Source organism: Eutrema salsugineum, unplaced genomic scaffold (genome assembly GCF_000478725.1).
Source record: "Eutrema salsugineum unplaced genomic scaffold, Eutsalg1_0 scaffold_11, whole genome shotgun sequence".
In the NCBI taxonomy this organism is placed as follows: Eukaryota; Viridiplantae; Streptophyta; class Magnoliopsida; order Brassicales; family Brassicaceae; genus Eutrema; species Eutrema salsugineum.
In genome coordinates, this window is record NW_006256901.1 from 2,431,965 (window position 1) to 2,502,889 (window position 70,925).

The following is a 70,925-nucleotide window of genomic DNA, read 5'->3' on the forward strand; positions in this document are numbered from 1 at the left end:
TATGATGGCACACACGTGATGAGCAAAAGATTAGGTTTAAGTAACCGACTCTTATTAAAAGAGTTTGGCCTTTGGCCCATTAAACGTTAATGAGTTAGGTCAACATGATTTCACATTATAAGGGATATAATGAGATGTTTAAATATAGCAGCCTCTCACGTACAAAAAAAACCCAACATAATACAGAGACATATAGTTTGTCAAGCATTGAGATCTGATCTCTACAGTACTAGCATCCCGTTTTGATCTAGTTTGTATGCGTGTAAATATCGGTAGAGGCACGACGTTTGGAGTGCTACACAATCTTGTTTTTTCTGTTTATCTTTCCGCTGCAGGTATATTCTAAATTTGATGACCTAGATTCAATTTAATATTTGCTTGAGATCTTGGAAACAGAATTCATGATTAATTTTATAAATCGTTATAAATCGGTATGAATTCCAACATCATAAGGTTTATACAAGATGGATTAGGTCTTTTTTTTTTAAAAAAAAAAAAACAAGATGGATTAGGTCTAGCTAAACTTGGGGAACAAGCTAACAAAACCTAACAATATTGTTAGCCCAGTCGTCTTCGGCTCATAGCGAGTTAGCGACATCCGGTAACAGCTATTTCATCTTGGTTTGGTTAAAGGTTTAATCTCGGTTTATCTCTGGTTCAAGAAGTTGGAATTGATTAAGTGATTTGAAGTTGGATTTGATTCAAGTGATTAGAACTAAGCAGCCAAGGCCAAGAGCAAGCAGGAAGGAGTAAGTTGGATTAGATTTATATATGGGCTCCGAATAAACTGAAAACAGGCCCAAAAGAAACTGCTACCAAGTCTGTTAGAAGAATCGAAGCAACAGAGTACTTTTGTTTTGATTTATATAAAACGAAACAGAGGACTTCTTCTTCTTCTTCTTCTTCTTCTTCTTCTTCTTCTTCTTCTTCTTCTTCTTTCTTGTACTCTTGTGATCTTCTTTTATATGGAAATTTTGTAATGATTACGCCGATCAATAACTCTTTACAATACAATTACTATATCCACTTCTCCGCCTCTATTTACGATTTGGACTTTAAAAAGTTCAAGGGAAACAAATGATTACATAAAGGTTTTTTTTGCTACGATGATAACATAAAGTTATTCACCATTCCTCTGATTATATCTTTATCACTTGCTATATATATTTTCAAGCTTCTCTTTATATACTTGATGAGTTATCACAAGCTACAGTAACACTCTTCTCTTTATATGCTTTGATGAGTTCCTGTATCACACTTCTTCACTCAAGATGTTGTTGATTTCTTTGTTCAATGGTGGATCAGGAACATCTTTTATCATTAGACTCTGCAAGAAACCAATCATCTGCGCATGCAAAAATAGTTTGGTCCGTCATTATAACTCATTATATACAAGCAAATCAAAGTACTCGTCATCGATAAAATGGCCATACCGAGGACAAGGCGATGCAGAGAAGGCTGAATCCTGGGAAGTAGAAAGGTGCGTCTTTGGAGAGAAACAATGCTATATATACATGGAAACCAAATTATATATTATGTGTCAAAAAGACTGTTGGCAAAAAATTTTTTTTTTTTTTAAATGTGTCAAAGACTGAAAGAAACTTAGCAGTATGTTGTGTTCTTACGGCTTCACTAACCTGTCAATGGACTGAATACAAAAGGTGCCACGACTTTGCCAAAGGACTTAACTCCAGAAATGCATCCTTGTACTTTCCCCTTCACCAATTCAATTCGTTTCGCGTTTTGAAGGTCTTGTTTTGTGTGCAAGATTCAATCATTAATTAGAACAAGATATATACTATATATAGTTTTTACCTGTTCACCGGGTCCGACTTGTCTTGAGGCAATACCACAAGCCTATAACCAAATTGTTCAAACTCTACATTAAGTAGCAAAAACTCACTAATGTTAAGGACTAATTAATCAAGAGTCTTACTGATGGCGTCACAATTATTGCTCCAGGTATAAACACAGTGGTGATGAGATAAGGAACCTACGAAATTAGAAACAAAAACAAAGCATAAAAGCAAAATAATATAAGATTGAACATTGAGTCAGGTCCTTAGTTTCCACCTACTCACCCATGGTGCCCAAGAAATGCTTACAATGGCCATCTGCATCACAAACACATGCATGCACCAATTTCATTATCTATATATGCCAAAATCAATTATTTAGAATGTTATCATTAGAAACAAAATCAAGAAAAAAATTATATACTTACGTTTATGACTTCCATTAACAGCCCAGTTGATAAAAGCTTGCGTTCTCCAATAACAGAAGCAAATCTTGGCAGTATAAACAGCTGAGAAAAACATTTAGCAATACATATCAATTAAACTACACAAAGTATAAATGCTATGTTTACATGTTGTTTTACGTATAATAACTCTTAATTTAATTACTTGAGTGATTGACCCAACGATAGTAATCAACATCATGAGATCAGCAAACTGGTTCTTGTCAAATCCAAACCGTGCTTTTAGAAAATACTGCATAATATAAAACTTTTGTTCAGAATAGTTGATGATTAAAAAAAGAATAAAAAAATAGCATTATGTAAAACAAAGAGTAAATAATATTTGAGCCAAACCAAGAAAGCAGATTGCATTCCACTATCTGAGAAACTGCTGAAGAATGTAACAACCAATACTTGAACGAATATGGTACTGCATTATGAAACCCATATCCATCAATTAGAATGATATATATATATATATATATATATGTATATATATATGAGTACATATATGTAGATAAATAAAGGCATATATAAAAATGTACCTAGTCTTCATCAAGCTTATCATATCTTTCAATGAAGATTGCTTCTTGATAAAGACGACCCTTTTAATGGTTGTGTCGTTCAAAATCGGCTCTGCTAACATTGTGATATCATTACTATTATGATCGTCTTGATGATGATGATCCTCACCATCATCATCATTGTTAAGCCTCTCCTTCAAGAAAACTCTCATGTACACCAGACCAACGAGAAATGATATAGCAGAAACCTAATTTATCCCCCAAAACAATAAGCCTCATATATTTTCCTAATACCGATTATATTTTGGATCTCAAGATGATTTTATATTAATGATGATTGTATACCTGAAAAATCAAAGCTATGGGTAGAAAACGGGCAACTAAAGTTCCACAAAGTGCAGAAATTGTTTTGGTACCACCTAAAATACTAAAAGCTGATATTCTTGTTCTGTCGTGAATATTTTCTGCCTGAAAAAAAGAAGAAATCAAAAAAGTAAGGAGAGTGATGTTACAAAAGTTAGAGGTATGTAGTGTAATTGTAACAACAATATATTAAAAATTTTAAATAACTCATAATGAAGGAAAAAAAATTACCACATAAGCAAAAGCGAGGCAGTCAACGGCGCCTTCGCATACCAAGGCGGTCAGAATCTTGATTATATAATACAGGTAGAAAAAATTTGTATCCCTTCTGTACCCTAAAATTACTGCAAAAAAATTCATTTTTTAGCCGCATGTTCTTGCTTGTTTTTCTTTAATCATATCAAAATATATCTTAAGAAATGTTTTTAACAAAAATTAATGAAAATTACGAAAAATGCTTATCTCTCTTTGGGTTATTGTAAATTTTTAACAATGTAGCGTCTCTTTGGAAAAGAGTATACACATTGGACAGTAGAATATCGACATTGGATTACTTGAATTATAAAAACAAAGCAAAAAAAAGGTTAATGGTCCAACTGTTTTGGTTTTGTTTTTATTAAAGAAAAAAGGACGATGGTCCAATTTCTTAAATATATAGTTTTTTAATTAAAGATATAGTGATGCATGATTGCATGGTCCAATTGGAATCTGTTTATTTAAATAGACTCATAGTGGGCACCGAACCATTAGCCTTCGACCATCAAGAGCATGAGGTGTATGCTGACGCTGCACTACGAAACCAGTCTCATGTTGTCTCCTCCTGCAAATGTCTCTAAAATTGATAAACTAGAATCTTCGCTAAAGTTCGAAATTCGAACCAGCTCCCAAGTCTCTAATTTTGCGTGTATATATTTTTCAAAAATAGAATGAATTTTAAAATTTTCTTTACAAAATTTATTATATTTTTTGTCGCCAATTTTATTTTATTTTATAGCACCTTATATTTACAGGGTTTTGTTTTTTCTTATCACACGCGACGAACAACAAACAAACAAAAAAAAAAAAAAAAAAAAATTTATTGCACCTATTCTCTCTCCTCCTTTTCTCTCTCGAGAGAAATCAGATCTGAAACTTTCTCTTGCAGACACCTTAAAGGATCCTTCCGATCTCCCTCTCCGGCGCCCGTGGTGGCTCACCGTCACCGGAGGAGGGACTCTGATGGCCTCCTCTTTCGTTTGTTAGGTGTTTTGTCTCAATTCGGCCGTCGGCTCGGTGTGGCGTCAAAGTGAAGTTTCTCCGGTGTGTAGTCTTCGTTCGACGGCGACGGAGCTTCAGTGGCGTCGCTGGGGTTGCGGTGGTGGAAGGCGATCTCCTTGTGGTGATGCGCCTCTCTGCCGTTCGCGTCGTTCAATCTCGGTGGGGTTTGCTTTCTTTGGTGTTCACCGGTGTTTCCCTCCAACGGTCTCTTTCGGCTTTTCTTTGCGAGTCCTCGTCGCCGGCGGCGAGCTCTCCGATTTTCCTCGGTGGTGTAGTTCGTCTCTCCCCGGTTAAAGTCCATCTCTGCCTCGTTTTGTTCATAGCGGTGTTCCCGAGGCATAGGTGTGGTGGCGATGTAGGCTTTGATCTCCTCGGCTCCAGCGGCAGCGATTCGGACCTAGAGGACGGGTTCAGTCTCTGGTTTTGGTTTCACAGGAGAGGTTTGGCTTGTGGCTAGCCTCGGAGTGGTGGCTCTCGTTTCTTCCGGCGTGTGTGGCTCCACCAACAGTGTCTCTCGACGGTGGTTTTAGGCGGGTGGCTCAGCGGCTGTTCTCTCACCATGTTCGACGAAGTTTCCGGTGCCGTCTTTTCACCGTTGTGGCTCGGGTTTCGCTGTGGGTGTGTGTTTGTGTTATCAGCAATTCTCAGCAGTTTCGCAGTTTGGTCTTGGTCTTGACTCGTGAGGGCTCCGATCGTGGTTCGGTGTAGATAGTGGAGCCTTTCGAGATGTGTATTGTAGAGGCCCCGGTCTGTTGTCCGGTTAGATTGTAGCTGTGGTGGTTGGTCCCTATGGAGGCTTCGGTTTCTACGGGAATGGTGGTTGGAAGTGACTTCTCCGATTACCGCTCAGACTTCCTTGTCACCGGTTGCAGTTTAGTCCGTTACGCATTTCGGAGATCGCGTCAGTTTTCGGAGAAGCTGTAGGTATTTTTTCCGGTGGTTAGAGGACGGGCCTCGGAAAGACGCTCGTGGCAACTATGATGTGAACTCCAGTTCTTTGAGCTGCAGCAAAAACGTGATGGTCTGTGCTTTTGCACGTGATTGCTGCTTTCTCATCTTGTTTGGTTTCGGTTTTAATTTTCTTCTCTTATTTGCTGGATTTTTGGCTTTTTTTGTGTTTCTGTTGTTTCTTTGTTGTTTTTGTGTGTCAATAGATTTTGGTTTTCTGTTTTCTTCGTTGTATCTCTGTATTGTCTGTAAAAAAAATCAAAAATTTGGTATAAAATTTAACATTTAACCCAAAAAAAAAAAAAAAAAAACAACAAAAATTTCTTTATAAATATTTTTTTTTTGACACTGTATATTCTTTGCAAATATTTTGTCCTTAAACCATATTACATTATTTTCAATAAAGAATCCATGCTTAAACGGTGCTGTTCATTTAAAAGCAGTTTCGGCTGAACCCAAACTGGAATAGCCGATGTTTGTAATCTTTATTATAATAAATAATTTGGACTTTAATTTTTTTTTTTAAATATTTAGTTAAGAAATTATGAGTTGGGAACTTAATATTATAAGACGGTCCAATTTTTTATTTCCCTAACTTTTTTGCTTTCTAAACTTCAAAGCCGACTCTGTTTACAAGTTATAAAAATTCCACCACGTATTTTCTGCAAATATTTTCCATAATTACATCATTTCAGCAAAGAACTCTGTTAAAACGATTTTTTTTGTATGTGCGGTTTAATTTTGTTAATTATGGTAATTTTATCTGCGTTTTCAAATATGTTAGATATTAATAGCACTTCGAATTTAGTTTTGAAAAATCATCTTTTTGGACAAGTTTTTTAAAAAATCATCTAAACTATAAAAGGAACAATCATCTAAACTATAGGCATGCACTTATCGTCGTAGTGGGGCAAATTAAGACTGTGTTCTTCCACGCGTTACTTTCATAATGAATATCCATAATATATGTATAAATATACTTTTTTGAATCCTGGATATTATGTAGTAAAACTAGACAGCGACTTCTAATTCTTGTGTCAGTTTGTTAATGTGTCTCGATATGTGTCTAACAAAGGAAAGTCTAACAAAGGAGACATAAGAAAAAACTAAGAAAAAAAATGAGAGAGAGATAGAGAGAAAGAGACAGAGAGAAAAAAACGGACCAGGAGGAAGAATGGAGAGACACATTGGAAGAGTGAGAATTGCTTTAATTCCATATCTGTCTGATAGATTACCAATTACTGGCATCATCACCATTGTCCCCAACCCTATTGCCTTCATTTTAACACACAAATATAATAAATATTGTTTAAAATCGGCTAAAATTAATAAAATTGAATATTAGTTTGATTTACATGGCCGACAAGAAAAAAAAAGGAATAATATGTTTTTCTTAGAAAAAAATATATCGCAATCTAACCAAAGAATAAAAGAATATCGCAATTTAACAAATCAAAGAAGTAATGAAATTTCTGTTCGAACAAAAAAAAAATTTTTTTATTGTTTTCCAAACCTTCCAAATGCAATACTTAATTTGTTAGAAACTTAAACCCTAACACTAAATTCGTAACAAAGATTTTCCCATGTGATTTTTTTTTTTTAAATATTAACTTTTTTTAAAAAAAATTCCATCGTCATTGTAATGTTATGGAAGCGTCTGTGATGTTTGGTTTAAGGCTTTAAGCAAAAGATTTTTAACCCAAAAAGAAAGAAAGAAAATAATATTTTTTTTTCACTCTTCGTCTAATTGCTTTCTCTCTTTCTTTTTTTTTTTGTGTGGATATTTTTTGGTCAAAAAAGGAAGAAAAAATCTTGAACAATCAAGAAATTCAGATTAAGGAAGAGTTAAGTAAGCATAAAAGATAAATGTAAGTACCACTTGTTGGAAACCGGTGAGGTAGACGGCGAGAGAACATGAGTCGTCTGGTCCGGAGCAAACGGCGGCGACAGTGACGTCAGTAATCACAGGTGCTACCATAAGTCCGGCGAAGCCAGAGAGGAACACGATCGTCAATATGTGTCTCAGCCCTACGAATCCGTCCTCCATCACCACAAAAACTAGAGAGAAAAGGAAACCAAGAATTTTTTTAATATGGTTTGTTCGATTTTGCCAAAAGGAAAATATTTATCATGCAAGAGAACACTTCACCAGTCGGCAGATATTTTGTTCAGTCTTTTGTTTCTTTTTAAAATTCGATTGATGATCACATCACATTGTTGAGGACATTTTGGTATTTTGTGGACTCCTTCAAATATGCCACTATCTCTTCTTTTGAACAATAAATTTTGTCACTATCTCTTGTGTTCATTTAAGTTACTCATTACTAATTACGTGACACGTTTTTATAACTATGATCGACATAGAGTTAAGGCTATGCAAATTATTTATAGCACCTGTTTCAATCAGTTTTTTTGGGATAATTATCTCTAGACGATTAGACCATTTGGAAGTCTCTTACAAGAATCTCTTAATTACTAAAAATAAAAATAAAATAATAAATGTTAATAAAATATTAAGAGTTTCTAAGAAAAGTGAGAAATTCATTCCAAAATCTCTCCTCTGGTAAAATATTTTTTATAGATGAGAAACTCTTATAAAAAGACTATTATGGTAGATGCTCTAAATATTTTAGGAAATAAATCCATACTAAATCCATATACTTATTTGTGTAGTGATTTGCTGATATATCGTGTTCACAGCGAGTTTCTCAGTGTTTCGCTTATGTGTCATCGCCAGAATAAGTTTCGGCTGCAAAAAAAATATTTTTAACTCATTTAGTTATTACGTGTATTTTTTTATTGGTTCTTATGTGATGATGTGTTAAAAATAATTTTTAAAAAACCGTTGTAAGTTGATATGATTTAGTGCTTAATTTCGCTGTCGAATTAAACCGTTTCTAAAAATGTATGAGTACAAGGAGAAGGTGAAACAAGCACAATTGGAAGAAGGTCATCAATATTACAAAGGAAGAGGTGATCGTAGATACGGTGAAGGATCGTTCAAAGGTGGAAGACCATCCAGCTATGTCCACCCAAAGGAGCTACAACAGCGTTTAGCGGTATCCTCAGAGGCTGTAAACAAGCCTAAGTATCAGGCAACCAGTACGAGAATGTCTGTATCGGAGCAGGCGGAAGTATCAGAAGGGATTAAGGCTATTCAGGCGGAGAACAAGGTGAGGAAGAGTCTGGAATTTGGAGATAATGAAGGTAACACTAGGGAGGAGACGGTTGCAAAGACGGTGACTAATGAGGGTGTGATGAGCATGGTTGAGAATGGAAAGATGTTGGAGAGCGATGGAACAACAGTTAATGAATGGGAACAGCTGTTGAACAATGATGACTCTTTGATGAATTTTGATATTGATAGTACTGTTGCAGGAAATTTTCAAGAGGTGATTCTTGAACATGAAGGACAAAAGCAACACATAGATTCGGTCATGGAATCAGGAGACGCTCAGTTGACCACAGATGTAGTGCGAGACTTGTTGGAGCAGGAAGAAGGTGAGTTTATCATGAACTCGGCTCAAGATGATACGGAGATGGGAGGAGAGGATATTGTCAAGACGGAAACAGAACCAAACCGAGAGGATGTTGAGGAAAAAGTGGAGTCAGATCTGGAAATCAAAGGAGACAAATCTGGAGCAAAAAAGAAGATTATAAAAGGTAAGACATCGCTGATTGGAGGAAGCACCAAGAAGCGGATGGTTCAAACTTTGATCTCCCCTCGTAAAAAGCCATCTGTCAAGGGTTCCTTAAACCCGAAAATGAGACATAAAGACACAAAACCTCGGGTGATTGATGAGGATACTTAGTTGGAATTGCCAAGGTCTTGGGAGTTGGTGGACAATAAGCTATCTTCGGGAAATTTGGAAGAAGCATAGACCAGAATTTTTATTTATTTCAGAAACTAAGCAAGAATTTAACTTTCTACAAAAATTTCAATTCCATTTTGGTTATAATCAATTGTACACGGTTGAACCGTGCGGAGCTAGTTGTGGTCTTGCTCTTTTTTTATGATAATTCTTTGGATGTTACTATTCTTTTTTCGAATAACAGAATAATTGATGTTGAGGCAAAAATTCTCGGAAAAATGTATATCTATCTTTCATTTATGGAGATCCAGTTCCAAAATTACGGGACCAAGTTTGGGAACGTTTAACAAGAATTAGTCTTACACAAATGAAACCCTAGCTTATAATTGGAGATTTAAATGAGATAATCAGGAATAATGAGAAACAAGGCGGGCCATTAAGAAAAGCCTCTACATTTGTGTCTTTTAACACTATGATACGAGATTTTGGCTTTCTGGAATTTCCATGTTTAGGAAATACAATGTCTTGGCGACGAAGGAGGAACTCAAAATTGGTTAGATGCAAGTTGGATCGGGCTTTAGCTAATGAGAATTGGCATGATATATGCACACATTCATTGGTCGAATATCTAGCAATGATTGGATCGGACCATAGACCAATAGTTACTACAATAGCGATAAGCTTTCTCGTAAGAAAGCTTAATTTAGATTCGATAAAAGATGGCTAGGGCAAGAGGGTATTATGGACACGATTGTTAAAGGTTGGGATTTGAATCATGGGGGAGGGGGGGGGCAGAAACCTTATTTGTGGACAAAATTAGGAATTGTCGTTGAGAAATATCTAAATGGAGATTTAATCTTAAACCATATGGACAGGAAAAGATTGATGACCTGAAACAGGCTTTAGAGGAAATTCAAAATGATGGCACATGATCAGAAGAGGAAGTAATACCGGTCTCTAAAAAGCTAAGAGAAGCATATAAATACGAGGAATTATTTTGGCAACAAAAAAGTAGGACCAAATGGGCTTTACTTGGTGATAAAAATACAAAATTCCACCATGCAAAAGTCAAACAACAGAGAGCGAAAAATCGTATTATTGGTTTATACAATACAGCAGGCACATGGGTCATTTCGGACAAAGCGATTAAACAGGTGAAAGTTAATTATTTCGATGAATTATTCACTTCAACTTCTCCATCGGAGTTTGAAGAAGCATTAAGAGAGATAAAGCCTTTAATCACGGATAGTCACAATGCAATGCTCACCTCTAGGGCTACAGAGGAGGAGGTCCGTAGTGCTTTATTTATAATGAATCCGGAGAAAGCTCCAGGACCAGACGGAATGACTGCACTTTTTTACCAACGTTCATGGTCGTTCATTAAAACGGATATTGTGAACTTAGTCAATGGTTTCTTGGATTCTGGGGAATTTGACAAGAGGTTAAATATGACAAATATTTGTCTAATTCCAAAAACAGAAAGACCCACGAAAATGACAGAATTACAGCCTATTAGTTTATGCAACATCAGCTATAAGATCATTTCTAAACTACTCTGTCAAAGACTGAAACGTCTATTACCAGGTTTGATCTCGGAAACCCAATCGGCCTTTGTGGCCGGGCGGTTGATTTCAGATAATATTTTCATTGCTTAAGAGATGTTCCATTGATTACAGACAAATCCATCGTGCAAAAATAGATACATAGCAATTAATACGGATATGAATAAAGCTTATAATAGAGTTGAATGGTCTTTCATTAAACACTTATTACAGAGATTTGGTTTTGCGGAGAGATGGATAACATAGATGATGCGGTGCATTACATCTGTAAGATAATATCTTTTAAATGGACAGCATCGGGGCACATAACTCCAGGGATGGGACTCCGTCAAGGAGATCCACTTTCGTCATATTTGTTTATACTATGTACGAAAGTTTTAATTGCCAACATAAAGAAAGCTGAGGATGAGAAGTTGTTAACGGGGCTTAAGATAGCAAGAGCAAGCCCATCAGTATCACATCTACTTTTTGCGGATGATAGTCTATTCTTTTGCAAAGCAAACAAGGAAGAATGCCAAAAGATACTAAGCATTCTCAGACAGTATGAAGGAGTTTCGGGCCAACAAATGAATTTTGAGAAATCATCAGTTCAATTCGGACATATGGTCCCGGAGGAAATACAACAGGAATTGAAACAAATTCTGGGAATTACAAAAGACGGAGGCACAGGGACATATCTTGGCATTCCAGAGAATATGGGGGAGCCAAGACCAAGATTTTTTAATTTTGCCGTAGACAGACAACAAGATAGAAGTTAATAGTTGGACATCGAGGTTATTATCAAAAGGGGGAAAAGAAGTTCTAATCAAATCTCTGGCGTCTGCAATGCCAACCTTTGTTATGTCAGGCTTTCGGTTGCCCAAGTCAACAACAACAAAACTTACAAGTGCAGCAGCACGGTTCTGGTGGAGCTCTAGTGGACAACAACGAGGTATGCATTGGCTAGCATATAAAAAGATGTGTAGAGATAAGGCAGAGGGGAACGAGATTTCGTGATGTGGAAAATTTTAATACGACTTTATTGGCAAAAAAATTATAGCGTTTGATAGATAGACCTAATTCACTTTTTGCGCGAGTATTTAAGGGACGATACTTTCGGAAAACAAGTCCTTTAGATCCTGTACGTTCATATTCACCGTCTTATGGATCGCGGAGCATAATATCAGCTAGATCTCTGGTTAATAAAGGGCTAATAAAAAAACTCGGTTCGGGTTGCTCTATCTCTGTTTAGAACGATCTATGGATACCGTCTTCTCGCCTGAGATCAGCAACTTGTAAGGGTTTTAACTATTACCCGAATCTCATGGTTAATCACCTGATTGACCCACAAATAAATACATGGAATATGGGATTGATAACGGCCATTATTGATCCAATGGATGTCGAGATTATTCGTGGGATTCCCATTAGTAGATCTTACACGCCAGATTCATGGGGATGGCATTTCCCAAAATCTGGGAAGTATACGGTTAAATCGGGGTACAAAACTGAATATCAACTACCAGAGGAAACACTAGAGGTTGTATATGGGCTAAATATAACAGCATTACAAGCTCACTCTTGGACTCTAAAATGCCCTCCAAAATTACGACACTTTATATGGCAAGCAATATCCGGATGTCTCTCGGTGGCATCTAGGGTAAAATCCCGAGGAAAACAATGCGATACTCAATGTGCACGGTATGGAAATGATGAAGAAACAATCAATCATGTTCTGTTTGAATGTCCTCCGGCTCAAATTTGGGCTTTATCCTGGATCCCAACACCCTCTGGTGTTTTCCCTATGACATTGGCGTATGCAAATTCTGATCATCTTTTTTGGAGACTACCAAAAGATTTGGAAAATACCCAATTTCCATGGATTGCATGGTATATTTGGAAGGTACAGAATGAGAAACTGTTTTCGAATATCGATGTTGATACGATCCGAGGAGATCAACTCTGAAGATAAGGCAACAGGCGAATTGAGATCGTGACTTGGAGGGACAGATGCGATGATATTGGCGTGATGAAGCGATGGTGGCGCGATGAGAGATCGATGGAGGGAGATGGTGGTGTGATGCGGCGGATCGATGGTTTGAGATGGTGGTGGATGGATTCGTCGATGGATCGTGAGAGGGATGTGATGGTGATAGCAGAATCTCTTGTAAACAGATTAGTTTTAAGAGATTCGAATTTCAGAGTTTTTTTTAGTTCTCAGAAATCGAAAAGAGAGAAGAACACGTTAAAAGTTTGATCAAAATTCTTCACTGAATATAACATAGGCGATTTTCTCTTTTTTATAGACTAAGAGAGAAAATCGCAGCCCTAATAACAAAACAACATGGAGTTTGAAATAAAACAACAAGAAGTTTAATTTGAAAATAAAACAGCGAGGCGTCCCTTCTAAACCTAAGTGGTGCGCCTAAACAACTAGTGCATAAGTCATTGTGACTTAGCACGTTATTACCCATTAGTAACAACTTCTAAGTAACTCGACGTAGCAATGATTTCTGCCTCGTTAAAAACCTTGGAGAAGAACCTCCTTGCCTTCCAAAATCCTCACCAAGGAAAAGAGTACAGAATCATCACCTAAGTTACCTAGTCATTGTTACTGGGTTCTTCATTCTTCAAGATAGAGATGTTGAAGATGTGAGCTCCAGCCTCCTGGTGTTCGCTGTCCTCCGTGGCAATGAGTGCGTGAGCCTCCTTAGCCATCTCTCTAGCTCTGGAACGAGTGATCCTGCCAGCTACCTCTGGTTCCTCCTCCTCTGAGCTGGTCACGATCATATCATCCTCTCCCTCTTGAAAAGGATTTGCCCTCAAATCTGAATCTGCAACAAAAGGAAGCAAGTCAGAAACATTGAAAGTATCAGAAACATCATACTTACCTTGAAGATCAATCTGATAGGCGTTGTTGTTGATTCTTTTGATGACTGCGAATGGTCCATCAACTCTGGGCATTAGCTTGTTCTTTTGCTCAGCTGGAAATCGCTCCTTCCTCAGATGGATCCACACCAGATTTCCTTCTTCGAAAATCAGTTCCTTTCGTCCTTTGTTGGCATGTTTCTCATACTGCTTTGTCTTCTTCTCGATGTTCTCCTTAGCCTTAGCATGTATTCTTCGGACCTGTTCAGCTTTCTCCTTGCCATTCAAGCTGCATTTTCCACTTAAAGGCAAAGGGATCAAGTATAGAGGTGATTGTGGATTAAACCCATATACAATTTCAAAAGGAGAAAAGAGAGTAGCAGAATGCTTAGCGTGATTGTAAGCAAACTCGACATGAGGCAGGCACTCTTCCCACGTCTTGAGGTTACTTTTCACCAAAGTCCTTAGAAGTGTAGACAACGTTCTATTCACCACCTCGGTCTGTCCATCGGTCTGAGGATGACACGTAGTTGAGAATGAGAGCTTGGTTCCCAGCTTAGCCCAAAGCGTTCGCCAAAAGTGTCCTAAGAACTTCGTGTCTCGATCTGAAACGATAACCTGTGGCATTCCATGCAGTCGTACTACTTCCCTGAAAAACAAGTTAGCTACATTCACAGCATCATCTGTCTTGTGGCTAGCGATGAAGTGAGCCATCTTGCTAAACCTGTCAACAACTACAAAAATAGAATCTCTACCATTTCTGGTGCGAGGTAAGCCAACTACAAAATCCATAGAGATATTAGTCCAAGGTTGAGAAGGAATAGGCAAAGGAGTATACAAACCGTGAGGCTGAACTTTACTCTTAGCCATCTTACATACGACACATCTAGAGCAGATTTTCTCAACGTCCTTCTTCATGTTCGGCCAGTAGAAGTGCTCTTGTAGCCCAAGAAGTGTCTTTGTGACACCGAAATGTCCAGCTAATCCACCTCCATGAGCTTCTCGTACCAGTAACTCTCGAATGGATCCTCGTGGTATGCACAATCGGTTACTGAAGAACAAGTATCCATCCTGTCTATAAAATTTCTCACAGGCAAACTTATGACATTTGGCATAGCTCTCAGAAAAGTCAGTGTCAGATTCATAAAGATCTATAATATGCTCAAATCCAATCAACTTTGATGTTAAAGTCAAAATAAGAGTGTACCTCCGGGATAATGCGTCTGCGACCACATTATCTTTACCTTTTTTGTACTTAACAATGTAGGGGAATGTCTCAATGAACTCCATCCATCGCCCATGTCTTTTGTTAAGTTTCTGCTGACCCTTGAGGTGCTTTAGAGACTCGTGATCGGTATGAATGACGAATTCCTTAGGCCATAAGTAATGCTGCCACGTCTGGAGAGCTCGAACCAATGCGTATAACTCCTTGTCATACGTGGGATAATTCAGCGTTGATCCTCCTAACTTTTCGCTGAAGTAAGCGACGGGCTTCTTATCCTGCATAAGAACTGCTCCAATACCTACACCAGAAGCATCGCATTCAATCTCAAAAGTCTTAGTAAAATCAGGAAGTACTAGTAAGGGCGAATTGATAAGCTTCTCTTTAAGGGCTGTAAAAGCCTGTTCTTGCGCCTCTCCCCACTTGAACCCCACGTCTTTCTTGATCACTTCTGTTAAGGGCGCGGCTATGGTGCTGAAATCACGAACAAAACGCCTGTAGAATCCTGCTAAGCCATGGAAACTTCGGACTTCTCCAATGTTCTTGGGGGTTGGCCACTCCTTGATAGCTTTTATCTTCTCTTCATCTACTTTAACTCCTCCTGCACTTACTACAAAGCCTAAGAAAACAATTTCGTTAGTGCAGAATGAACATTTAGATAAATTAGCAAAGAGAGATTGAGAGCGAAGAACATCAAGAACCGATCTGATGTGATCTAGATGTTCTTCCAAACCTTTACTGTAGATGAGGATATCGTCGAAATAAACCACTACGAACACGCCAATGAATGGTCTCAGGGCATGGTTCATTAATCTCATGAAGGTGCTGGGAGCATTGGTGAGACCAAATGGCATAACTAGCCACTCGTAGAGTCCTTGCTTTGTCTTGAACGCCGTCTTCCATTCGTCCCCTTCCTTCATTCTGATCTGATGATACCCACTCTTCAAGTCTATCTTAGAGAAGATTGTCGATCCACAGAGCTCATCCAGCATATCATCTAGTCTTGGAATCGGATGCCTATACTTCACAGTGATGTTGTTGATAGCTCGGCAGTCTACACACATCCTCCAGGAACCATCTTTCTTTGGCACCAACAGAACTGGAACCGCGCATGGACTCAAGCTTTCTCGGATATGTCCCTTGCTCATCAGCTCTTCCACTTGCTTCTGCAGCTCCTTAGTCTCTACAGGATTGGTTCGGTATGCTGGCCTGTTAGGTAAGGCTGATCCTGGTACCAAGTCAATCTGATGCTCTATCCCGCGAATTGGAGGTAGCCCTGGTGGAATTTCTACTGGAAAAACGTCCTTGTATTCCTGCAAAACCTCAAACATAGCACTAGGAAGCTCCTGTGAAGGGTTAGTACTAACAAGGGATTCCTTGTACACAAACATAAAAGTAGTCATTTCAGGATCAAAGAGTTTAGAAAATTCACTGTGGTTTATGTAGAGGCTGTTGGCGACTTTCTCCTTTTCCTTGAGCTTCATTTGAACTTGATCTTGATAAATCTCGGTAGGCGTGAGAGGTAGGAGGGTAATTTTGCGACCTTTGAACTCGAATGAGTGCTTGTTGGTGTAACCGTCGTGTATCACCCTACGATCTGATTGCCACGGTCTGCCTAGCAACACATGACTCGAACCCATGGGAATGACGTCACATAGAATCTCATCTTCATACTTCCCAATGGATAGAGAAACCCTCACTTGCTGAGATACGGTCAAGGCTCCACTATCATTCAACCACTGAAGCTTATACGGCCTTGGATGAGGAATAGTCTTGAGCTGGAGCTTCTTAACCATCTCTTCGCTTGCAGCATTAGTACAACTTCCTCCATCTATGATCAGGCTACAAACTTTTCCTTGAATGAAGCATCTCGTATAGAACAGGTTCTCTCGCTGACAAGTCTCTTCAGGTTGACTCTGAACACTCAAAGTCCTTCTGGCAACCAGCATCTCGCCCACGGCAGCAGCTTCTTCCTCTTCCTCTGTTTCATATTCGGCCTCGGAATCCTCTTGAGGAACTATCTCTCCTCCCTCTTGTAACAAGAATACCTTCTTGTTTGGACAATCTCGAGAGTAATGTCCCATTCCTTGACATTTGAAACACCTCACATTGCTGATAGAAGTACCACCTCGAGGCTTGAACTCAGATTTAGCTTCTTCTTTAACTCCAGTAGAGGGCGGTTTGATGTCTCTGGAGTAAGCTGGTTTGCTGATCTCCTTAGGCTTAGGCACACTAGGCGTGAATGTGGACTTGAAATTTCGCCTCTTGACTTGAGATTCCACCAATTCAGCCTTATGCACCATCTCTTGTATATCTGTGAAATCCTGAAGTTCCACCTTGTCTTGAATTTCTCGGTTAAGTCCTCCAAGAAATCTCGACATTACCATCTCTTCGCCTTCTCGTAAATCTGCACGAATGAGCAAAGTTTCCAATTCTTGATAATAATCTCGAACAGACTTCGTACCTTGGACAAGGCGCCTAAGTTTGTTGAGTATCTCGCGCTGATGATGGGCTGGAACGAACCGCTTCCTCATCTGTATAACAAGCTGATCCCAAGTAGTAATCGGAAGTTCCCTCAGGCGATTTCTGGTGACTCCCAACTGCTCCCACCATAGAAGCGCGTACCCATGAAATTCTGAGACTGCAATCTTCACCTTGTTGAGCTCATAAGTTCCTTGGACCAGAAAATTAGACTCCATCTTCCTTTCCCAATCTAGATAAGCTTCGGGATCATTGGTTCCATGGAAAGGAGGATACTGGATTTTGATATGACGCAGCTGCTGACGTAGAGGATCATAATCTCGAGCATGTCCTCGGCCTCGATCTCGTCTCACAGTTTCTCTGCTATGATCAGAGGCTTCGTCCTCCTCATAGTATTCTGGATCTGATTCCAGGGTAACTCTATGTCCAGCAATATATTCCTCTCGGCGGTGCTGACGATCTACCCTTGGGCCATCTCGTTCTGCACCAGTAGGATTCCTCCTCGGATTAAACGTAGTCTCTCTGCCCCCAATTTGGCTTCGGTTGGACTTAGCTTTAGTCCTGGCTTCGGAAGGTGTTGGGTGGCGTGGAAGTTTCCGGGAGGATCCTATGTGCCCTTTACCCTTTGCTAGTCGCATTGCTTCCGAAGGAGTTGGGGTTTGAGACGACTCTTCTCCACTTGCACTGAGATCTTTGAGCAGATCACTCATCTTGGTCTCGAACTTGTCGTTGAGTTGTTCGATTTGTTGGGTGAGCTGAGTTGTTATGGCTTGATTCGATTCTTTGATTTGTTGAGACATTGCTCGGTTCAGAGCTTCCATTGTCTCAGCCGAAAGCTCCATGGTACCTAAAAAATAAAAAAATAAAAAACTCGCAGTAACTTGTTCGAGAAGAAATCACGAAAACAGCAAAACTAAACTCATCATAAAAAAAATGAACCGATCTCCACGAAATCTAAAAACAAACTCAAAGAAACTAATGAAATTTAACGAAAAATTTTTTTTTTTTGTGTACTCTTTTTTTTTTTTTTTTTTTTTTTTAAACCTAACTAACGAAAATACAAGACTCTCTTATCAAATCTAAACGAAACAGCCGAAAAATACAAAGATTTTAGGCCTAAACGCAAACGACAACTCGAAGACTCCTAACGAATGCGAAACACGAAGACTATCAAAACCCTAGACACGATACGAAACAATGAAACTAAAAACTAACAAAATTTCGGACACCACACGACACAATGGATAAGCAGCAAAGACCAGATCGATGCAACCTAACGACGATATAGAAGTGATGCAGCGAAACAAACTAAAACGAACACGATTAACAAATATCAAAACAAAACGAGTGATACGATTCGATAACTCTTAACAAACCTAACGAAAACGATAACGAAACAAACCCTAGACACGAAACAATAAGAATCGACCTAATCAAGAATTCAAACGATGAAAGCAGGGATCGACACCAGCTAATCTAGGTTTAGAATCGAAAATTTCAAAGTACAGAGATTAGGGTTAGAGTTCGCTCAGCCTTTGGTTCAGAGTTGGCTCTGATACCACGTGATACGATCCGAGGAGATCAACTCTGAAGATAAGGCAACAGGCGAATTGAGATCGTGACTTGGAGGGACAGATGCGATGATATTGGCGTGATGAAGCGATGGTGGCGCGATGAGAGATCGATGGAGGGAGATGGTGGTGTGATGCGGCGGATCGATGGTTTGAGATGGTGGTGGATGGATTCGTCGATGGATCGTGAGAGGGATGTGATGGTGATAGCAGAATCTCTTGTAAACAGATTAGTTTTAAGAGATTCGAATTTCAGAGTTTTTTTTTAGTTCTCAGAAATCGAAAAGAGAGAAGAACACGTTAAAAGTTTGATCAAAATTCTTCACTCAATATGACATAGGCGATTTTCTCTTTTTTATAGACTAAGAGAGAAAATCGCAGCCCTAATAACAAAACAACATGGAGTTTGAAATAAAACAACAAGAAGTTTAATTTGAAAATAAAACAGCGAGGCGTCCCTTCTAAACCTAAGTGGTGCGCCTAAACAACTAGTGCATAAGTCATTGTGACTTAGCACGTTATTACCCATTAGTAACAACTTCTAAGTAACTCGACGTAGCAATGATTTCTGCCTCGTTAAAAACCTTGGAGAAGAACCTCCTTGCCTTCCAAAATCCTCACCAAGGAAAAGAGTACAGAATCATCACCTAAGTTACCTAGTCATTGTTACTGGGTTCTTCATTCTTCAAGATAGAGATGTTGAAGATGTGAGCTCCAGCCTCCTGGTGTTCGCTGTCCTCCGTGGCAATGAGTGCGTGAGCCTCCTTAGCCATCTCTCTAGCTCTGGAACGAGTGATCCTGCCAGCTACCTCTGGTTCCTCCTCCTCTGAGCTGGTCACGATCATATCAGATGTAGACCCACAAACTATATTAAAGATAGCGGAGACAGAAGCGACTTTATGGGAAGAAGCTCAAAATTCAGAACAGAAATTTATCATAAGTAATACTGCCAATCCATCGCTCCACCCAATGCCACTCACATACGAAGGCTGGTGGTGTTATATTGATGGCTCTTGGAAAGAAACGGATATAACAACAGGATTAAGATGGTATTATTTAACGAAGGTGTTACTGATAAAATTATGGGTGCACAAAATACGGAGGAGTCTTACATCACTACATGCAGAGATGGAATCTCTTATTTGGACCATGCACTGCATGATAGAAAATTGTGTGAGCCAAAACTCGCACAACCAAGAATTTGTGAAGAGAAACTAAGGGATCTGAAACTTCTAGGATAATCGCAAGAACAGTAAGATCAAAAGAGGATTTTTATTGCTGTAGAGTGTTTAGTCTTTGTTGCTTAGGGTTGCCAAAGTTTTTTGGAATGAATTGCATACATCATATATTTATACTAACTTTCTAAACCGCCTAGCCGAAAATCTCGGGCGAGATTCTCGGAATATTTCTTTATCGCCTCGTGCGGCTGACCGCCTTTGCATCTTGCCTAGGGTTTTCCATGGGCTTCACCTCTCAAGGCTTCGGTTCGGCCCATCCATGCTTCTTTAAGGCTCGGCCCATCTAGCCTTCTTCACGGCTCGGCCCACTTGCCATGGAGACATGATCTAGCCCACCGCACCGATACACGGCTCGGCCCAAACGTGTTGAAGTGGGGCTCGGCCCATTCCTTTCGATGCGGCTCGGTCCACCTGTCTTCTTTCACGGCTCTCCCTACTGGCTTATCTGCACGGCTCTCCCATTTGTCGACCACGGCTCTCCCACTTGGCGACCACGGCTCTCCCATTTATCTTTCTTCCATACTTAGCCATTTTAAGGTGGTTTATCTACTTGGGGTGAAAACCGACCCCAACAGTTAGCCCCCCAGCTCGTCAGTTTTGGAGGCGAGAGTGACGAGGTCCATTATTTCCGATCGTAGGATAAACCACTGAGTTAGACGCCGAGGCATTTTGGGAATGAAGATGCCGAGGCGTTCTGGGGATGAATGCGCCGAGGTGTTTTGGGAATGAAGACGCCGAGGCGTTCCCAAGGAGTGCCGAGGATGCCGAGGTGTTCGAGATGGTACCGAAGATGCCGAGGCAAGATTAAGGACGAGGCGATTTTTTTTTTAATAGTGACAGCCCATGACGAGGTGATTTGAGGAGGTTATGCCGAGCCGAACAAATGGCGAAGCGTTTCGAGAGAAAGCTCGTGCCGAGCTGTTTTGTTAGCGGCAAGGCGTCTTAAGAAAGAATATCAACGCCGAGCCGTTTCGTTAACGATGAGGCGTTTCAAGAAACAGATTCAACGCAGAGTCGTTTCGTTAATGACGAGGCGATTCAAGAGAGAAAGAGTCAATACCGAGCCGTTTTGTTAACGACGAGGCGTTTCAAGAGAACAGATTTAATGCCGAGCCGTTTCGTTAACGACGAGGTGTTTCAAGAGAACAGATTCAATGCCGAGCCGTTTTGTTAATGACGAGGCGATTCAAGAGAGAAAGAGTCAATACCGAGCCGTTTCTTTAACGACGAGGCATTTCGAGAGAACAGATTTAATGCCGAGCCGTTTCATTAACGACGAGGGAAAGCCGTTTCGTTAAGAGGGAAAGGGTCAATACCAAGCCGTTTCGTTAACCTGGACTCCCTGACTGTTGGTCTTCCGAGAGGAAATTCCTGATCTTTCGGCGCGTGCCAACGACGCAGCCCGGTATAGCCAATTCACCGCGGATCCTACGCGCTGTTGGACGGCTTCCCGAGGTTTACGCGGAATTCACGTGCTTCGTTTTTCTATAAATAGGTGAGCTCCTTCACTCTTCCTCGTTATTTCTCGACTCACTCGTTTTCACTAAAGGTAGCTCTCCCTTCTCTCTTCTTTCTCTCTCTAGTTTATTTATTTTCCGGCTAGAGTTTCCGAGGTCTCCGCCGTTCCAGATCTTTTTCCGGCAGAGGCTCGCCGAGTCGCGCTGTAACTCTTGTAAAAGTCGTAAATTATGTCGAGTTGTTCCGATGATTCGTTGGATTCACTTTTTCACTACGAACCGAGCCACGTAGACGCCGAGGCGAGAGGTACGGCAGAATCCTCCAAGGCGTCCGCTTCGCCGAGCCCCTCCAATCACTCATCTGACGAGGCCTCAAACAATGAAAACTCATCAGATGTCGGCTCTCCGGATGGCGAGCCGTCGGTTTTGACGAGCCGTCCCCAGGATCCCGTTCCTGACGAGGACATTAACCGCGCCGCGCTCAAGGCCGAGGAGGAGGCATTTCCCTTTGATCTTTTTGAGGCGAAGCTTGAATTGGAACGCCTCATGGCGTCCCGAGGCGCTTCCACATCTGGGCGAGGGCCAGGAGTTAAGAGACAAAAACCTGAGTCTACACTCTGCTCCCTTGAGTCGCTCGAGGCGTTGAGGCATCACTTTGGAATATCCGAGGCGGTGGAGTTCGTCGTTCCAGAGAAGAGCGACCGAGCCAACAACCCTCCAGAGAATCATTTTACTCTGTACGAGGCGTTTTTCGAGCTTTGCTTCCTCTGGTTCCCGATCCCTGGAGTGATCCTTGAATACCTTTGGAAACACGGGATCTCGATTGGGCAGATTATGCCGAGGGGATTACGGCATATGATTGGCATTTTCGTCCGAAGTTTCGAATGCGGTCTTGACATCGAGCTGAATCACCTGCTGAACTTGCTGGAAATCAGGAAAGCTCCGAAAGGAAATAGGTTCTATATTTCCAACAAGGCGAAGCGACGGATCATTGGCGGTTTTCCCAGCAAGGATCAGTTTTGGACTGAACGCTTCTTCTACGTCTTGGTGAACGAGGCATCGGTCGGCGAAGATTACGTTCACCGAACCAAGACAGCTTGGGGACCACTTGGTAGCTGACCCAAAGCTTTGCCTCGGCTCGGAGATTCAGTTGATATTCTCTTCCTTTTCTGAGACTTTTGCTTTTTGCTTTGTTTTGCAGTTCGGTGCTATCTTCCCCTGATTCCCGACGACCTCTTTACTGTTCGAGACTCTCTTTCGGCGCGGAAGGTTAATTGGAGAAAAAACTTCACCCTTGAAAGAGTAGAAAAAGCGCGAGCCATCCTTGCCGGAGTCCCCGTCAGTTCTTCGTCCTCAAGTTCTTCAAGAGACACCCGGGAGAAGATGGTGGTAATCGCCCTTAGAGAAAGGAAGAGGCGCGAGGCAGAAGAGGCCGCGAGACGAGCTGCCGAGGCGGCTCAGGCGCAGACCGAGGCGGTTCCAGCGCAAGCCGAGACCATCCCTCAACCCGACCCCCCGAGCCGGGAAGGCGACGAAATGACCCGAGCCGTAGAAGGCAATACAACCGAGGTGGTTGAGAGAAATGCAGCGCCCGAGGTGGAACCAGGCAAAATTATTCACGAAGCATCCGGGGATGATTCGGCGGTGCGAGGCAAAACTCCTTCGAACTCTGCCATTTTAGCCCTCCCGAAGTCAACAAGGCCCCCGACTTCGGTCGTCCAAAAACACGACCCGAGCCGAAAACGTTCGGCCGTTGACAAGGGGAAGGGCGTTGCTGTTCAGAAGGACGAGCCGTCAAAGAAGCGGCGGAAGCCGACGCCTGGGGACCCCGCCGCGCGCAAGTTGGTCGTCGACGACCCCGACGCCTCCGCCATCATGTTCTCGCGTGTAAATAGCGCGAACACCCGTCTTCCTCCTCCGGAAAAGTTGATGAGGCCGAGGTTGTATGGCGCGATGGCGCAGCGCGGTACCAAGGTACGTTCTATTTGCTTTCCTTTAGTAAATTTTTAATAAGTTTTTAACACGAGTTTTTTCTTTGCAGTTTGTCGCGGCCGTTAATGACCTGATGGCCGAATACGAGGCGGACTTGTCTAAGGTCGAACGTCGCTTGGCCGAGGCCCGAAATGAGTCTGCAGCGTCAAAGGCGAAGCTAGAAAAGTCCCAGACCCAAGCCGCGGCGGCAGAGGGGAAACTGGACGAGGCGGTGGCCAGGGCGTCCAGGTTGGAAGAGGAGAAGATCGTTCGGCGCGCCAACGTTGATAATGTCTCCGCCTCGGTCATTCGCCTTGAGGAGGCGAGGAGGGCTAAAAGCGCCAAGGTGGCGATGCTGAATAAGGCCAAGGACGCCTTATTCGATGCCAAGGTCAAGAGGGCGAAAAAGGAGGCGAGGCGAGAGCTTACGGCGAAGTTTCAGGAGCGTCTCGCCAAGGTGGAGGAGGGTTTGGTCAGGCTTGAGAAAGCCAAAAATGATGAGAACGATCTGGGACAGATCAAGGGCAATCTTGCGATGATTGCCGACCTGAAGAAGCCGGACGCCCCGACGCTTGACGACGAGGTGGCGAAGCTGAAAAGCTGGGAAAGTGAGTATGCCGATGACGAGGCGTACGAGCATATCGCTTCCGAGATTCGGGGCGAGCTGTATTACTCTCCTGTATCGCCGGACTCGGTCGACACCACCCTCGGCAACGAGCCGCTCGAAGAGACAGCAGCCAACTTAGGCGTGGTAGATCCGAACGGATCAAACGCGGGCACGCCAGTCCTCTCGAACCTCCTTGCCGAACATGAGACGCAGTCCGCGGCCTGATACCCTCTGCTTTTCCCTGTTTTGTCCTTCATGCTTTTGTACTTGGGTTTTTTGTACGTTTTTGAACTCTTTTTGTAACCGATGCCTGGACGGCTTTATCCACCCGACACTCATTTTTTCTTATGGATATATTTTCTCTTTTAGCTGTTTTTCGTTTGGATGCACTTATTTTCAATGACTTGTGCAAATATCTGCGAAAACCAATGGCTTAGGGAAAAGATTGTCGAGAATGATTTTGATTGCTCCCTTAACCGAATTCTTCGAAATCGATAGAAAGATGGGTTAAGGGTTGAGTTGTTTAAGGGTCTCGTTTGTATTCTTAATCCCGAGCTGGGAGTTAGTTTTGTGGAACATCCTTTAGGTGATGCTGGAAAGATTTTAAGTGATAATGTTGCAGCGAATTTTCGTAGCAACGCCGAGCCATTTTTAACGACGAGGCATTTTTCTCTTTGCATGGTGCCGAGCCGTGTAAACGACGAGGCGTTTTTTCTTTGCGTGATGCCGAGCCGTGCAAACGACGAGGCGTTTTCTCTTTGCATGATGTCGAGCCGTGTAAACGACGAGGCGTTTTCGCTTTTGTTAGCCAAGGATGATGTGTTATCGATCCTGACTATGATGGACCGGTGTTTCCGAGAGGATGAGTATGCTTATCCGGGTTTTAAGGGTTTACTTCGGGTTTAGAGAAAGCGATGTAGTCTCGACTTATATTCTCGTGTGCGATAGTAAACCGTGGCGACCTGATACATTTTTGGTCTGATATTTGTATAGCGCACTTAATTTTTATCCGTAGAGGATGTAACTTGCACCCTCGTCCTAGGAAAGGTGGTAAAAGTCTGTTTAGAGAACTTTGTACTTGTTGCCCCATTGTGGCCAGCAACGAGACGAGGCGTTCGAAGGCTTAGTTTGCCGAACTGAAATTGAGGACCGTTAAAGGTCCGAGGTAATCAGGTCATGATATCATGCCGAAGTGGTGAGTTAAAGAATTCAAAAATCCAAGCTTGTTACAATGTGAAGCTAGCCGAAGCGATAATAAACGAACCAGAAATCAAGGGTAAGAGTGAAATAAGTAGATGATTAAAAACGTACTGAGAATATGCCGAAGTGGCGACGTTCCTAAATGGGCAAGTCAAAATAATAGAGTTAAAGGAGGTATGTGTATACGTACCCACTCCCCCCCCCCTTTTTAGGAGGGGGGACAGCTGAACCCGTCCGAAGACGGGCTGCCTACGTACCCTTTGCAGGGATCAAGCCGTCCCGTAGTTCATGCTGACCGTGCTGTGGTTTTAGTGATAATACTTCTTTAGATGCATTGCGTTCCATGATCTTGGAATCGCTTCGTCAGCTAGTGTCACGAGTTTGTAGACTCCTGGACGAACCACTTTTGTGACTTTGTAAGGACCTTCCCAATTTGCTCCGAGCTTTCCTGCGTTCTTCTCGGCTGTGTTTTGGAAGACCTTTCGGAGGACGAGCTCCCCTGCTTTGAATCTTCGACTACGAACGTTTTTGTTGTAGTATCGCACCGTTGCTTGTTGGTAGTTCTGGATTCAAACTAGGGCTTGGTCGCGCTTTTCGTTGATTAGGTCGAGCTCATCTAGCATCATTAAGTGGTTCAAGCCCTCCTGCCCTGGTAGAAGTCTTCGTCGAATACCTGGGAAATCCACCTCGGGGGGAATTACGCACTCCGATCCGTAGACCAGAGCGAATGGAGTTTCCCCGGTGGCTCGGCGCGGAGTTGTCCGATGAGACCAAAGGACTCCTTCGAGTTCGTCCGCCCATCGCCCATTCTTGGCGTCGAGCCTCTTTTTCAGACCGTCGAGTATTGTTTTGTTGGCTGCTTCAGCTTGTCCGTTCCCTTTGGGGTATCTTGGCGTGGATTTGCTGAGGCGGATTTTCCACTTCTCGCAGAAGGCTTCGAAACGTGTTGAGATGAACTGGGATCCGTTGTCCGTGACTATTTCGTAGGGGACCCCGTGTCGGCAGATGATATTTTTCCAGACGAAGTGTTCGACTTGAGCATCCTTTATGCTTGCATAAGAATCGGCTTCGACCCATTTGGAGAAGTAATCCGTGAGGACGAGCAGAAAACGCTTCTGCTTCGAGCCATGTAGAGGTCCGACGATGTCCATCGACCATCTCATGAACGGATAAGGCGACGAAATCGATGAGAGCAGGTCGTTAGGTTGATGAATCGTCGGGGTGTGCCGCTGACACTTCTCGCACTTAGCCGTAAATTTCTCGCAGTCCTTGATCATCGTGGGCCAGAAGTAGCCGTGCCGTTTTATCTTGATAGCGAGAGACCTTCCATTGGAGTGGTTCCCGCACGCGCCGCTGTGCACCTCGTGCATGATCTTTCTTGCCTTTGGTCCTTCGACGCATGTCATGAGAGGCCCTGAGAATCTCCATTTAAACACCTCGCCATCGACGAGGACGTAACGTGCGGCCTGAGCTTTTAGTTTGCGGGCTTCCCATTTGTCAGTTGGCACCTCTCCATCGGCGATGTACATTCGGATAGCTCCGAGCCATTCTTTGTCGCAGCCGTATTCCGGCTCGGCCGGTGAAGTGTCTTCGTGCATAGGAAAGGCTTCGTCGTCCTCTGGTTCTTGTTCGGGAGGATTTATCAGCCGAACTCCTTCCACCTCTTCGATGCTAGGGCGTTCGATGAATTCAACTGGGATCGTTCGTCGGAGGTCTGGGTCCGAGGTCGAAACGAGTGCTGCCAAGGCATCGGCCGAGGTGTTTTCTCCTTGGGGAATGCGCGTGAGTTCGAATTCATCAAACTTTTGCACCAACTCTCGGACCACTTTGAGGTAAGCTCCCATACGTCCATCCTTCGCCTCGTATTCTCCGTTGAACTGACATGCTACGAGCTGTGAATCGCAAAAGGTTCTTATCTTTCGAACTCCGATTCCCTGTGCTAACCGTATGCCGGCGATCAGTGCTTCGTATTCCGCTTCGTTGTTCGAGGCGTGGAAGTTCAGGCGAAAAGACTGCTCCAGTATTTCTCCGTTGGGAGAGGTGAGGCGGATTCCTATTCCCGAGCCATGTTTAGACGACGAGCTGTTGACGTGCAGCACCCACACTTCATCTAGAGTCGGCTCGTTTATTGCTTCGGCAGGAAGTTCAATGAGGAAATCTGCGAGCACCTGTGATTTTGCAGACGACCTGTTCTGATACTCGATGTCGTATTCGCTTAGTTCTATCGCCCACTTGGCGAGCCGACCGGATTGGCTAGGGCTGTGTAGGATCGAGCGTAGAGGAAGCGTAGCGAGCACAACAATCGAATGTGATTGAAAGTACGGGCGCAGTTTGCGAGCCGAGACTACGACGGCTAGGGCGACCTTCTCGATCTGGGGGTAGCGAGTTTCGGCGTCGGTCAATGTCTGGCTGATGTAGAAAATGGGCTTTTGCTCGGATCGCTCTTCTCTGATGAGCACTCCGCTTACAGCTGTGGGAGATACTGCGATGTAGAGGAAGAGCGGCTCTCCTTCGACTGGTTTTGCTAAGATTGGTGGGCTCGCCAGATAATTTTTCAACTCCTGGAAAGCTGCTTCGCATCGCTCGTCCCACTCAAATTTCTTGTTTCCTCGAAGGGTGTCGTAGAAGGGCAGGCACTTGTCTGTGGAGCGGGAAATGAACCTGTCTAGCGCGGCGACTCTTCCTGTGAGCCTTTGCACTTCGCGCTTCGTCTTTGGAGAGGACATCTCAATCAATGCCTTGATCTGCTTGGGGTTTGCTTCTATGCCTCTGTTGAAGTGACAGCGAATCTGCACTTCGCCGGGTTTAATTTCATGTTGTGCTTGTTCAGTTGCTCGAAGCATTCCCGTAGATGAGCGACATGGTCTTCCTCCTTGAGTGATTTGACTAATATTTCGTCGATGTATACCTCCATGGTTTTTCCGAGCTGAGCCGCGAACATTTTGTTGACGAGCCGTTGATACGTTGCTCCTGCGTTCTTGAGCCCGAATGGCATGACTTTGTAGCAATATATCCCGCGATCAGTTATGAATGCCGTTTTTTCTCGATCATCAGGATGCATCAGGATCTGATTGTAACCGGAGAACGCGTCCATAAATGTTAACAGTCTATTCCCTGCAGTGGCTTCGACGAGCCGGTCGATGTGTGGCAGGGGAAAGCTGTCTTTTGGGCACGCCTTGTTGAGGTCGGTGAAATCCACACAGACCCGCCACTTGTCGTTCTTTTTCTTTACAACCACCGGATTTTTGAGCCAGTCCGGATATTTGGCCTCGGCGATTGATCCTACCTTGAGTAATCTCTCGACTTCGTCGTTGACTGCTTTAGCTCGTTCTGGACCAAGCTTTCTTCTTTTCTGCTTGACTGGTTTAAAAGTCGGATCTACATTCAGCTCGTGACAGATTACATCGATGCTGATGCCTGGCATATCTTCCGCTGTCCAGGCAAAGGTATCGATGTTTTCCTTGAGGAGGGAAAGGAGCTTGCTTCTCAGGGGCTCTCCTAGTTGTGTTCCAATTTCGACGCACCGTTCCGGGTGCACCTCGTCTATGCACACCGAGTCCACTGCGTCACATATCGGCTCGGTGCGTGTTTCGCGGCTCTCCGCGATCTGTAATTGCTATAAGAGTTTGGAGAGCTCGTTCGCGGGCTCTCTGTCTGTCTTCATCTTTTTGCGGTCTATGTCAGCTCCTGCGTCGGTGACGGGGTTCCTCAGTTTGTGCTCGGCTAGGCAGCACATTCGCGACTCCTTCTGATTCCCCCAGATCGTTTTGACGCCCGATGGAGTTGGGAATTGGAGGCAGAGATGGTAAGTGGAGGGCACTGCCCGCATCCCGTTGATCCAGGGAGTTCCCATGATCACATTGTAGATTGCTGGGTGATCCGTGACGCAGAATTCGACGATCTTAGTGACTCCGCCAGCTACCACGGGAAGTGTGAGCGTTCCCATAGTCATCGTCGTTTCTCCTGAAAATCCGGTTAGAGGTTTAGGGATTGCTTCCACCTTGGAGAGGTCGATTCCCATTCTTCTGAGTGTTTCCCTGAAGATGACATTCACTGAGCTTCCAGTATCGATGAGCACCCTTGCTACATCATGATCCCTGATCGTTAGCTCAATCACCAACGGATCGTTGTGAGGTCGATCGATTCCTGCCGTTTCCTCCTCGGCGAAAGAGATCACTATGTTTGGGATGTCGGTTGGCTCTGTCCAATTCTCCTTCACTTCGGCTCGACGCTGATAGGCTTTGATGCAGGACACGGTATCTTGGTAGTATAAAGATCCACCCATGATCATATTGATCCTTTGCCTCGGCTCGGGTCGCTCTTCAGGTTCGCCTCTCCTGTCGCGTTTGGGATGATCGCCTCGTCGGGGAGGATTCGCTGGTTCCGCCGCGCCGCTCGGCTCGTCTTTTTCTTGTTGTTCGTTAGGAACGAGGTCTTTGAGGCTGACCTCATTTTGGAGCTCTCCTGCTGCCATTTTTGCTGCGAGCTTTGCTCCTAGAGTTCGGCATTAAGCCGTTGAGTGTCCATAGGTCTGGTGGTACTCGCAGAAAGCCTTCTCGTCGTAGTTGGCGGACTTTCTCACCCAAGTGTTATTGCGCGGCTCTCCTCTTCCGCGTCCGGAGCTGACCTGGTAGTTATGGGCACCTCCGCTCCTAGGTTCATCGGAACTCTGCGCTGTTGCATTGCTCGATGGATTGCCCTTCTTCACGGGGCGCGGCAAAATTGAGCTTCGGATCGCTGCTTTCGTGGCTTCGTACTGCTCGTCCAAGTTTTTCATTTCCTCCTTGTTTACGACGAAGTCTGATGATCGGTGCAACGCGTCTTGAATTGTTTGCGGCGTATTGAGAGCCATCTCCCGGTGGAACTCGGATTTGTACCACAAAGATCGTTTCAGAGCCTCGAGCGCAGCCTTGTCGCTTATCCCTTCTATTTTGGATACGACTGCCTTGAATCGTGCCATATAATCCCGAAGCGGTTCGTTCGGTCCTTGGGATAGTGTCCACAGGTCGGCATCAGATGTTCCTCTGTCCTTAAACATCGAGTATTGTTTAAGGAACAAAGCGGAGAGCGGTTGAAAACTGCTGATAGAATTGCGCTCCTGCCTTGAAAACCATTCGAGCGCGGCTCCCTTGAGATGCTCCACGAAGAGCAGGCAGTATCCGGCATCTACTTCGCGTTCGGTGAGTTTAGCGGCGTTTTTTGTGAAGGCTCGTCCCATCGCTATTCGAAACGCGGTGATGTGTTCTTTCGGGTCTGTTGTTCCTTCGTAGAACGGGATTCTCACCTTCCCCGGCTCGGGAACCCTGGCCTCCGTGATTCTTGCAGTGAACGGGGTTCTTTGAGTTTCTTCAATTCGGTCGATTTCGGGCGCGGTACTTGTCGCGTTGTGCACTTGAGATTTCATGGCGCGTATTTCAGCCACTGTCCGAGCCATAGAGGCTCGCAGCTCTTTGAGCTCGAGAGTTTGTGCGTGAGTCATTCCCTTTGATTGGGGGGGTCGCTCCGGCTCCTCTCGCCTCGGCTCAACTTCGCGTTCTGCTTGCTCGATCCATTGGAGATTTTCTTCCATCTCGGTTGGGTTATCGCCGCGGGTTGGATCGGAGACTTCGTCAGTCCGGATGCCGTTCAGTGCCGAGGCGAGTTCTTCCTGACTAATTCGGCGAGCCGAACCAGTTTGTTGCGGATTCGTGGTCTCGTCGTTCTGCTGGGCGTCTACGTCGATCGCATCGCCCCCTTCCTCACCGGCTCGTTGCCTGGAGTTCCGGTGTAGTGGAGGCGGCTCGGTCATGTTGATTCGGGTTGCTGCGGGAGTTCGTTCGTCAAGGGGACGAAGAAACGAGGAATTTCTTGCGCCACTCCCCGAGGCTTCTGCGGGTGTCGAGAAATCGAAACGTCTCCGAATTCCGTCCATCGGGTCGGGAATTCCCGCTCTCCAAGTCGAGTGTTGTCGCTCAGCCGCCATCGCGTCGAGCCTCGCCGTAATCGCCTCGTTTCTTTTGTCTTGGTCATCAATTTTTTTCATCAACGCAGCTATCATGTATCGCATCTCCTCGTGGGTTTCGTTCGTCGCCGTCATTCTGCCTGATGCTGGAGCGTCCTTCTCCGCGCCGTTACCGGTGTTGTTGTTGTTGTCGTCGGGGGTGTTGCTCGTCATGTTCTTCGGATCTTAAAGTCTCGTCGATTTAGAGTAAGAAAGTTTCGATTTCCCCACAGACGGCGCCAAATTGTGTGAGCCAAAACTCGCACAACCAAGAATTTGTGAAGAGAAACTAAGGGATCTGAAACTTCTAGGATAATCGCAAGAACAGTAAGATCAAAAGAGGATTTTTATTGCTGTAGAGTGTTTAGTCTTTGTTGCTTAGGGTTGCCAAAGTTTTTTGGAATGAATTGCATACATCATATATTTATACTAACTTTCTAAACCGCCTAGCCGAAAATCTTGGGCGACATTCTCGGAATATTTCCTTATCGCCTCGTGAGCTGACCGCCTTTGCATCTTGCCTAGAGTTTTCCATGGGCTTCACCTCTCAAGGCTTCGGTTCGGCCCATCCATGCTTCTTTACGGCTCGGCCCATCTAGCCTTCTTCACGGCTCGGCCCACTTGCCATGGAGACATGATCTAGCCCACCGCACCGATACACGGCTCGGCCCAAACGTGTTGAAGTGGGGCTCGGCCCATTCCTTTCGATGCGGCTCGGTCCACCTGTCTTCTTTCACGGCTCTCCCCACTGGCTTATCTGCATGGCTCTCCCATTTGTCGACCACGGCTCTCCCACTTGGCGACCACGGCTCTCCCATTTATCTTTCTTCCATACTTAGCCATTTTAAGGTGGTTTATCTACTTGGGGTGAAAACCGACCCCAACAAAAATCACAAGACCGTAGTAGCTTTTACAACGGACTGTTCTGAGTTGGTGAAGATGTTATCTATCCCCGACGAATGACCAGCTTTTGCTCTAAACCTGGAAGAATTTGGGAAGATGAAGGACAAAATTCATTTCTTTTACTCTATCGCATATCCCACATGCAAAAAATTCAAAGGCAGGTAAACTAGCAAGAAGTGCTCGTATCTATCCTCACGACGTTATTTATGTAAACTCGGTACCTCCAATTTGGTTAGCTGAACCGTTCTAGGTACTTAGGCTGTCGACAAAAAAAAAAAAAAATCTACATATCTAACTAATAGAATGTCGTTTAAAAAAAGGAAAACAACTCTAACTAATGGAATGTTGCTTATTTGTATAGTGATTTACTCAGGTGTCGGTTACACAGCGAGTTTCAGGATGTTTTGCTTATATATCATTTCCAGAATGAGTTTCAGTTGTAAAAAGACATTTTAACCCTATTTTTAATTACATGTCATTTTTAATTAGTTCTTATCTGATAATAAAAATAACTTAAAACAAATCGCTCTAAATTATTGTGGTTTTAATGCTTCATTCCATTGTCGATCAAACCATTTTTAAAATTTTATAGAACCTAAATTTAGTAAAAATCTAACAAAAGTTAAAAATAAAAAAATAGTCTAAGACGATATTTCTGATGTCTAAATTAAGGTTTTTGACTTCAAATATATTGGTATAAATATGTATGTCTTCTTTCTAATTCTCTCACACCTTTCTAAATTGTTTAACCTCTTCCTTATTTTTTTCTTCGAATAAGTTCGTACTTCTTCGAATAAGTTCGTACAGTAGTTTAAAAAACTATGTCTAAAATACATAGAACAGTGATCAAAATTGAATAAGCTCGTGCGGTACTCCAAAAAACTACGTCTAAAATACATAGAATACTGATCAAAGATCTCGAAACTATTTAAACTAAATTATTTGGATACTAATATGTTTTTATCTATTATCTTTTACACTGTTTCACGATTATGTCTTCAAAAATATGCAAGAAAATTTAACAAACAAATATATTCAACAATAGAGAATAAAAAATAAATGAATTGAAACGACTTTTAAATTTTCAAACAATCATATAAAAAATTATATCAATCCGCGCAAGACACAGAAAAGTTCACTAGTTAATATAAAACTTTTAAATACAGCAAAAAAAACTAAAGCTACAAAACAAAAGATATATATGATGTTTAAAACCCTAAAAAACATTAAAGTACTAAAAATCACTAAAAAATTATTTTTATAAAAAAAATATTGAAAATTCCTAATCCTATGCTGAAGAACTTTTCTTTTAAATTGTATACATTTTATGATATTTAGAATATCTTCTTCTTCCTCACAAATCTAAATATAATTTTTGTCCCCTATGTAAGGAAAGGAAAAAGGATGATACTTTCACTGAATAAACTTTGTATTCATTTCGCTTAATTTACAAGAGTGAGCTACACTTTGTTTTTATAGACTAAGAGGAAGTGTCTAGAACTATACAGCTGTATAAAGTGATTCATCTCCTAGGGAACCAAGGATTTCAAAAGCATTCTTGTTGCAGACGCTCCTTGTACGACCTTCCCTCTGTCTACTCTGTTTTGCCATTAAGGCATTTGTTGTCTTCTGTTGATGTTGACTGGTTGTACGACTTAGGCTTGAACGAAGATGATCCAGGCCCACTGACTCTTCACTAAGGCCCACGGTTTTGACACTTATAGTATTGCTCACACTCCCCCTCAAACTTGGAGTGGGATTCTCGGACACTCCGAGTTTGCACCGCAGATCAATGAAAGATCGTCGTGGTAATGGCTTTGTGAAGATATCGGCTATCTGAGAAGTGGCTGGAATGTGTTCTGTCTCAATGTGTCCAAGTGCAACCTGCTCTCTGATGTAGTGATAATCAGTGTCAAAGTGTTTTGACCTGTTGTGGAGAGCAGGATTTGCAGAGAGATATACCGCAGATAGGTTGTCACACTGAACTCGTGTTGGCTCAAACTGAGGAATGCCAAGATCACGGAGGAGGAAGGAAATCCATGTGAGCTCTTGAGCTGTGTATGTGAGGGCTCTGTATTCAGCCTCCGTGGATGATCTAGAAACTGTTGGTTGTCTTTTTGCTGACCAAGAAATCAGGTTTGAGCCCAGAAGAGTACAGAAACCAGTGGTTGATCTTCTAGTTTCTTTGCACCCTGCCCAATCACTGTCGCAGAAGGCTGATAATGTGAGCTTGGAGTTCTTCTGTATTGGAAGACCCATGGTGATCGTGCCTTTCAGATACCTGAGAATGCGTTTGAGTAAGCTGAAATCCGAGACTGTTGGTGTATGCATTCGTTGGCACACAAAGTTGACTGCATATTGTATGTCTGGTCTCGTGATTGTCAGGTATTGCAGCTTCCCGGCAAGGCTTCTGAAGTATGTTGGTTCTGAAAAAGGTTCTGAGTTTAGGTTGTCCAAGTGTTGTGGGAGAGGTGTAGGCATAGGATTGCAGTCTGTCATCCCAGGTTGGTGCAGAATATCTGAAGCATAGGCCGTCTGGTGCAGGAACAGGCCATTCGTGTAGCGTTCTATCTCGATGCCCAAGAAGTACTTCGGTGGACCAAGATCCTTCATTGAGAAGCGATCATTCAGACATTTGAGGAGAGCAGCAAGAAGAGCTTGATCACTACCCGTAAGTAACATATCATCCACATATAAAAGCAGCACAAGAGTCTGACCATTGTGATGAAAGACAAACAAGGAGGGGTCTGATTTGCTACACAGAAAGCCAAAGTCAATCAGAAAGTGGCTGAAAGTGTCATACCAGGCCCTTGGAGCCTGTTTAAGGTCATAGAGAGCTTTGGTGAGACGGCAAACATGAGAAGGCTTCTGAGAGTCAACGAAGCCAGTGGGCTGAAACATGTACACGGGTTCTTGTAGCTCGCCATGTAGGAAAGCGTTTGAGACATCCAGTTGTGTCAAAGGCCACTCCTTTGCAGTGGCAACATCAAGGACGAATCTGATGGTGGCTGTTCTTACCACTGGGCTAAATGTCTCCAAATAATCTAACCCCTCTTCCTGGTCGAAGCCTTTTGCTACTAAACGGGCTTTAAGCTTGTCAACTGTTCCATCGGGCTTTAACTTTGTCTTAAAGACCCACTTCGAGTGTAGAATGTTCATGTCTGCAGTTGGTGGAACTAAGGACCAGGTATTAAGCATATGAACTCTGTTTATTTCATCATGAACAGCTTGATTCCAACCCGGATGTTTCATTGCAGAAGCAAACGTTTTTGGCTCACTGACGTCGTATTTGGAGGCCAGGAGGACGTATCTGGTGTTAGGCTTCTGAATGCCCGCTTTAAGCCTGGTAGTCATTGGGTGACCTCTTATACGGCAAAGCAGATGCTGAGATTCTCTTACCTCTACTGTGTATACGCCCCATGACGACGAATGTGAACGGAGCGACCTTGTTCTGAGATCGTTTTTCTTCGGTTAATTCCGGCTGCGACTGCGCCTTGACACCACTTTCTGAGTGTTTAAATCAATCACACACACCTTGTTAGCATCAAAGTAAACACCACATGGGTAATCATCACACAGTTTGGATACAGACAAGAGATTCTTTTGTATACCAGGACAAACAATGACCTCGTTTAAAGGAAGAATACCTTTTGTAGAGGAGATAGTGGTGGATCCAACATGTGTGATGGGAAGGTAAGCTCCATCGCCAACCAAGACAGTGTCAGTACCTTCATAAGACGTTGCGGCTTGAAGATTTCCAGTTGAGGAGGTGACATGGGCTGAGGCACCAGAGTCAGGATACCACTCTTTGCCTGTGTCATCAGAGATTCGGAGAGAGGCAAACGCTTGAGATGGAGGATTACTTTGATAGTTGTTGTCAAATCTGTTGTAACAGTTCAGGGCAATGTGACCAGTGCGCCCACAGATCTGACAGACTGGTCTGACCCAGAGTTATTTGCAGACGTTTGATGCTGAGTGAAGCCTCAGCCCCTTGTATTGTAGCCTCCTCTGCCTCTATTCTGACCAAAGCGACCACCTCTGCCGCGGTTGTTTTGAGAGTATTGTTGTTGTTGTGTATTCTGCGCAGTGAAGGCCACGTTAGGAGTGACTGTGACTGTGTCTTCATAGGCTTGAAGCTTAGTGTCAAAGCCTTGAACCTCCGAGAGAACATCATTAAAACTTGGTGCAGGATGTTTGCTCAAGGAGCTTTGAATGACAATGGAGATTGGGTCATACTCACGTCCCAAGCTATTGAGAAAACCAAAGATTTTCATAGATTCATCTATTGGTTTCCCAATAGCACTGAGACTGTCGCATATAGTCTTGAACTCACGACAATACACCGAGAAAGTCTTCTCCTTTTTAGTGAGAAGCTGGAGAGAACGGCGGAGGGTAAACTCCCGAGCAACGCTGCTTTTGTTGAAGTTTTCAGACAGGGAACACCAGATCTGATGAGAGGTTTCAAGGTTGTGAACATGACCAAGAACCTCTTCGGACAGAGTACCAAACAGCCATGACCGGACGAGCTGATCAGTACAGAACCAAGATTCATACGCAGGGTTTGGTTCTTCAGTGGAGGTTTCTCCATGAACGACTAGACGAGACTTGGGGGGCGGTGACAGCGCCATTAATGAAACCGATGAGCTTTTGGCTCGACAAGAGGGACTCAAACTGAGTTTTCCAAAGGAGATAGTTAGAGTCGTTGAGTTTGAGAGTTACTGAACTTGAAACATGGATATTATCAGGAAAAGGGTATTCGGTAGCCATTGTTGCACCTGTTAGGGTTTAGCAAATGCTCTGATACCATGTAAAGAAAGGAAAAAGGATGATACTTTCACTGAATAAACTTTATATTCATTTCGCTTAATTTACAAGAGTGAGCTACACTTTGTTTTTATAGACTAAGAGGAAGTGTTTAGAACTATACAGCTGTATAAAGTGATTCATCTCTTAGGGAACCAAGGATTTCAAAAGCATTCTTGTTGCAGACGCTCCTTGTACGACCTTCCCTCTGTCTACTCTGTTTTGCCATTAAGGCATTTGTTGTCTTCTCTTGATGTTGACTGGTTGTACGACTTGGGCTTGAACGAAGATGATCCAGGCCCACTGACTTTTCACTAAGGCTCACGGTTTTGACACTTATAGTATTGCTCACACCCTATATATTTTGGATGTTTAGAGTCAGATTTCAAGAAACAGTGGTGGGTGACGTGGGTCTACAAGATTTGTATCACGTGATTCTCTTCCGGTTCAATATCATCTTTTATTAAAGAAAAATTCATAAAGTTACAAAAGTGTTCTTTTTCACTGTTAAAAAAGTTTGCTCACAATATCCATGCATATGAAAAACATGAACATATTTTTCCATCGAACTTCAAAAAATTGCCGAGAAAAAGAACTTCATAAAAAAAAATGAAATTGTTTTATGACATGTGAGTAGATTGACCAACCTAACAAATCAGTTACATAACTGTTTTATATATAATAAAACACTCGATTGGTCCAAAGTACATGTCGACATGCTTTTGCCACCTTGGCTTTCCCAAAGAGGATCAGGAAATATAACTTGATGTGACTCACATTACATGCTAACAACCTGGTCCATCAGGACCATCACAATATAAATAAGGTACAAAGACTTTGTAAAAAATCAATGAAAATCTCTTTTGAATTCTTGCGATGGTGATTATTTTCGATAGCAATCATTTGTCTTACTAATAATTTGTTACAAAATATAGTTAGTAGTAATTTTTTAAACTTTTGATGTGGGACAAAAGAACATTAACAAAATGTGAAGTTTTGCTACTCCTTTAATATAACAAAATTTTGTTCTAAATTTCTTAGGGTATGTGTCTATGTGAGAACATCCGTTTATTCCCTTAAAGATCTCACAGCATAGACATAGTTTTTATATACATTAGCTTCATGAGCTATAACTTGTCAAGCTTCCTCGTTTGAAGTGCTGCTAATTGTTTTGTTCGTCAACGACGAAGACGAAGACGGAACATCTTTTATCATGAGACTCTGAAGGAATCCGATCATCTGCATGTGCATGTAAAACAATGTTCAGAGTTGCATAACTAATACATATACAATCGTCGATCGACATAATTATATATGATCGAAGCTATTCGCAAGGGTAAAGATTACCAAGGATAATGCGATGCATAGAAGGCTGAATCCAGGAAAATAGAACGGTGCATTGTCGGAGAGAAACAGCGCTATATCAAACCAAAATTATTTAAGCGTTAAAACGCCTTAGAAATTAGTAAGGAATGGTGCTCAAAGTCTACTCTCAAGTTTTCATGTACCTGTCAATGGACTATACACAAATGGAGCCACGACTTCTGCAAATGACTTTACCCCATATATGCTTCCCTGGACCTTCCCCTGAAATGATATGGAAATATGAAATTATCACGATCCACTAGTGGTGGAATAATTAATAACAATATTTTGTCATAGAAATCAAACATTTGTGTGTTTCTCGTTCAAATGAAAACATAGTATATATGTACAACTTATTTACCATGTAATATTCTGTAATTAGTTAGCTAAAGATAAATTCCTAAGATAAGTATTTCTAGATTTTTTCCTAACCCAAGTTGTATTCAGTTAAATCGGGGTTATTGGCGCCTAATGTGACCTTCATGTTATATAGTACACACATTCTACACTTTGTTATGTAGCTTACATATTAATTAGTCTAATATGTATTTCACACATTATGCAGTCTGCTATGTATGCAAAATCCTCGTAATATAAGCAAGTGGTTATCAGATTCATGGCATCCACAACATGGATTGGATGATCTACGGGATTTTTTTTGTAGATTTTATTCTGGTTTATGAATCCGTTCGAACAATTGCAAAGCGGATTTCTTGCCCAATAAGCATGTTCTACTAATTTAGATATTTAAAAAATAATACTAAGCACTTATGTACCATATTGCATAGGCATACAATGCTTTCGGAAAGAGAAGTGCATTTGTTGAAAAACAAAAAATTACTAAACAGATTAGATGACATATCTAGAAAGTTTCCAGAAGATAATACTCTCTTCGTTAAACAAAGAGAGTGTCGTTTTAAGATTTTATTTTTGTTTCACAAAGAGTGTCGTTTTATATTTTCAATGCAGAATTTTAAATAATATTTCACTTTTGACCCTATTGATTTAATGTATTAATTAGAGAAAAAAGTTATTTAATACATTAATAAATGACAAAATAATATTTTTAATAGTTTTCTTAATAAGAGTGAAAAATGTCAGGACATTCTTTATGAAACGGAAGAAATATATAACGTATGTGGGTTTACCTGTTCAGCGGATCCAACTTGTCTTGAGGCAATACCAGAAACCTATAACCAAATTTAAGTTATGATTAAGTGATACTGCTAATTAAGTATAAGAGCATTAATGTTGTTAAGCGATGAAATCTTACAGATGGCATTATGAACATGACTCCGGGTATAAACACGGTCGCAGCATAAGGAACCTATCATCGCACAAGCAAAACCAAACCGACATATTTTGTTATCTTTTATTGGTTTTATTGCCATCAAAAATATTATGGACTATGTCTTATACTAATATGGATTCTTCGTATATTATTTATTATTTTTAATGGAATTTAAATTATTGATATATGAGCAACTCCTCTAACACTAGTTTCAACGGACTCACCCATGCTGCCCATGAAACACTGAGAATTGCTGCCTGCATGACAAGAACAAGTTTATAAGCTATATATAGATACATACCATAATTCTAATAAATAAATAAAAAATCAAAACAAGTTCTAGAATGTTTACGTTGAAAAATTCCATAAGAAGCCCTGTTGATAACACCCAACGTTCTCCAATGGAAGAAACCAATATCGGCATTATAAACAGCTGACAAAACAAATTTCAGCAGCACATATCGATGAACAAAATTCATTTGGATTAAAATCAATGATTCGATAGACAAAAAAGTTTGGAGTCGAATAAGTTCACTTCAGAAATGATTAAGTGGTTCAATTTTCTAAAAACCAATCAAACATAAAGATGCATTCATTGTAAAATATTTATTTATTTTTGTTTGAATAAATTTATATTCATTTTTTTTTAAAAAAATAATATATATATATATATATTTAATTACCTGGGAGAAGGAGCCAATGATCCAAACCAACAGCGAGAGCTGAGCAAAGTCATTTTTCTTGAACCCAAAACGTGCTTTTAAGTAGTACTGAATTATTTAAAAACGAATAATTCAATTTAAAGTTAATGGATTATAAAGTAGAATAGTTTCTATAAAAATTGGAAACGGGAAAAACCATGAAAGCAGACTCCATTCCACTTTGTGAGAAGGTAGCAAAGAATGTAACTACCAATGCTTGAACGAGTGTGGTGCTGCGTTATAGAAACTCATATCATTCATTTAGGATCAATTATAAGGTATATATATATGTGTGTGTGTGTTCAATGTACCTATTCTTCATCAAGCTGACCATATCTTTCAAAGAAGAATACTTATTGTTGAAGACATGTCTTTTAACTGGTGCATTTTTTAGAATGGGTTCTGCTAACATCCTTCGATCACCACCATCATCATTATAGTCGTCGTTGTCATCATCATTGTGTAGCCTCTCTTTTAAGAAAACTCTCATGTACACCATGCCAACGAATAATGATACAGCTGAAACCTAATCAATTATATAGTATCCTTAAATATATAAACTCTAAAGTGAAGTTTCAACGGAAATTTTATTTTGATAGTCTAATTAACTTGTAGTCCATACGAATGAATACTCATCGTTTGTCTCTTTCGGTATTTTCTTGCTAGTATAAATGTTGACATGATACCTGAAAAATCGAAGATACAGGTAGAAAACGAGCTGCGAGTGTTGCACAAACTGCGGAAAGTGATCTAACACCTGCTAGAACTCCAAACATTGATATTCTTTTACTGCCATGAGTGTTTTTTGCCTGAAAATTTAATCGAGCTAAATGATTTTGTATAAAATTTTCCAACAATAATATATATTATACGAATACCAAAGTACAAGCTAAAACATAATTTACCACGTAAGCCTGTGCGAGACAGTCAACGGTGCCTTGGGAGACCATATCGAATAGAGTCTTTGTTATATAAAATGCATAGAAAAAATCTGTATCCCTTTTGTACCCTAATATCGCTGCAAAAAGTTACAATAATTTAGAATTATACATATGTTAACAGTTGAAAGAAAAAAAGTAAAGAGATTCACAACATACATATCATATCTCATTTCCTTAGCCCAATGAACAGAAAATCTTCTATCACTATTTGAGAAGAACACTTAAAAATTTTTTTATATCATGTGTTATTTACGTGAGTGTTATGCTCAAATATCAATATTAGAGAGCTTTTCATAATTTTTTAAAAGTGGACTAAATTTACTAGACTAATTGCTATTACGTCATTTTCAACTATAACAACCATATATATATATATATAATTTACAAATATTTATATATATTTAATTAATATAATCTCAATGTATTTAATAAATATCAAAAAACATATATTTTTCACAATAAAACATATTTATAACGTGTATCTAAATCAAATATTCAATTAAATCGTTTTAAAATAACAACCAACATGATTTTAATTTAATATAGTTATAACCATTATTTATAATTGCATAATCAGCGCATAAATTTATAATAACTATAAATATCAGCTAATATATTTCTAGTTGTATTTATATACATTATATTTATATATTCAAAGAAAAAATTATTATTAGTATTTACTCCGCACATGGTGTGTGGGTAATCTATTATTAATCATCAATTTTTCCTATTTACTAACTGGTGATAGTTAAAGTGAATTGAAAGTTAATATATATATATAAATATATAATACATATTGTGGCAAATACTCACATCTCATTTTATTGTTTAGTGAATCAATAATAGACCCGTATTGATAATGCTCCGAGGTTTTGTTCCTAATCTCGATTAATAAAAATAAATCATAATTCTAATAAAAATCTTATCCGTTATATTTTATGTTCACATAGAAGTGTCCTCTAAAATATTTTTCAGATTTTTCTATCTTAAAAAAACACCTTTAAAAAAAATCTTAAAAAGAACACTAAGGTAATATTGAATTACGGCAATTCATGAAGTGATTTATTATTTATTTAGAGATTTAATCTAAGTTTTACCCTTTTTCCAGTCGGTAATTTTTCAAATTATTTTGCATCGGTTTAATTTCAAAACCTGACAAAAATAGTACTTAAAAATAATAATTGGAAAAAACAAAACGAATCAGACAATTTTCGGTTGAATGGTTGACAAAACAAGATAGACGTGGGAAAGGATCTCATAGTTTTCTTTGGCACTATATCCTTGTGGAATCGTGAATAGTTTTGCCCACAATCAAATAAAAAAATAATCAAAAGCATCTTTGGTCACCTTGGTTGTTGGTACACGTTATTACCTTTATAATTATTGGTACATATAAATAATGATTGATTTGCATGAAACATTTATTCTATCAGATTAAAATTAATAACTAATCAGAAAAAATTGTAAAATTGTTTGTGTATAAGCATTTGAATTGATGATATAATTGACTAGTGTTCGAAAATAATTCATATCTTAAGTCAAGAAAAAAAGATTGAACCTGGAGGAAGAATAGAGAGACACATAGGAAGAGTGAGCAATGTCTTGATTCCATATCTGTCGGCTAGATTCCCAATTACCGGCATCATTATCATTTTCCCCAGTCCTACTGTCTTTTTTTATTAACCATTTTAACAAAAAAAAAAAGAAAGTTTAAATTAACTAATTGATTGAAAAAAAAGATTGGATAATTTTGATTGTTTTAAACTATCATAATCTTGAACGTGTTATATAAAAGAAAAAACAACAACAACCAAAGATGCCTTAGCAAAGAAAGAAAAACAACGAAAGATTCTGCACTTTCGGTTTGAGTTTCCGAACCCCTTATTTAATTTAGGTTGAATGGTTGAAAAAAAAAAATCATTCTTATTAAGGTTTTTGGTAAAAACTCAAAATGATGTCACCATTTACTGACAAACGTCAAATTAACAATAATTTTCGAACCCCTTAATTAATTTAAGTTGAATGGTTGACAAGAAAAACTAATCATTTTTCCTTAGGTTTTTGGTAAAAACTCAAATGACGTCACCATTTACCGACAAACCTCAACTTAACAATATTTTTGTTGTTAGTCGTCTCAAATATTTAACTTCATCTTAATTTGATTGTAAATGCAATAACATGTCAACATGTCTAAGGATTGAAGTTGAAAATTTCTTGGGAACTGTTTTTCATCGTCTCAATAAAAAGAAATTACCTAGACTTGTTGACATATAATATTGGAAAAAATTTCTTAAAAAAAATTATATTGGAAAATTTTCGAGTTTAATATTTGAAGACTAAACTATAGATTCTTCTAAACAGCTAAATTCAAAAATTAAAGTTATAGGTTATCAATTTTGAAGACATTGAGGAGGTTTTGGAAGTATTTGTTATCACCAAAAGTTAAACAGTCATTAAACAACAAGAAACAGGAGATTAAAGAGCAAAGAAGACAATGACAGTAAAAGACCAATATGCATTATAAGTAGACGTGTGGTTACCACTTGTTGTAGTCCGGTGAGGTAGACGGCGAGAGAACATGAATCGTTTAGGCCGGAGCAAACCGCATTGACGGTGACGTCAGTCATCACCGGTCTCACCAAAAACGCGGCGAAGCCTGACAGGAAAACCGTCGTCAGCATGTGTCTCAGCCCTCCAAGCCTCTCCTCCATCGCTCTCTCTTTCCTCTCTCTCTTCTCTCTTCTCCTAGTAGTAGTACTCCTCACCTCTGATTCTCAACTACATTAATTGTCTACCAAAAAGTAGTGTATAATCTTACATATGTAAATACCCACCCACGTGCCAATAAGCGTTTATTATAATTATTTTTTTTTCTTAAACTATATCAAATAATACTTTTGTTTTGTATTTTTGTTAAGAGGAGACTTTCTGTTAAAAATCATATAAAAGTTGTTCTTAAAGCATTTATGATTAGGCCGTCGATCTGTAACACCCCTAGTAGAGTTGTTAAGATATCTTAGCATATTACATCATATCTCATGTAATCTTGGTATATATATTAGCTGGCGAAGAAAAAAAAAACGATCTTTGTAGATTCTGTAATAGTTGGAACAACATGGTGTATATATCGGCCGATTTAACATTAAAAAAAAAAACATATGGTCGTGTTCAACATTTGAAATAAGGATCCTAATTATATTTTATATGTTTGATCAAAAGCAAAAAAAAATATCTATATCTATATATATATATTATATATTTTTAAAATTTTATTTGAAACTCTAAAATACAACATATTTGTGGTTTATCAAATGCCCTCTCTGCAAGAACACACCCTTACACATGCATGGATACGAACCTGTGTAGACCTGTGCCCAGCCTTTGTCCTGTTCAATATAATTGTAGCAATCTTAACATGGTTACATAGTACCAATTTCCAAAAGTAACTTTTCCGTCTCTTACAAAACTATTTTTCATTTGAATTATCCTACTACAAATGAGGATCTTATTAATTAAGACACAACGAGCAAATTTAATTTCCTGCAGCAATTGAAACATGATGAACATCTCCACGAACAAGTTCAAAACAACAAAAATCTATGCCAAACAACTTTACTTACACCACACTAAGGATGGAGAACTCTATCGTTAACATACAAGACAAAGATGAACGATTCTGCTCGCACTGTAATAGAGATTTCCAGTAAAGTGATTGGCAATAATATGCAAAATTTGCATTGTTTATGAATTCAAATCTATTTTTTTTTAATATAATGTTAAATTAATTCAAGAAAAAACCGTTTGTTAAATTAGTGTCTCGTTTTTCTATTTTTCGAAAGATTGGAAAGAAAAATTATACAACTTTAACTCCTAAATGCGAACCTAACTTGGAGACCCGCTTAGTACCAGCCCAAATCTAATATACAAACATTAATAAAAAAATTCATCAAACACTAGACCAAATTAAGAGGATTCAATCCTAATGATTATTCTGCTTCGAGAAACAAGAAGACATTATTCAGTTTCTTGAAGCTCTTGATCTCGCAGGAGAGGTTGATTTCTTTCTTAGCATATATATTGCTTAAGTAGAGCCTAGCTATGTATCTATCGTTTCCATCACATACATGACTTGTTAATAGTTTACAAAATCCTAGAGAACAAGAAGCAATTTGCTGGCATGTTAGTGGTTCTCCTGACTGTGGCATTAGGTTTCTTGATGTGTAGAATATCCAAGCGATTCAAAATCAAGATGCAGCTAAACATTGCAAATGCATGATAATTGTAGTGGAGCTAAACATCACAAATGCACCATACCAATCGAACTCTGGCGAGGAATGAAAGTTCATATTTGTGACCTAGTCTACGTTTGGTCGATGTAGCAAACATAGCAAGCATATATTTATAGCATGCAAATTATGGAGTACATAGAGTTTTTAATGAGATTCGGTTTCTCTACATTCCCGGAACCTAATCCAAAACAAATCCACTAAAATAAGATTGTAATTACAATTGCAGTGGTATCTAACACTATAATGTCTACCACTCTTTTCTAGATGGAGAATATGTAGACACGGTATCTCTACAAAATTTACCACTCGGCATAGATACAAACATCATCTTGCAGACGTGGTTGTACTCCACAAACCATCACCACCAACTTATAAGTCTCGTATGGTGGGATACACTTGCATGCATTTCTCAATAATATTCTACGTGCATCCAGTTTTTATGAGACTGTCTCTTGGTATATACCCACATGTAAATAATCATTTATTATTATTATTTTAAATATATCAAATAATATTTTTTGTTTTGTATTTTTTGTTAAGAGGCTTTCTGTTAAAAATCATGTAATAGTTTTTCATAAAGCATTTATAATAAAGTAAATGCACTACATAGCCTTATTCCTGTTAATAATTTGCAAAAACGGTAAATCAACTATTTGGACACTGTGCACATTCTCTATATGGCAGAGTTACCCCTATCACCCCCTATCACCCTAAATCCCCTATCACCCTATCGAAGCCCAAAAATTTATCCTGTGTTTATCTTTCTGGCAACATAACCGACATTTACAAAAGACATCATTTCACATATTTTTTATCAGTTCTGGAAATTGTACAAATTTTGAGATCGGGTGAGTGCTCCTTTAGCCAAGATAGAACCTTGCTGCCGGAGAGAATACTCGTCGCCAGCGAAGAACCAGGCGGCAAGAGAGTTAATTGTTATCACCAATATGATAAGTGTGCATCTATCTGAATTGGTTGCACACTGGTATAATCACTCTGACTTCTCCATTATTGATCAAATTAAATTTCTTTTCTGGTTTTTTTTGTAAGGAAAAAAAACTTCGTATTAACTGTTAGAACGATGATGATCATATTAGATTGATGCTAACGTATATAATAGTGTGTATTTATCTGAATTATTTTTATAATTTTATTGTTAGACTGCTAACAATATATATAGAGTGTTATATATATTTGTAGCGTACTAACTACAAAAATAACACCTATAACAATTTAGATAATTTATTATTGTTATCAATCTAACATATTTTTTACCATGGTAACTATAAGGTTAGACATTAATTTATATGTTACGTGCTAAGTATATCAATAACATCTTTAATCATCTATATAACTCATTTTTGTTAGCAATTTAACATATTGTTTATCTAGTAAATTATAATGTTGGACGTTAATTTATATGTAACATGCTGAGTATATCAATAATATCTTTAATCATCTATATAATTCATTATTGTTATCAATCTAATATTATCTTTATCGTATATATAATAATTGTTAATCTATATCAAAATATATAATTTGTTATTATAATGTATATGATACGTCTAGGAAAAACAGATTGTGTGGCTGTAATTTATTGCACAAAAATATTGTCTACTCTGCTTATATTTTAGCCCCCTATAGATTATACCATACTGTCAGACCCTGATGTTCATGTTAAGCTTCGGTAAAATATCTGGGGGTAAGATTGTCATTACTGATGACCATAAACACAATGATAACAATTTTTGGTGGGCCCTTGGTCATGCAGCTAATTTCGTTTCTCATTTGGTATATTCACCTAATTCACTCTTTATAATAAGGCTGTCTGTAACACCCTAGTAGTGTTGTTAAAATATCTTAGCATATTACTTCATATCTCATGTAATATACTAATCTTTGTATATATATATTAGCTGGCGACGAAGAAAACCGATCTTTGTAGATTCTGTAATTGTTGGAACAACATGGTGTATATAGAGGGCCGCGGCTGGTTCAACATTAAAAAAAAACAACTTATGGTGACTATGTTCAATATTTGGAATAAGGTTCCTAATTATATGCTATATGTTTGGTCAAAAATGAGATCGATTTCGAGTTCTTGGGAAACATAAGTGGTCATCCGTACACTCTCCATACTAATGTTTACACACAAGGCTCCAGAGACAAAGAACAACGGTTTCATCTATGGTTCGAGCCGTTAATTTTCACTCTTTTAGCATCACATGGCAACCGATACCGGAATGGTCAACAATATCCGAGAAGCAACTTCTGTATTTTAACAACAATTTTTTATTTTTAACAACAAAAACTTAATTATTATAATGATTATATAAACATTTAAACCCAAAAATAATTTTTTATTTTTAAAAACTGATAATAGGTTTTACTAATAATAATAATATCAAAAAAATTTATACATCATAGATTTATATAAATAAATAACATATATCCTTAATAAGAAAATTTTAACAAAAATATATCCTTTTAAATTAAATGCCTGCGGCGGTCGCCTACCTCTACCTTCAAGGCCAGGCCTTTGTAAGTGTGTCATACCTGGTCATTTGATCTAATTTATTATCTTAAAAAAAAACACTTCAAAAATATTATATACCGTTCGAGTAGATTAGTGATTTTTGAGTGTTTGGACTTGCAAAAACCAGAAAGTAGGTAAGGCTCTTCTATATACCTAACCAAAGTCGATCTTTAGCCGGAGTTTGGGGAGCAAACATGCATGTGCGTATCAGTAAAAATCTGTAACAATATGGAATACTAGTGTTGTGTTTTTGAGACCAAAAGCCTAGGAAGTGTTACAAAAAAAGAATTTCTTATGGGATATGGTTAGAGTCTTCTTCTTCTGTTTCATTTTGCTTCTTCTTATTGTACATGGTATAAACATAAAATAGTGTGAAAAGGGGCTGTTTAAGACTATGCTATAGAGTTTATGGTTTCGAACAAAAAACTAATGAACAATTACATGTCTCTTAAATATTATTCTAGTCTTAACACATTAATCTGATGTAGCATTCCTAATCATTCTCTTTTGTTTTTCCTCTCTCTTTCATTTATATAGTTGATGGCGTTCTGATAGATTAGGGAGATCAAGAAAAATGAATCGATTGGAGTTCCATTCGCAAAGAACCAACCAATGAGACTCTAAGCGAGCCTTTGGGAAGCCGAGCAATGGGCAGCTACTTGAACTTGCCGAGTCTTCTCAAACTGTTTTTTTTTTTGTTAAAACCTTGATAGTAGTTGCATAGAATATAAAAGAGAATCCAACCAAAGTCAAGATTATTAAATAAGTAGCTACATAGAGAGGAGAAACTAAAAACAACCATTAGTATCACACATAATTAAGTATAGATGTCTTTTACAGAGCCAAAATGAACAAGCCAAACATCAATTGAAAAGTAGAATCAAAAGATCGCATTGACTCACTCATTGCTTTGGCGAGCATTTCCATGAATCGACAAGCCTTGTCCATATCTCTCTCTCTCCCACACGCACACAAGGACATTGTTAGGATTTCTCCTGCTCCCACATTGTAATGTGCAAGTGACCTGTAAGAACTTTATGCGGAAGCAATTTAAACCGAACACATACCTTTGTCCGGTTTAATGATGAATATGATTCGGTATGATCTGAAAACGGACGCAGAGATCGGGGAAGAGATCACAGATGGAAATCAACCACTTATCACCATTCAAATACCTTTCCAATTGATCTCTCTAAGCTTTCTCTCTCTAAAACGTTTTCTCTCTCCTCTGTAACTTTTTTGTTTACCAACAGTCATCAACTGTTGTAAACAAGCAGTTTTTTCTCTCTACAATGTCTCATATATATATATATATATATATAATGAAGAGACATAATCTGAAGAGTCACAACTCTTTATTTAGAGAAGTTATAATTATAACTGCTGGTTTAATCAAACCGGTTTGGTATGCTGCCAAATCATGGGCGCAAACCAATCATAAACTAATATCTCCCACTCGCACATAATAGAGAGCATAACAAGCATTAAAGAAGTATTAGAGATTAAGCTTGAGAATTGTAAGTCAGAAATCATACGGCAAATGAACTGTGCGACCCTTGCGAATACACCTACACATGGGAGCTAAACTATGCACCTGTTAGGGATACATACTAGCTACAACCCTAAGAAAAATATTTGAATTTCAGCATGTCTCGCTACTCCCCAAACTCATTTGCCTTTTATATCAGCCATAACATATCTTATCTCTAAAGCATGTTATATGTGTTCATTATATACAAACTCCAACTGAGTGATATAGTGGCTGGCCAGCAAACACATATGTCAATGTAAAAGCAAATAGTTTTCCCTTCCTTTCTCATGTCTATCGGATCTGAACTAACTGTTTTCCTAGCATGTCACATAAGGTTAATTTTTCTATCACCGTAAAAAATACATACTAGAGTAGCAATCATTAGTTCATCCCTTCAAAACATAGCCGAAGGTTCAAGGATAATCTTGAAACCATAAATAGGTTTATAGGAACTCACATTGCAAGAGATAGAGATTTTAATTAAAAAAAATCACTTGCTTCATATATGGTCGTATTAGCGTATGTGGTATGACTCACATGATATAGCAGTTAACTCTTCTTTTAAGAGTATAGTCCATTGGATAAACCAAACACCGCTATATGGATCACACTACTACCAGCTAGCTTTCTAGCGCCTGATTATGTACTTATCCAGCTATGCCAAGTATTCATGATTCTGAGATAATCATGATCAATATTTTAAAAGAAATATCTCATCTTAGCTTCTTATTAAGGCAACATTGATAAGCTTTATAAGGCAAGCTCCCACTAGCGCCAAACTCATCACGTCTCATCTTAGCCTTTCACAAAGAAATCTAAGGCGATTGTTCATGTGAGTGAACCAATCTCTAACTTGGGGACACTTCTCAAAATTTATATGTGAGTATGCAAACTAAAAAAGAAAACCATTGTAAAATGTTTGAAATATCCTTAAATATTTATTAAATATCAAACACAAATACAATGTCAAATGGCAAAGCTCCATGAGTACCTACATCAAACTCTACACAAACCTAAAGCTCGAACATGTGGAAGAAACACATCTCTAGGAATGGGCTTAGTAAACGGATCAGCAACCATCCTATGCGTAGATATGTACTTAAAGACCACTTCTTTCTTTGCCACAATGTCTCTAACAAAAATATTTTTTTATTTCAATGTGCTTTGTCCTCCCATGATACTTAGGATCCTTCAGGTAAGCGATACAAGCTTGACTATCACAGTGAATAGTCATAGGACACGAAGCCTCTATTGTGACTTGTAAGCTCTTTAAGAACCTCCTAAGCCATACAGCCTCTTGAACTGATGCTGAACATGCAATGAACTCAGCTTCCATCGTGGATAAAGCTGTACAAGATTGCTTTTTGCTACTCCAAGTAATAGCACCATCACTGAGTAAGAAAGCATATCCTGAAGTTGACCTACGCTCATCCAGATCACCAGCCCAATCGGCATCTGTATAACCCGTCAAGCATAAATCACTTCCTTGATAACACAAGGATAGTTCATTGTCCCCTTCAAGTATCTGAGGATCCTCTTCACTGCCATCCAATGTTTTTCCCGGGATTTGATTGGTAACGACTTACCAAGCCAACCGCATAACAAATATCCGGCCGGATGCACATCATATCATACATCAAACTTCCTATAACACTAGAATATGGGACTCTTTCCATCTCTCTTTTTTTACTATCGGTCTTAGGGCACATATTACGGCTAAAGCCTTCACCTTTTGCGATTGGAGTTTCAATGGAATTACTATCAAGAATTTTAAACCTTTCAAGGATTGTTCAAATGTAAGGTTCTTGTGAAAGAGCTAGTAATTTTCTTGATCGGTCTCGGTGTATCTTAACACCAAGTATATAATCAGCTTCTCCCATATCCATCATCTCAAAATGAGCTGATAACCATTGCTTGACGGTTAATAGAAACTCCATATCATTTCCAGCCAATAAGATGTTGTCAACATATAGAGATAGAAATACAAAAGATTGTCCATTGCTCTTGACGTAGACACAATGGTCTTCACTAATCATCGTAAACTTATAAGATGTTATAGCTTGATGAAAACAAAGATACCATTGCCTAGAAGATTGTTTTAGGCCATATATTGAACGTCGGAGCTTACAAACTTTGTGCTCCGGGCATTTTACAACAAACCCAGCAGGTTGTTGGATGTAAATATCTTCTTCTAGTTCCCCGTTAAGAAACACAGTCTTAACGTCCATCTGATGTAATTCTAAGTCTACTCCAGCAACTATAGCTAGAATAAGGCAAATTGAGGCAAACCTCACCACAGGTGAAAACATTTCCTCATAATCTATACCCTCCTGTTGGGTATATCCTTTTGCTACTTGGCGAGCCTTGTACCTATCTATGAATCCATTCGCCTTACGTTTGATCTTGAAAACCCATTTGTTTCCAATTGCTCAACGTTCTGGCAGAAGATCAACCAAGTCCTAGACATGGTTTACCTTCATAGATTTTAATTCTTCTCCTATTGCACCATTCCATTCAACTGAGTTTGGGCAAGAGAGAGCCTCTTGAACTAATCTAGGCTCTAGATTGTCATGTAAAGTAACCATAAAATCTTCCCATTCAATTTCAAAATGACGTCGAAGAACTTTTCCACGGTTACTTCTATGTAACTCAGACTCTTGTGCTTCCTTCCTAGAGGAATCACCAACCAATGTCTCTCTCCCACTAAGTTATGATACTCCATGTGAACTTTCATCAACTTCCATTAATTGGTTAGTAGAAGGAACACTAGTTGTCTCAACTATCTCTTCGAGATGGAGTCCCATATCAATTTCTCCCCTAGGAAAATCATTTTCCAAGAATGTGACATCTCATGATTCGATTTCTATTACACTTCCATCTGATTGTTCGCCGATAAAGACATAACCTTTAGAATGCTCAGAGTATCTTATGAAGATACACTTCTTTCCTCTAGGACCCAATTTTCCATGAGGATGAAAGATACCGCGAACAAATGCTGCAGATGCATTAGGTCAGGTTTTCTTCCCGTCCATAATTCTTAAGGAGTAGTAATAACAGATTTGGAGGGCACAGGGTTAAGTATATAGGCTCCAGTCAGTAATGCATCCCTCCAATATGAAATTGGAAGGTTAGCTTGCGCCATCATAGACCTAACCATTTCAAGAAGAGTTCGATTTTTTCTTTCCGCTACACCATTTTGTTATGGTGTATAAGGGGTACTCAATTGTCTGACTATACCCTTTTCATCACACAGTCCTTTGAACTGTTCAGATAGATATTCACGATCTCGATCCGTTCTCAAACACTTGATCGTCCTCTCCAACTGATTTTCGACCAAAATGATATATCTTCTAAAGCACTCTAGTGCTTCTGACTTATGAGAAATGAGGTACACATACCGAATCGAGTGAAATCATCTATAAAGTGATGAAATATGAAGCTCCATGCTTCACCCTCACATTCATCGGACCACATATGTCGAAATGAACTAATAATTGCAATGGAAATTCAGCTCTAATTGATTTTCCAAATGGTTTTCTTATTGTTTTTTCCAGCCAAACTGATGTGAGTGCAGTGGGCAACACAAGTTGTACCCTAGACAAGCTGCAAGTGCACAACAAACGCAATAGTACTTAGAGATCGAATCCACAGAGATCTGTGTGTTGAGGACTCCTAACTGATGCTAAAGACAATCGTAAACATAATCTAATAAAAAAGGGTTTTGGTTTGTCACTAAATCTAATAATATCAAGAATTAAAAAGCTAAAAATAAAAATCGGTTGAAAACTATATGAAAACGGCGCTGCGCTCAAGGTTCATCTTTAGGGTTCATGTTCTAAAACACAAGGAATTTAGGCAAGGATTTTCTATGACTCTGAAACTAGGATAGACACATGTAATATTAGCCAACTCTCATCATCCTAATCATGTAATCACTTGTTCATGGCAATTAACTCTCGCTCTCATACCAGAACAAGATCATGTTTTGTAGATCGGAATCCATCTCTGCTTATGTATCCTTCGTAGGTAGCTTTCGTCTCCTATGACAGTGACGTCCATAAGATCCAGTTCAGGCAACCCAAATACAACACTCTCGTGGCTCATATTAAACCTAGGATCAGATTCTGGGTGATCAATCTAGAATTACCGCTTTGAGATTTGGATGAATGGGAGAATCATGTTAAAAATCAAAATCCTTTTTCCTAAAAACCTAGATGTCATTCCAACATGGGGTCCCTTTGGATTACCCTTCCACCCAACTAGGTGACTACTCAGACATGGCTGAGGTAAACATCATCATCGGTTTAGAACTAAGAAGAAGAAAAGTAAAAGAAACAAAGTTGCAGAAACACTGTTCTTATTGAAGACAGAGTGGCGATGGAGAACTTCTACAAATGCATAAAAATAAAACCTAAAACTACAAATGAGTTCTCTCTAAAAGAGAAGAAAGAGGCTCCCTTACAAAAGACCTAAACATGAGTATTTATAGTGTTTCTCCAAGTTTTGGGCGTCTCGGGCTTGTAAAATGGGTGCAGAAAGTGTCTTGGGTCTTAGTTGGGCTCCTGAGGTTCAGACATAGGTCCACTGATAACACCTGATTTTGACCACTTTTCACCATTGATTTCAAATTCTTTTTCAAAAGTTTTACTTTGTTTTAAGAATTTTTATTATGATTTCCATGTATTTGTAGTTTCAAGGCTCTTTTCAGGAAACTTAGGGAATATGATGGCAAAATGGAAAAAAATCCACATTTTTAGCTCAGAGTCAGACCGTCAGAAGTTCAGCCTCAAATGAAGACTTTCTCACCGTCCGATCCATCTCAAATTTGGCGACAATCAAGAGGAGACAACCAGATTTCCATAACACTTTACATCACAAAGATCCAACAGTGCAATCAAAAGATACATGAAGAACAAGTTGGCCCAGTTCACCAGTCCCGGAAGACTCTCACCCGCGGGAAACACATGTTTTACCTGTCCTGGAAGACTCTCACCCCCGGTGGACATTAGGACGAGCCACAAGGCCCAACATCAAAGCCCAATTCGCCATTTCTCTTCAGAGAAACCCTAAATAAGACCTGGAAGACCTTATGACCTATAAATACACTGTTTAGCAGCCCTAAACGGGTGTGTGCTCCTGTAATGAGATTTTGAGCCACCAAACTTAGTTTTTCTAGGGTTAGGTGATGGAGATGGGGATTCTTCCCCAGATCCATTGTTCTTCCTCTTTTTTATCTTATTAACTTTTCTGTTTCAATCTTTTGCATTCTTCTATGTCTTTTATCATTCATTGCATCATGTAGATTAATCTCAGAGAGTCAAGTTGTTTGAAGATATCGACAAGCATATGTATCGATTAGGATTTCTATTGTTCTTAGCCATATTCTGGATCTCATCTCTTCTAAGTTATTCGTAAAGCATGAGAGTAGATTCATGACCTATTCTCTGAGCCCATGATCGATCAGAGCCACGAGAGTGCTGTATCAGATCATCCATACCTAGCTTTAGAAGAACATAGTCGCTATAGGAGTCGAAAGCTACCTATAGAGAAGATGTGAGCAGGCGAATTCAATTCCAATGCATGATTTTAAGTTTAGCATGAGAGCGAGAGTTAATTGCTCGATCTAAGAGATTAGTTGATTAAGGTGATGACTGTTGGTTAATCATACATGTGTCTATTCTAGTTCAATGCAGATTCCAATAAATAAATGAAGATAAATCGCATGGAAGCTAATTGGAAATGCCACCATACATCGATTAGAGTAAACCGGAGAAGTCTAAATCACCACCAATGAGTTTAAGAGTCTTTAGTTTGAGTCGATATGCTTTAGATGTTCTTTTAACAATTCATCCTGCATTGCATTTATTGTGAATACTAGATTAGGTTTAGTTTAGGATCTTAACCAAAAACCCCAAATCTTTTATTGGTTTATGAGTTTGCTTACTTCCCAGTTTGTTGTTTCTTGCAAATTAGACATCCTCCCTGTGGATCGACACCCTAAGTTCTATAACGTACATCTGTGCACTTGCAGACACTAGAGTTTTATAAATTTAAAATTTTTGGAGGACCAACGGGCTTGTTAAAAAACAACCCTAGGCCCGCAAGCCCATCAAGTTTTTGGCGCCGTTGCCGGGGAGGCAGGAAGTCGCTGGAGGTCTATACCTGGGAGGTTGAAGCCGCAGACGACTATATATATGTCGAGTTTCTGCCAAAGCAACATAGGAAGTAAACCAAATTCAGAAACACCCTAACTTTTTCTTTTTCTGCTTATTCTTTCTTTTGTTTGCCATAGTTTCAGAAACCTTTGAAGCATGGATCATTCAAGGAGAAACCCTAACCCCGAGCGAAGGTCCTGCGACCTGTGTGAAGCTCCCTGCGCATGTGAATCACCCTCCAGGCGTGATTTTGATCATCATCTTTGGAACCCTAATCCGAACCACCACCATGGAGACTCGCGACCTCCACACCACCGAGATGAGCCCTATTCGCCACACCTGGTGAACCGTCGACCATCTCATCCTCTTCCTCATCAGATTCTGCGCCAATACTCTGAGGCTGATCGATTTAGGCTCCAACTAGATCGATTAGACACTACACTGAATGAGTTTCTTGATCTACAAGCCATTGCTGAACCTAACCTTTGTGTGAAATTGGAATCAATGTCCTCTGATTTTAGCAGGAAGTTCGAGTGTCTCTCTGACCAATGAAGACTCTAGAAACGCAAAAGCTCAAAGATGATGCAGTTTTAGAGAAGAGACTTAAAGACATCGAAGAAGGCGAGGCTAGGAACACCATCGCCCTTTGTCAAGCACTTAAGGAGCAGAGAGGCTGCAATGTCCTAATTGAAGATTTGGAGAGAGATTTCAAAGATAGCAAGTGGTACTCTGATGGAGACAAGATAGAGATGAGTGAAGAGATGGCAAAGATCACAAACAAGACAGAAGAGCTTGATGCTACTTTAGACAAAGTTGTCTATGCTTTGGATGAAGTAGAAGAGAAAGTTGAAAAACTTTCTAAAGATCATAAGGAGTATGATCTGAACTCTGGAATCAATGATTTGGATACCCAAGACGTGCCTGACAAGCACTGGAAGCAAGAGAACAACAATGGAGAAAAAGAGATTGAAGAAGCAAGCATGGAGAGCTGCAGGCAGCTGACCGCGGCTGCGAGCTCTTCACCCGTGGCCAGAGCTACTCCCACCGTGGCTCCGAGCTCTTCACCCGCGGTGGAGCACGACTTCTCAGACTGGGAGAGCTTTCAACCTCTTTCTAAAGCCTGTTCATCAGAAAACCGACCTCATGTGACCAGGCCTAGGTTGTTTGATCAAGCTGTCTTCTCAATCACTGCACAAGCATCAAAGGAAAAGGAAGAATCCAACACTTATGCATCTTGCAACAAGTTTACACTTGTGACAATGAGCTTCAAGAGCAATTCTCAGAAGATGAAGGGTATGGTTTGTTTTTAAAAGATCCAAACCATGGGGACGATTCATCTGATGATAACACAGAACCAATAACCAAGAGCATATCCAGAGAGAGACTGATCGAATTCAACAAGTTTGTGAAGTCCATTCCTCTATATCTAGCATTCGACGATGTCTGGAAGCAAGGATGCCTTGAAGTCTTCTTCAGATACATCAAGGAGACTAAGGAAAACATCTATACATATTTCAGAAGAGTCAGGTATCTATCTTTTCCTAGATCATCACCTGATGCAGCTGTTTACAGGATCCATCTCAAAGATCCCCAAGAAGCCAGTGATTACACAAACAAGATCAGCAAAGAAGCACTTGAAGAGTTGAACCAAGTAGTTCAGACCCTGCCAGAAGGAATTTTGTTTGCCAAAGCATGTAGAGACTACATGATAGACCACTTCTTTTGTGACAGCAAAGAGTCAATCCAAGAGATGAAAGACTTGTTCACACACGCCCAAGAAGGTAGACCAGTTTGAACTCTGCACAAAGTTCAAGACAAAGGTCAATTTCTTATCTCTTGTGACATTAGAGGTGAAAGATTCCTCAATATTCTTTGTGATACGGGAGCTTGCATTAACATAATTTCCAAAGCAACTGCTTTGAGACTTGGCATTAATCACATCTCAAGTACCAGGACAAAGATTAGCTAAGCAGATGATTTAAGTGCAACACCAAGAGGGATAGCCCGAGACATTCCTCTAAGAATTAGAGATTGCATTGCACCTGTCGATTTATACATAGTGAAGACCAAAGATGACTCTTATCCAGTTATTCTTGGATGGCCTTTCTTAGCAACTGCTGGAGCCACCATGGATTGGCCCAACATGAGAGTTTCTTTTGCCAACATCGACAAGGACATCTTCTATGAAGCTACACCACTTAAGAGCAAAAGAGGAGAGCAAATAGCCCAGGCATTTGAACTAGAAGAACTCTGGAGTGATGAAGAACCTGCCAGACAGAACATGAGGATTTTGAAAAGGACTTGTCTTAGGACAAGATCCTATTTGAATTAAGTCTTTTTCTTTGCAAAGTCTAGCTAAGGACTATAAACCAAAGTGCTTGATGGGAGGCAACCCATTTTAGGTACTTATTTGTTTTTGTTTTAGCTTTCTTTTTCTATTAAAAGTTTTGTTTTTCTTATTTTAGACAGGCCTTAGTATGCTATAAAAACAAAAAAAAAGGAGCTGACCGCGGCCAAAGGAGGTTCGGCCGCGGCCAGTAGGAGTTTTACCGCAGCCGCGACGTCCTCAATCGCGGCCGGCGCCCGTCTTACCGTGGCCGGGATGTTTTCATCTGCAGCCAGCACAGCCGGCCACCTTGGCCACTTCCATCCATCCTTGGCCACTTCCATCCATCCTTGACCACTTCATCCATCCTTGGCCACCTTCACCACCTTGTTCAAATCAGTTTTGGATCCCTAGCATCCAAGTTTGATCAAGCATCACCACCACAACCACCTCACAATCCATCACCATCACCAGGTAAGTTTTTTTTTCCCAATCTTTTTAATCTTTACATACTCTATTTCTCATCCTTGCCTGATTTATTTCACACCGGGGGCAAAGTGATTTAAGTCTGGGGGAGGATTTCATCCCTTTCTAACCATCTTTTCTTGCATGAGCATTCTGCATTTTCTTTAAAAATTTTCAAATTTTTTCGATTTTCTTAAACCTTTTCAAAGTCTTTTGAGTTTAAAAAAGTGTTTTCAAAGGTCAAAAACATTTTGAGGGAATAATGACAAAATCAAATGATGATAACCAACCTGTTTGCTTCTACACCAATCACTCATAAAAGCTCTTTCAAGGTTTAGTACTAGACTAGGCGGTAGCTAGAGTACTTACACTGTTAAATCCCACCAGAAGACTTCTATTCATGAAGATCTTTTCTGACAGGATATACTAGCTCATTTTACTTGAACTTAATCTTGACATCTAATTTTCTCATCAATGGTTTTAAGAAGACATCATGATATACATCTAGGACATCTTTACCTTATTGTTACCACTCTTTGTTGTCCTAGATGGCCAGTTCATCTTTAGCTGGTACCACACCCTTAACCCAAACCTTTATGTTCAAACCTCATGCATTCTCTCTTAAGTTTATATCGACAGATATGTGCAAAAACGTCGGAGAGGGAGGAACAACATAGTTTTCAGTCACTCAAGAGAAAGACTGAAAGAGACCAGAAGGGAGTGTGTCAAAAATCTTATGATGCCTCAGAAAAGCTCATTCTTAAAGGTACATTTCGTGCTCCCTAAGACTCCAAGTCAAAAGGCAGTTTCCTCTTTCTAAAAAAAAAAAATAACGAAAAAAGAGAAAAGATAGAAAGGAAAGGAAACTAAAAGCCTAAAAGAGTCTTAGAAGCCGAAATTACTTGAGCCAAGGAAATATGTATTTACTTAAGAAGTTATGGAATCAAAACTTGGACAAAAATCTAAGTCTGGAGGAAATATAAGGAGAAACTGAAGAAAGGAGATCAGAAATCTTAAAGCAAGAAGAGTGTGACTGAAACTGTAGGGGCATTTATCAGTTCCATCCTCTCTTGCTGTTTTGCATAATATCCTGTCTCTCCAGAAAGAGGCAACCCTAAACACATCAGCCTTACCATTAAAAAGCCTTTTTGATACCTAACCTTGAATGCTTTGTTTAATATCCTTTTGATGAGAACCACTGAAACTTTTAATGAATGTTAAAAGCTAGTTGACTGGAAGTTAGTTCTAAGTATGTGGATTTTCGCATGACGAGTTAACGGATTAGTTATGTTTGTATTTTGGTGAGAATTTTCTAGACTTGATCTGATTGATGCATTGTCCATAATTAAGGTCTAGAAGTATGGTTGCTAATATTTTTGAGTTCCCTCTCATTTTTGTTGAATGATATTTATCCAGATTAGATCTTGTTTTGTTTGAGGACAAACAAAGTCTTAAGTCTGGGGGACTTGATAACACATGATTTTGACCACTTTTCACCATTGATTTCAAATGCTTTTTCAAAGGTTTTACTTTGTTTTAGGAACTTTTATTATGATCTCCATGTATTTGTAGTTTCAAGGCTCTTTTCAGGAAACTTAGGGAATATGATGGTAAAATGGAAGAAATCCATATTTTTAGCTCAAAGTCAGACCGTCAAAAGTTCAGCCTCAAATGAAGACTTTCTCACCGTCTGATCCAGCTCAAATTAGATCCAACGGTGCAATCAAAAGATACATGGAGAACAAGTTGACCCAGCTCACGAGTCCCAGAAGACTCTCACCCGCGGGAAACACATGTTTTACCTGCCCTGGAAGACTCTCACCCCCGGTGGACCTTAGGACGAGCCACAAGCCCCAACATCAAAGCCCACTTCGCCATTTCTCTTCAGAGAAGCCCTAAATGAGACCTGGAAGACATTAGGACCTATAAATACATTGTTTAGCAGCCCTAAACGGGTGTGTGCTCCTGTAATGAGATTTTGAGCCACCAAACTTAGTTTTCTAGGGTTAGGCGATGGAGATGGGGATTCTTCCCCAGATCCATTGTTCTTCCTCTTTTTTATCTTATTAACTTTTCTGTTTCATTCTTTTGCATTCTTCTATGTCTTTTATCATTCATTGCATCATGTAGATTAGTCCCAGAGAGTCAAGTTGTTTGAAGATATCGACAAGCATATATATATCGATTAGGATTTCTATTGTTCTTAGCCATATTCTGGATCTCATCTCTTCTAAGTTATTCGTAAAGCATGAGAGTAGATTCATGACCTATTCTCTGAGCCCATGATCGATCAGAGCCACGAGAGTGCTGTATCAGATCATCCATACCTAGCTTTAGAAGAACATAGTCGCTATAGGAGTCGAAACTTACCTATAGAGAAGATGTGAGCAGGCGAATTCAATTCCAATGCATGATTTTAAGTTTAGCATGAGAGCGAGAGTTAATTGCTTGATCTAAGAGATTAGTTGATTAAGGTGATGACTGTTGGTTAATCATACATGTGTCTATTCTAGTTAAATGCAGATTCCAATAAATAAATGGACATCCTCCCTGTGGATCGACACCCTAAGTCCTACTACGTACATTTTTGCACTTGCGGACACTAGGGTTTTATAAATTTAAAACTTTTGGAAGACCAATGGGCTTGTTAAAAACAACCCTAGGCCTGCAAGCCTGAATTTATCTAAAAAATAATCAGACGGTGAGAGGGTCTTCATTGGTTGCCAAACTTCTGACGGCCTGAATTTATCTAAAAATGTGTTTTTGCTCCAAAATGCACTCCAAAGTCCCAAGTTTCCTGAAAAGTCTTTTAAAACTCCAAAACATGGAAAACACTTATAAAACCTTAAAAAATTAGTGAAAACACATGAATAAGATACTGAAAGTGATCTATAAAAGTGGTCAAAATCAGCTGTTATCAAAACTCCCCTAGACTTAAATTTTTGTTTGTCCTCAAACAAAACCAAAGATCTGAACCTGGAAAAGAGGTTTGAAAATCGCAGGAACTAACAAAATCTCAGAGATCATGCTTCTAAACCAGAGTTAGTCATTATGCTCAAATCAAGGATACTAGAAAATTCTCACCAAAGCACAGGCATAACTAGTCCGTTGATCTGTTATGCGAAAATCTACACACTTAAACCTGTCCTCCAGTCAACTAGCTCTTAACGTTCATTTATAGGTTCCAGTGGTTCTCATCTAAAGGAGTTTAACAAGGCAATCAAGGCTAGGTATTCAAAATGGCTGTTTAGAAGGTGATGTTTTTATTGTTTAGGGTTATCTTTTCTGGAGAGACAAGACATTATGCAAAACAGCAAGAGAGGGTGGAGTTGTTGATATCCACAGTTTCCAGTAACATTCTTCTTGCTTTAAGATTCTTGATCTCCTTTCTTCAGGTTCTCCTCATGACTTCCCAGACTTAGGTTTTTGTCCAGGTCTTAAAACCAATGCTCACAAATGAATACTTGTAGTTCTTGCTTCAGATAATATCGGCCAATCTAGACTCTTTTAGGCTTTTTGTTTTCCCTTTTTTTCATTTTTTCGATTTTTTTTTTTGAAAGGAGAAAATGTCTTTGGATGTAGAGTCTTAGGAAGCACGAAATTTACCTTTAAATTCAAGCTTTTTGAGGCACCATTAAGCTTTGATAGATTCTTGATGCTCCACTTTCCCAAATTTCTTCAGTCTTCTTCTTGAGTGACTTAAAACCATGTTGATCCTCTCTCTCCAGCGTTTTTGCACATATCTGTCAAAAGAGCTAAAGGGAGAATGCATGAAGTTTAAAATGATGGTTTTGGGTAAAGATGATGGTTTTGGGTAAAGGGTGTGGTACCAGCTAAAGATGAACTGGCCATCTAGGACAACAAAGAGTGGTAATAATGATGTAAAAATGTCTTAGATGTGTGTCATGATGCCTGCTAAAACCAATGATGAGAAAATTAGATGTCAAGATTATGTTCAAGTGAAATGAGCTGCTAGTCTATCCTGGCAGAAAGAGTCTTCGTGAGTAGAAATCCTCTGGTGGGAGTTCATAGTGCAAGTACTCTAACTACCGCCTACTCTAGTACTAACCACAAAAGAAATTAGCATGTAAAGTCTAGAAGCACATGAGTCTTACTCATCATAGTTTTGTGTCAAACATTCCTGAAAAATACTCAAGGTCTTTTAATAAGCATAGAAAAATTTTAAAAAATTGCAGAAAAAGATAAGCAAATAAAAATAGATTAGTACGGATAAACATCCTCCCCCAGACTTAAATCACACTGCCCCCAGTGTGAAAAAGTTGGTGAGAAGATGGTGAAGTAAAAGCAAAAGAATCTAAAACAAAAGAAAAGAAAAATGATGATAGAATCGTGGGTATGATGTGGTGATGGATAGGCGCCTATGTTTCATGGCTGTCATCTGTCTCTGTAGCAGAGGAGTCATCATCAAACCGGCGGTTCTTCACTAGCCTCTTCATGCGTCTGTTGATCTTCTCTTGCTGGTCAAGCTTCTTCTTCAAAGCTGCAAAGTCTGCATCACTCCTAGTGGATGTTCTGATCTGAGAAGAACTGACTCTGGATGAAGATGGTGCAGGCTGAAGTCTTCTGCTGTTTGCAGCTACCTCTCTCTTGGCTTTTTCAGCCAGAAATTGCTTCATGGTCAGAGGTAAGAGTGGCAAAGATGGTAGGAAGTCGCTAGTCTCTGGTTTCCATCCTGGATCTAAACCATCTCGGAGACGGAGCATTGAATCCGATGGTAAAAGGACCTTGTACTCGGTGGAACTAGTGGAGAACTTGAAGCAAATCGAATTGGGTCCATCTTGGCCCTAGTGATAGTCCTGTCTCTAGAGAAATGAGAAAGATCAAACCAATCCTCTCTAAGAGCTGTCTCAGCTGAAAAATCAACTCCTGCTGCTATCATAAGTGAAGTAATGATGCTTCCAAAAGCTGGTGGGTAGTCCTGACAATCAGATGTAAGCATCTCATGCTTAACCTTCACTAGGTTCCTTGCAATGATACAAGCAAAGCAAGGAAACCTGGGGTGATATGCGAATGGTAACTGTAATGTGACCAACTCTGGCTTAAGGACATTCGCTTGGTTGGCTCGCGAAAACACAGTGTGTGTGATCTGCTCAAAGTTTAATTCCTAGAACTACTCTAGAAGAGCACAGTTGTACAGTTATAGTATATAGGGGTCGAACCACAGAGATGAAAAATTCGCACAATAAACTAAATAGGCTTGAATTACGCTAAGTCAAAATAGTAAAATTGAAAGCAGCAATGAAAATTAAACGTTTGTAAACTCAATTGGAAAAGGATTAGGGTTAGGGCGTTTCTTAGGAAATCAAAGAATGCATATAAATCAATAAATCAGGGTTCAGGTTTAAGCGCGGTTCTTGAACTCAAATCACGAAATTATTACTAACCAACTTCCGTTGTGAGGATTATCTAAGTCTAAATCTCAGAATTCTAAATTCCTTTGCAAACCCTAAAGATATAAACCAGCTTTAAGCTCAAGTTCAATATGTTCACAAAGCATCTAAACCAAATATTTTTGCGAATAGCTACTTTGCTCACCCTAGATTCTTTCCATTTTTTCAATTACACTTCCGTGTCAATCAATTAATCTAAGATCTAATTTCTAGGTGGTCAGTCCAGAATTAGCTTTAAGAACAACCTATGGTGAAGAACTAAATAGATTATGAACCCTAATTAACCAATCAATCTAACATTCAATGAAATTCTTTTTGAGAACCCTGAACCTAACATGCAAACTACTCAGACATGGAGATTGAAACAATGAACATGAATGAAGATTGCAGAAAGCAGTAAATAGATAGATAAACAGGGGTTCGAAATCTTCTCTCTCCGGAACAGAGTTTCAGACTTGTCTCCCCAAAAGCTCTCTCAAAGTCTCGAAGAACAAAAAGTAAAAGCTCTCTAAGAAAATCTAAGATATCGATATTGGTGGCAAAAAACCCTAATAAATACTAAAAATCACGTGTTGGGCTTCCTTGTAATTATTGGAGACTTTTAGGTCCGACTCCTTCTTCGAATAGGAGACAGAATCGCGTTTTCCTTATTTCTGCAATCGGTGTCGAGCGTCACTCTCATGGTGTCGAGCGACACTAAAGCACATGATTTGTCCTTCACGAATTTGATCCTATTTTAGCTCCAAAGTGCTCCAAAATCACCAATTAAGCTCTAAACGTACCTATGACCTGTAAAGACTCTGAAAGACTCGAAAGACACTAAAAAAACTCTATAAATAAGACTTATATCATGGTTAAAAGCCATAAAAACCATGATATATCAACTCCTCCAGAATTAGCATTTGCTTGCCCTCAAGTAAACAGAATACCAAATGAGAGAAAGAGGTTTGAAAAATACGAAGACTCAACCTTTCATTAGAACATCGCTTTTGACTGATCACCCTGCAACTCAAATACTGCTTCATCATTCCAAATCGAACCACCATGTACCTCTCCGCAGACATTCACAACTTCCCAGATTAAGTCCTAAATTCCACAAAATTATCCATAAACCCTCATCGCTGAATCTCACTAATGATTCCAATGCCAAGAACCTTCTAGACTCTTTCCCGTACTATACTCAAAAAATCAGCCATACAATCTTTTGGTACTTTTCTACTCCCCCAGACTTATTCTTTTCGCACTCTCATCATTTTTATGGCATATACACGATAAAGTTAAAGCTGCGAGTAATGATGGTGTTTGCCATCAAATCCCCGATTTGTCTCCTTATCTTGTATCAAAGGTTTTCAGTGAATAGTGGGGTCATAGGAAACTTTCCTACCCCTCGCTTCCTTCCTTTGTGTGATCATTCCTACTTAGAAGTGAAATAATAGGATCCTTGAAAAATTTCCTAACCCTTCACTCCTAAAAGAAAATCATCTCAGTCTTTTCACCATTTTCTTTCTTTCTTCTTCTTTTTTTTTAGCTTGTCACAAGGGAGATAAGCACCTACATTAGATCTCACACATGCTTTAATTTATCAAGTATGAACGAGGAATCAAATTCTATGAACATCAGTCACATCAATGAGGTAAAAGAGTTCAGAAATTAGCTCAGGTAAGTGGACTTTTTTGGAAACATGGACGCCTCTAGTCAACTGGTCAGCCTTTGGATTTTTTATTAGTCAAATCTAGACTGAATCTGCAGCATTAGTCACTTAGATGAAAGGTCAGCACAATAATTCCATGAAAAGCATCATAATCTCCAACAAGTTTTGACTCAAAAATGTTTTGACACGACTGAATCTTAAGAAAAACAAACACAATGTCAGCAACTACCTCCCCCAGACTTAAACAACACTGTCACCAGTGTTAATGAGCCCGAAAGTGACAAAACAAAAGAAAGGAAACAGAGAAACGCAGTAAAAACGGAGAACTTACCGGCTGCTTCGATGGTATCGACCGACACTGATGATGGTGTCGTGCGACACTTGTTCTCCTCGTACCGAATTGCAGCAGACCAATCCAAATTTCTGGTTTGACTCCGGTTTCTTGATTTCCTAATTTAAAAAAAAAAACAGAAACAAGTGACAGGCAACACCGAGGGTGGTGTCGCTCGACACCAGCCTCTGCTTCACCTAAAACACGAAAACCAAAAACGAAAAACAAAAGAAACAAAAAGACTTATGTACAGACTTACCAGTGGATTGTCTTCCACCAAGCGCTTGTTTAAAGTCATTAGCTTGACTATGCATAGACTATGCATCTGGTGGATCAGACAGTGGCAAAGAATGCCTCTGTGAAAGTTGTCTCATCCATGGTGGTGTGTAAGCGTTGTGCGCATGAGGTCGTCCAAGGAATGCAGGAATAGCACCAAGGTGAGATCTGTGTTTGGGTGGCCTTGACCTTTGCTTTGGTGGAAATGAATGGAGTGAGATGTTTTGAGCTTCCTGATCAACAACATGATCAACAACAGTCACTGGTTCTGTAGACGTTTTTGTCAACTCAGGTTGATCTCTCAACTTCTCAGCATCAAACACGTTATGATCTCCAACTATCACTTCAGGTATTGCACTGACTTGGAATGTCTGACCATCTATGGTTGGATCCTTCAGCTTCTCCATCTTGAAAGTCATGATGGTATCTCCCAAGTGGAGATCAAGGTTACCATGCTTGACATCAATTACCGCTCCAGCTGTAGCTAAAAAAGATCTTCCCAGGATAAGAGGATCTTTGGGTTCCTCTCCATATTCTAGAACCACGAAATCTGTAGGAATTATGCAATCACCAACTTTAATCGGAACATCCTCCAAGACACAATTGGAATTCTTTTAGATCGATCTGCTAGGATCAAAGAGATCTTAGTTGGCTTAAAGTCAGTCATCCCAAGGTTAACAGCTACAGAGTATGGCATGAGATTGACACTCGAACCAAGATCACACAGCAATCTCTTGAACCTCTCTGAGAAGATAGAGCAGTCCAAGACAAAGCTTCCTGGGTCCGAAAGTTTCTTTGGAATCTTACTCTGAATCACATCACTGACCTGTTCAGAAATCATCATCATTCCTTGCTCATGACTCAGATTATTAGTCACCATCCTCTTCACATAACACCTAAGAACAGGATTAATCTTCACAGCATCAACCAAAGGAATCTCAATCACAAGCTTCTCCATCAAAGCCTTGCATCTAGCATCATCTAACTCCTGCTTAGACTTCTTAGGACTCCTTGGGTAAGGAATCTTAGGTTTGTAGACTCTTTCCTCTGCTGATTTCGAACTTTGAGCAATATCGGCTTCGCTCTGCAATTGGTGTCGCGCGACACTAGTTGTGGTGTCGCTCGACACCGGCTCTGCAACTTCGAAATTTTCTTCAGATTCGTCCAACTCCACGATTTCATCCTCAGAAACATCCTTTTTAAGCACAGAAGTCAAATTTTTACCACTCCTTAACGAGATGGCACTGCAGTAATGCCTCGGATTGGTATCAGTCTTCCCAGGAAGGAATCCTTCTTGCCTTTTTACAGAGTCTGCAGTCAGAGCAACCTGAGTATCAAGTTTCTTGGCATGAGTTTTCAGAACTTCAATTTTTCCATTTAGATCTAGATACAAAGCATCAATCTTCCCATTAAAGTCCATAGTCATCTTCTGCTGACCTTCTAGAATCTGTTCCAGCATAAACTTCACCTCATTATCAGAAGTTTGAGGAGGAGGAGCATCATAGTTCCTTGAGAAACTGTTGTTGGATAACTGGTACTGAGGTTTGGAGTTGTAACCAGAAGAGTTCTGATTACTTGTGAAGGTACTCCTCTGATTATTTCCACTGTAATTCGTGTTTCCTTGCTGAGTACCAAATCTCTGACCCTGAAATCCAGCTCCATTGATGAAGTTAACATCCTCTTCCTTAAGTGCTTCATCTGGTCTGAAATTCTGAACTTCTGCAGCGAATTTGACAGATTTCTTACCCACAAGAAGGCTATGCACAAAGTCTAGCTTAGCTTTCACCTCAGCAATGTGCGATCCATCCATGTTCCCAGCCTGCTTCCTACGCTGATAGTCTGTATTCTTGGTACTATTGCTAGATGCCAAGTTTTTAATAAGCACAACAACATCTTCAGGGTATCTGGTGTTGAAGTTCCCATTGCTTGTAACATCAAGAGCCATCTGATATCTCCAATCAACACCTCTGAAGAAAATACCAAACAGCTGAACATAACTGAAACCATGATGGGGGCAATCTCACTGGTACGACTTGCATCTCACCCAAGCAGCCTTGAATGTTTCAGTTGGTCCTTGAGAAAACGTTGAGATTTTACGTCTCAGTTCCTCAGACCTGGCATCATCATAGAAATTTTGCAGAAAGGTGTTCTGGTCTCCTCCCAAGTAGTCAGTGATCCTGGCTCCAACTGCTTCAGCCAGTTAGCTGCTTCTCCAGCCAGAGAATAAGGAAACAGCTTGCAGAAAAAGGTAGTCATTGGACACTCCATTGTATTTGATGCTGGTGACCAAGTCCTCAAACCTCTCTATATGATCCATCGGGTTCTCATGAGAAAGACCATGGAAAGGGTGCTGACCCACAAGAGTGTAGTACACAGGCTTCAGCTCAAAGTCATTCATCTAAAACACAGGAGGGCGAATCGCAGACCGATTTGCATACAATTGCCCAGGTCTGTTGTAGTCACCCAGCGTCCTGATGATGTTACTCTCCATGGTGTCGAGCGACACTAAAGCACATGATTTTTCTTTTACAAATTTGATCCTAATTTAGCTCCAAAGTGCTCCAAAATCACCAATTAAGCTCCAAACGTACTTATGACCTGTAAAGACTCTGAAAGACTCAAAAGACACTAAAAAGACTCTATAAATAAGACCTATATCATGGTCAAAAACCATAAAAATCATGATATATCAGTGTGCTAGTAGCTTATGCACATAGCGGACAGCAGGATGAGAGAGTAATGATGCCTTAGACCTTCCTTTTTCATAAACTCCATAACCCATCAGTTTCCAGAGATCCTCATCTGGATCCTTCTCCAATGCAATCTCATCACAATAAGGCAACTTCAAAGCATCACATATCTGTAGAGCTCTAGGAGTAGCTCTCTTCTTGTAGCTCAAAGTTGCTGATGCAAGGAACTCCTTGGTGTGGTTCACATAGGTCTGAAAGTTCTGCTCCATGAATGATCTCATTCCAAGCCTATCAAGATACCATATCACAACTTCTCTGATTCCAAGCATCTCAAGAGTTGAGTAGTCAATTGCTGGAGTTGGCTTGATCTTCAGCTTCTCAAGCTGCGCTAAGTAGTTGATGTCTGGGTCAATGGCTTTACCAACAAACTTCACTATCGGCCTAGAGGAAGACTTGACTCTTCGAGGGAAAGATAGCTGTGTGGAGGTTTGCTCAATCTCTCCTGAAAAGATTCTTCTTTGCGCGGCAATGAAGGTGGATAAAGGTTCATCTTCACTCAGTTGTGTCTTGTTTAATGCATCATATGTCTCCTGCGAATAGGGCTTTTTCGCATGAGAGCTCGTCTTGGTTCGAATCAGTCAAACTTGAGAGAGATCCCTGACCTGCAAAAACGAGATTCTCGAGACAAAGGATAAATCAAGCTGCTTTGGTATCGATTTTTATGAACAAGGTGTTTATAGAGATATCACAAACACATTATCATGACAAACAAGCTGTAAATGAATCAAACATTACAAAATCTGAGAATTTCTGGTCAAGTTCGATATATTGATGTTCAACACATGAGATTTCTGAATCAGGATGTTGTTTATGCTCACTCACATGTAATCTAATCTGGTTTTCTATCAACAAGAACCAAACAATCCAGATTTGCAAAGCTGAATCAAACAGATCTCCAAATTCGATTTGCTCAAAATCTCAAATCTCAGATTTTTGAAAACCTCAAATCACTATTGTCTAAGTGTTTAATCATGCAATTAAACTACCCAGTAGTCTAGTCTTAAGTGCAAAAACAGTTTTCAATCATCCTAAGGTGAATTTCTACTCATTTTAAGAAAACCCTAAATCTGAGTTCTTAAGAAAAAGTGAGAAATTTGAACTCATACCTTGATGAAAGTGTTATGTGATGACAGATTTAAAATCTCCTTGGAAAAAGAGTGAAGTTTGAAATCTGTCTTGTTCTCTAGATCTCCAAGCTTGTTGGAGAAGATGAAGAGAAAGACTTTTTTGATCTTTTAAATCCTCTTTTTCTTTTAAAAAGGTGTTTTTCTTAAGAAAATTTTATTTTTTAATAGTTTAGAAGACTTACCTGGCGTGTTTAACAAAGAAATCATGCTTCGGGAACTTCCCGGTTAAGTCTCGAAATAAAACGGGAAATTGAAGTTCCGGTTTACGAGAAACAGGGAAAAACTCGCATGGTGACCAAACCAAGGCCGCCCGCGGGTGAGACGCACGCGGCCGCGGCAGCGATGGACTTAGCCGCGGTCGAGGAACCTGGGCTGCGGTAAATGATGGGTCGGCCACGGCTGAACTGATCGCGGCTGTGGTGAACTGTACTCCGGGAATTCCCGGTTTCTCCCGTTTTTCTGTTTCCTCCTCCTATCTTTTTGTATTTTCTGGTTTTTTTAATGTTTTTGGTTTTCTTGGGTTTTATGAAAGCCTGAAATGCATAAAAATAAAAGAAAAGATAAAATAGAAAATAAATAAAAAGAAAAGAAAATCATACCAAATGGGTTGCCTCCCATTAAGCGCTTTTGTTTAAAGTCTTTTAGTTAGACTCTTGGCAGGATTAGGATTGAGAAGAAGAGACAGGATCCATTGAATTAAGAGTCCTTCGGATCCTTCTTAGCCTGAACTTTGGATTTCCTTCATCTTGAATCAAAATCTTTTTTTCTTTCTTAAAGATCTTTGCATCCTT

The 70,925-nt window shown here is 39.9% G+C and overlaps 5 protein-coding genes and 1 non-coding gene across 8 annotated transcripts; 2 read left to right on the plus strand and 4 right to left on the minus strand.

Annotated features, from left to right (window-relative positions):
• Nucleotides 1-1,101: 1,101 nt before the first annotated feature.
• On the minus strand, nt 1,102-7,547 carry LOC18026298 (multidrug resistance protein 2). 3 transcript variants are annotated; one of them, XM_024160734.1, is made up of 15 exons: nt 7,481-7,547; nt 7,208-7,389; nt 6,495-6,606; nt 3,358-3,470; nt 3,109-3,231; nt 2,785-3,011; nt 2,594-2,669; nt 2,406-2,492; nt 2,225-2,305; nt 2,082-2,114; nt 1,937-1,993; nt 1,816-1,857; nt 1,638-1,716; nt 1,434-1,504; nt 1,102-1,345 (listed from the first exon to the last, which is right to left on the minus strand). In XM_024160734.1, the coding sequence occupies exons 2-15, from the start codon at nt 7,376-7,378 to the stop codon at nt 1,253-1,255; spliced, it is 1,365 nt and encodes a 454-aa protein (XP_024016502.1). In that variant the 5' UTR covers nt 7,379-7,389; nt 7,481-7,547; the 3' UTR covers nt 1,102-1,252. The 3 variants fall into 3 exon arrangements, with proteins under 3 accessions (XP_024016502.1, XP_006409364.1, XP_024016503.1); XM_006409301.2 differs by having other exon boundaries at nt 7,208-7,482; XM_024160735.1 differs by lacking the exons at nt 6,495-6,606; nt 7,481-7,547 and having other exon boundaries at nt 7,208-7,382.
• Nucleotides 7,548-21,752: 14,205 nt separating this feature from the next.
• Nucleotides 21,753-24,324, plus strand: LOC112089675 (uncharacterized protein At3g60930, chloroplastic-like). The gene is made up of 3 exons (XM_024160424.1): nt 21,753-22,632; nt 22,723-23,495; nt 23,563-24,324. Exons 1-3 carry the CDS (start codon nt 21,753-21,755, stop codon nt 24,322-24,324), a joined length of 2,415 nt encoding a protein of 804 aa, XP_024016192.1.
• A 1,283-nt stretch (nt 24,325-25,607) lies between these two features.
• LOC112089676 lies at nt 25,608-28,142 on the minus strand. Its single transcript, XM_024160425.1, has 3 exons — nt 26,534-28,142; nt 25,973-26,275; nt 25,608-25,798 (listed from the first exon to the last, which is right to left on the minus strand). The coding sequence occupies exons 1-3, from the start codon at nt 28,140-28,142 to the stop codon at nt 25,608-25,610; spliced, it is 2,103 nt and encodes a 700-aa protein (XP_024016193.1).
• Nucleotides 28,143-28,915: 773 nt separating this feature from the next.
• Nucleotides 28,916-29,773, minus strand: LOC112089677. Its single transcript, XM_024160426.1, has one exon. It carries the CDS (start codon nt 29,771-29,773, stop codon nt 28,916-28,918), a length of 858 nt encoding a protein of 285 aa, XP_024016194.1.
• An 8,273-nt stretch (nt 29,774-38,046) lies between these two features.
• Nucleotides 38,047-44,120, minus strand: LOC18026299 (tetracycline resistance protein, class A). The gene is made up of 14 exons (XM_006409303.2): nt 43,824-44,120; nt 42,842-42,953; nt 41,248-41,360; nt 41,029-41,151; nt 40,654-40,868; nt 40,500-40,575; nt 40,325-40,411; nt 39,994-40,074; nt 39,866-39,898; nt 39,624-39,677; nt 39,499-39,540; nt 38,494-38,572; nt 38,333-38,403; nt 38,047-38,224 (listed from the first exon to the last, which is right to left on the minus strand). Exons 1-14 carry the CDS (start codon nt 43,992-43,994, stop codon nt 38,123-38,125), a joined length of 1,359 nt encoding a protein of 452 aa, XP_006409366.1. The 5' UTR covers nt 43,995-44,120; the 3' UTR covers nt 38,047-38,122.
• A 24,137-nt stretch (nt 44,121-68,257) lies between these two features.
• LOC112090152 lies at nt 68,258-68,364 on the plus strand. Its single transcript, XR_002901502.1, has one exon. It is a non-coding gene; the product is annotated as a small nucleolar RNA R71 (small nucleolar RNA).
• The last annotated feature ends 2,561 nt before the right edge of the window (nt 68,365-70,925 follow it).

Bases quoted from the DNA above. Each gene is read 5' to 3' on its own strand.
- LOC18026298 (XM_024160734.1), bottom strand. From the start codon at position 7,378: ATGGAGGACGGATTCGTAGGGCTGAGACACATATTGACGATCGTGTTC. The intron at 2,493-2,593 runs GTTTGGCTCAAA...TATATTATGCAG, and splicing joins GAATGCAATCTGCTTTCTTG to TATTTTCTAAAAGCACGGTT. The intron at 1,346-1,433 runs GTATGGCCATTT...TTGCATGCGCAG, and splicing joins TCTGCATCGCCTTGTCCTCG to ATGATTGGTTTCTTGCAGAG.
- LOC112089675 (XM_024160424.1), top strand. From the start codon at position 21,753: ATGTCGAGTTGTTCCGATGATTCGTTGGATTCACTTTTTCACTACGAA. The intron at 22,633-22,722 runs GTAGCTGACCCA...TTTGTTTTGCAG, and splicing joins GACAGCTTGGGGACCACTTG to TTCGGTGCTATCTTCCCCTG. The intron at 23,496-23,562 runs GTACGTTCTATT...TTTTCTTTGCAG, and splicing joins TGGCGCAGCGCGGTACCAAG to TTTGTCGCGGCCGTTAATGA.
- LOC112089676 (XM_024160425.1), bottom strand. From the start codon at position 28,142: ATGCTTCGAGCAACTGAACAAGCACAACATGAAATTAAACCCGGCGAA. The intron at 26,276-26,533 runs GTCAGCGGCACA...CCTACGAAATAG, and splicing joins TACGGCTAAGTGCGAGAAGT to TCACGGACAACGGATCCCAG. The intron at 25,799-25,972 runs GTATTCGACGAA...GATTCAAAGCAG, and splicing joins CCCCGAGGTGGATTTCCCAG to GGGAGCTCGTCCTCCGAAAG.
- LOC112089677 (XM_024160426.1), bottom strand. From the start codon at position 29,773: ATGGCAGCAGGAGAGCTCCAAAATGAGGTCAGCCTCAAAGACCTCGTT.
- LOC18026299 (XM_006409303.2), bottom strand. From the start codon at position 43,994: ATGGAGGAGAGGCTTGGAGGGCTGAGACACATGCTGACGACGGTTTTC. The intron at 42,954-43,823 runs GTAACCACACGT...TAATAAAAAAAG, and splicing joins TCACCGGACTACAACAAGTG to ACAGTAGGACTGGGGAAAAT. The intron at 38,225-38,332 runs GTAATCTTTACC...ATGCACATGCAG, and splicing joins TATGCATCGCATTATCCTTG to ATGATCGGATTCCTTCAGAG.